The following is a 72,089-nucleotide window of genomic DNA, read 5'->3' on the forward strand; positions in this document are numbered from 1 at the left end:
ACCCGATTTGTTAAAATTGTTTTTAGACAAATCGGGTGACCAATGTATAGAATCATAATTATCCAAACTGATTGATGAATGGAAACTGATGAATGGAAACTCAGTTAATAAAGATTAAATATAAATATGATTTCTTTTTCTTTCCACAAAGTTTTCCAAACTGACTTAGTTGAAATATAAAAAAGAAAATTAGTTTGCAAGTACTACCACGTATGAAATGTTGTCAGAGCCGGCCTTCTCTTCGAAGGGGCCTGGGTGCATGAAGTCATTTAGGGCCCTAATTTTTTGTGAATATATATATATATATATATATATATATATATATATATATATATATATATATATATATATATATATATATAAATTTGAACACATATTATTAATGTATATTTATTTAATGCGTGATTTTTTTTCCGCTAATACATCAATTACTTCAGAGAAATTACAATTTTTTTTTCGATGCTTAATACAGCAAGTGCATTTAAGCGTTCTGAACACATGCTTGACCGAAGAGACGAAGCAACGAAAAGAAAAGTTTTAACACAGTTGATTCATTTAGAAATAACTCATTATAATTATTATTTAGTATGCATTTCAATATGTCTTGTTCGTTATTTACATCTCTTTCATTCAAAATCAAATCCCGTAACAAATAAATTTCTTGGATTAGGTTTTATCTACATCTATGTTATAAAACTTTACAAAGTTTTTGGAACATTTCTCTAATTCATATTTTGTGTCTTGTGACAAGCCTTAAAACAGCTACGCAAACACCTTCAATAGCTCTTAATCTCTCACTTAAAATAAATTTCAATTTTTCTGGCGTCTTTGTGGTTTCTAAGGGTTTAAGACTGAAATCATGTATAAAGCTTAACGGATAAATGTAGGGAGAAGGTATATAAATTATTTATATTGTTACGAAACAGTGATGTGGCTTCCCAGCATAGTTGGTTCCATAGGAGGTCCCAGAGCTTGGCGACAAACTTGGCGATCATTTGGCGACTTTGGCGCAAAAATAGATTATACCCGAAACATCCAGAATTTTCCCGATCCGTCCAGTAAGAACCGACTTACGCCTCGAACGTTCCTGATTGGTTGAGAGGCTTCTAGCCCCACCTCCTTAGACCTATAAAAGGAAGCAGCCGCAGCTGGTGAGGAGTCGTTGCCCTCTCCAAATCTCGTCGAAGACGGCCACGGCAAAGTATAGACAGCAAAGCACTGTGAAGTCTCTCTTTACCGGGGATAAGCCCCTGCCGGGGCTAGGCGCCCCGTCAACCCAACCATCAATGCTGAGGAGTCGTGGACCAGTGGAGTCGAAGAGTAGTCGGAAGCGACGGTGAATTGGTCGCGAATCGAGTGGTCGTGGACCAGTGGAGTCGAAGCGTAGTCGCGAACCAGATCGGAGAATTGTAGTCGGAAGCAACAGAGTGAAGAGAAGTCGGAATCGACAGAGAGAACTGGCCTTCCAGAGATTAGCGGAGCAGCGACGGAGTCAAGTAAGTGATGAATTAAGTTGTGCGCTACGGTCTGCATTAGAGTCTGTTGTGTGCTGTTGTCGTCTTTGTGTTGTCCTGTGTGTCTTCGTGTAAATAAACGTCGTTGTTTCATTTTATACTGCCGCCTGCTGATTGAGTGTTCTCCACACCATATGACTCCCACTATCCAAACGAACCCAGGAAATTTCGTAACAATATCATCATTTTTTCAAAATATTAAGTTTTTTCAGATTCCTAATTAAAGATGAGTTTAACAGAAAATGAAAAAAGCTACAAAATACTAATTATATTTAATACATTCCGTGTTATTAAATTTTAACAAAATGAATGATTGCATCTCACTTTCCAGGTTTTGAGTATTATTTGTGCAATTTGAAGCTTCATTTCAGTTTCTGATACTTTTTATTGTAAGACACACTAATTAAAGGTTCAGTAAGACTTAAGATTAATGTCCGGTTACTTGCAAAACATGACAAAATCGTGCCAACTTTCTGAAAACTCGTCAACAGTCAATCAAATAAGAATGGTTTGACTGTGTGCCTAGGAAGGATTTATAATAGTTAAAAAATACAGTTTATAGTTTATACACAATCGTTTAAGTATAGTTTTATAGTTTGCATTTATAATAGTTTAAAAAAATTTGAACTCCATATTTTGACGAATCAACACATTTTAGATTTCCCAGAATCTGAGAAACTTATTTTTTAAAAATAAAATCATGCCTATGAGTGAACACAATTATTCAAAAGCGTTCTCAGCTTGATGGATGAAATTTTGTATATGGTCTCTACTTCAGATTTTAAAATTTCTTTCAAATTTTGAACGAAGTGCATTCAGAGGAAATTTGTCAGTTCGGTGGTCCGAAAGTAATTTAACACGATAGCAACAAAACAAAGAACTTTAATTAATATTTGATGTACAGATTTAACATCTGATGATTCCATTTTACAACGGAAAGAGGGGTCCAGTAGCTTCTGAGGGTAAAGACCCCTGAACACCCAAGGGCAGAAGTCTGACTTCCAGCTCATATAAAGATGGCACTCACACACTCGCTTGCACAACCCTTTTTTACAGGAGGACTCTTTCACACACCTTACAGATAGAACACAAGGAGAAGAACAACCATGCCCGAACCAGGACACGAACCCGGGACGCCCAGGTCACGGAGAAGACGCGCTATCCCTAGGCCAGGATGCCAGCGATTTAACATCTAAATTATTTCAAATTTGTATTGATTGTCTGTCGATCTGCTCGTTCACAAGCGTGTAAACATAGTAACAGCTATTTAATCTGATAATTTATCTTATCATTAAAATAGTTTGGTATGGAATATTGAGTTTCATTTGGTTGACAAATGAGCGTCCAAAATGCATATTCGATTTTCTTCATTATTCTGCGAAGTACTAAACGCTCATGTAAGGGATTTTGAAAATTGGCGCATCTTAAATTGAGGTTTTTTTCTGTATTAGTTTCGCGTAAATTTTATCTTTCAGTATATTTTTGCGCGTTTCTTCTATTTTTCTTTTACCTTCCACTTCCTTCGTTTAACTAATTACTACATTAATATGAGATGACAATTTACCTCAAATACAGCACAGGGCAGAATCTTATTTCTTAACATATTAAGTAAAAAGGAAATTTGTTCTCAAATTTTACTCAACACATTTTTTACAAATTTTAATCAATTTCAATCTCGATCGATAGTATTCGTTTTATATCCCTTATGAAAAATCTAGTTAATATTCGAAAAAATATATAAATTAAAACCCATATAATTTAATTAAATATTATATCCCCTCTTTGCGCCCCTCTAGTATTCTATGCTTGATTATTAGATTTATTCCATTGTAAACTTATTAATAATCATTGGTTATATTTCAGTTGTTATTGGATGCAGAAGGTTTCAACAATCACTCTGATTATTTGTTGTTAGCTGAAATATTATTGTTCAAAGTTAAACAAATGCACAAAATACAAACAATATAATAGATGAAACAATTAATCTACCTTCTGCTGCTCTGTTAAGAATCATTTCTCTTTTTGCAACTGATCGTTGTGTGACTTTTTTTTTGCTGAGCTATGCTTGGTGTGTTTTGTGAACATTTCAATGAGGCTACGGCCATCATTGGATGGATCGTCCTGTGGATGATCTTGGAACTGTTGAAATATTACATGTTCCCTCACTTACCCTCAATCGGAGATCTGTTTTTCGATCCCGATTTGGATCAAGGTGTTGATACACCATCTGATCCACCTGCGACTAGAGTAGAATCCGTCCCAGTGGTTCGCTCCTACACGGTATTTAGGATATGCCAGGCTTTAGAACTTCCAGCGAAACTGGCTCTATCTGCAACCCAGAAGTTAGATATCCCTGTTGTAGAATCCTATACGGTCTACAAGCTGTGTTCTGCTCTGGGTTTTCCTGCACGGATGGCTCCTGTCGGAGTGCCAGTGGTAGAATCTTTCGAGATCTACCAGTTCTGCTTAGCTTTGGATATTCCAGTGAGATACCGGTCGCAGAAGGACGCAGTTTAACATCAAAACTGTCGTCGGCTGCCCGATGCAGTTTTCAGATCAGAACTGTCTTCGGATGCAGCGATGGAGGGTGGGTGGTCGGGGAACAAAAGTAGCCCACCTCCACGTGGTGTTCCCTGGGCAACGGTGCAGTTCTTTGGAACTGCATCGGCTAAGAGGCTACTCAAGTATGAAACAAATAATTAACTTTTTATTTAGTTTGACAAAACTACACTCCTAATTTTTTATTTTGCATTTAAATGCCCCAAAATTTTATTACAAGCATCAAATTCAGAGTATGTAAAACATGCATTTATAATAGCAACAACTGCAATGTTTTTTAGATATATGCAAGAATTATATATTTTTTATCCTAAAAAAATAAAAAAGAATTTAAAATATGTATTTGATCGAGTTGTTGTAGAACTCACACATACAGAAAATCAGTGGCGTTGACAATCATAAATCTGATGGAGGAATCTTATAATAACTTGAATTTGAAAAATTATAGTAACAAAAATTTACAAATTCATAACATAATTCGTCGCCATATATTTATAGCCGGTTATGAAAAAGTAGATTAAAGGCCTTATGGTCAGAGCCGGCCTTCTCTTCAAAGGAGCCTGGGTGCAAGAAGTCATTTGGGGCAATTTTTTGTAAAGCAAAAAAAAAAAAAAAAATCTGAACATATATTATGAATGCATATTTATTTAAAGCGTGATTTTTTTTTCTGCTAATACATCAATAACTTCAGAAAAATTACAATTTTTTGCAATTTCTTTTTCGATAATACAGCAAGTGCCTTTAAGCGTTCTGAACACATGCTTGACCGAAGAAGATTCTTTATTAATTTTAATTTGCTGAAAGAGCACTCAGCACTTGCTGTAGTAACTGGCAACGTAAAGAAAAGTTTTAACGCAGTTTTATTTAGAAATAACTCATTATAATTATTATTTAGTATAAATTTCAATATGTCTTGTGCGTTATTTACATCTCTTTCATTCAAAATCAAATCCCGTAACAAACAAATTTCTTGGATTAGGTTTTCATCTACATCTGTGTTATAAAACTGTACAAAGTTTTTGGAATATTTCTCTAATTCCTATTTTTCTTAAGTTGCTATATCAGTGATTAATTTGAAATCAGAAATACTATTTGGTATACTTTTATACCCAACTTATGTATCAATTACAATGTTAAAAAATAACATCTAAATTCCTATACCGGTACTTTTATTATAACTCCGAAACATAATCTTTTCTTTTTTCGAATTCGTTTTTCAGGAAAATGTTCAAATTATGTGTTAGCACTTTTGCTTCTACGAAAAATGCATTAAAGTTAGTTCTCAAATTTTGGATTTCAGTTTTAATTTTATTGACTAAATTGAAAGCCAAGAACAATTGTTTCTGCTTGAAATAGTTTATTGATAGTGTTTATTTTGGAAAATATTGCAAACAATGCTATTAAATACAAAATAAATGATATTTCTTGCACCTAATAAACTTTTAGCTTCGGATGCCGCTGTATTATCGTTACTTACATCATTTAAACATCAATAAATTCTTCTAGGGCGTTACAAATTCCTTCAATCTGTGTATACACTGCTTTCACCTAATCTATTTTGGCTTCCCAACGAGTGTCACATAATGGTTTAAGAATAATGTTTAAATGCTTTGCAGAATTTACCATCCTTTTCCCATTGCAGAAAATAAGCAATATAAACGTTGTAATATCCCCAGAAGTGTTTTTTACTATATATACTACTGGAAGCGGCATCACAAATTAATAAATTAAAAAAATGTGATAGGCAAGAAGCATAAAATGCATTCGAATTTAGAGAAAGTATTCTAAATTGCACTCCTTTATATTTCCCTTTTATGTTACTATCGTTGTCATATGCTTGCCCTCTACAATTCATAATATCTAAATCAAGCTCAGTAAATCTTTTCAATAGAGTTATTGTTAATCCTTCTCCAGTCACATGAGTTACTTCAATAAACCCTATAAATGACTCATTTATGGTTAATCTTTTCTCTTCGAATTTTACATACCTAATAATGATTGAAGTTGGTTCCTTATGGGAAATATCAAGAGTACAGTCCCTTTGAATACTATAGTACAGGGCTACTTTTATATCATGTTTAGTTTTGTAAAGGACTTCATTTCCTAATGCAGAGATAATTTGTTCGTTTGAACTATGTGCTAAATGATGCACAATTCTAATTTTCGAATTTATTAGTTTGTTTTTATGATCCGTTAGCACAGGGTCGTATGTACTTAATAATTCAATGAAACATTTAAAAAATCCATTATTAGACTATCCTTTTATTTCGCTATTTCCTCGAAGTGGAAGATTAGAAAAATAGAATCATTTAACTTGATTTGTTTTACCATTAGTTGAAAATAAATTTAATCGTTTTAGTAATTTTTCCCAAGCAATAAACGAATGACAACTAGAAACAACTAGCAAAAATGACAACTAGAATGCTCATGAGCTTGGATTACAGTTGATAACTTTTTCCAGTTATTATAGTCACCTATAAATCGTGTAGTTTGGTTATGTCTTCTTTTGGAAAACACTATACAACAAAAACAAAACGGAGTCTTGCGTTTTTGAATAAATTTACTATCTGCGAAGTTGGGTTTCACCATTTGGTATTTTAAAAAAGTAATACTTAGTGGAAAATGATCTACCTTCAGCATTTTTAGCAAAAAAATCCCTTGAGTTGTACAGGTCTACTTTAACACAAAACATTCTAAATTTATCAGTTATAATACTTGGTCATAAATCAGGATCATTTATACTCTCTTGATCGTATTTGTTATTGTTATTTCCGTCATTATTTTCTGATTCGGTCATATTTGTATAAACAGACGGTTCTTCAACAAATTTCACCGTTTCAACATTTTCATTTCAAGACCGTGTAGTTGAAGTAGAAATTTCTTTCCCAGTTGAAGTTTGAATTGTAATTTCTGAAGAAGCAATTTCTTTTCCAGAATTACTTCGAAGCCAAGAAAAGTGATCTATCTACTTGTGATTTCTTGTGAAGTTTAGCTTTTCTTCTTTTTTCTTTTCTGATAATTTTCTTTTTTTATGCCCAGAGCGATATTTTATTGGCATGGACATGATTATATCTAACAATATTAAGTAGTTTATAGAATGAATTATCAAATTAATATATGCTATACTATACGCTATTACCTAGTAAGTGAGAAAAGTGACTGTAAATCCATTTACCTTATATTAATAATATTTGCACACTTGCACTAGACTATAATATATACTGTAAACTTCGTATATTTAAAAATCCGTCGACTGCTCCATTTAAACTTCTTCCTTAATTTTTCTTATTCCGGTCGTGGCCAGTGAAGAAGTAATGCAGTGTGCATGGCTAAGAGTTGGTCGTTTAATTTATCTTTGTTTTACTTTTTGTTTAAACAGCTTAATATAAACAATTATGCACAGATGCACACATAAAATATATTACATTAGATGTAGAAAAAAAGTAAATAGTTGATTATTTACAAGTCCATTTGAACCCAGCCTCATCCTCGACTTCTGGGAGCCGCATACGCCCAGAAGTAGCGCCGTTCTGTCTTAGCACGCCTGAAGGGAATCTCCTTATTCATAAATGAACTCCCCCCCCCCTTCATAAGTATCACTACGATCGCTGCCCAATGACAGCGTAAGTCGAAGCTCAGCCAGCCCCTTTGAAACAAACGTATACTTTCAGTATGTGTAAACGCTATTATTGTTCAGAACACTATTTTAATTCTTGATCACAGCGGGGCCCCTCAATCTTGGGGCCCCGGTACATAGCACCTACCGCATCTCTCAGATGGCCGGCCCTGAGTGTTGTCCGAACGATTGTAGGTTGTCCATCAATTATAGAGACTGCCTAATTTAGATTAGCTTAGGTCTCTAGTAAGATCGATGAATATGTTATATATACTTTTGAGAGCATAGTAGGTATTTCTTGCTAATTATATAAACAATATTTTTTCATCAGCAGATTCTAAAGACGCTGAAGACTCTTATTACACAAAATACATACAGCTGATTATAAGAGAGCTCATGAACATATGATTTAAGATATCAGTATGACAGATACTAAAAATAAGAAAATGGCTGGGAGACTAGAAAAACTCCCAACAGGTGAACTGTTGGTCAGTAATTGATTTAAATCGACAGGACGCCATATTTCCTTGAAATTACGAGAAAAGAAAGAAATGCGCATGACAAACACATTAGAAAGATCTTTAAAGAATCCATTCCTGATAACTTATATGAAGATTCACGAAGGTTATTGGATTTGCCCAATAATTTTATGTATTTAAAAAAAAAAATTCTTCTTTCAACACTGCGTAATTTTCAGACACTTTTACAATGCCATTATAAAAGCATCATTCCATTTAACATGGAATGGTGCTTTTATTTATTTTTCTTTCTTTAAATAACTTCACGATTTATAACAGATCGCTTTCCAATAAGGACATTTTACAAGTCTTTCCATAATAAAAATAAGCTTCAATGCCAACTTTGATTTTTAAAAAAAATGTTGATTTTATTCAAAACGAAAAACTTTATTCGTTTTTCTAGAACTAAATTGATTAAAAGAAACTAAAATTGATAAAGGTTCATAATTGAGACTTTATTGCATTAAATAGATATCATAGCTATATTCTAAAAAAAAATTACTCTTCAAAATGATGGTTCTTACTTTTATCATCCGAGTAGATGCTGATTTCTGATGTTTCACGTTTAGTTCTGGCTGATGCTTTACAATCGGGTGGTAATATTGACTCCTGGTGAGAAGATCGTAAGTATGAAGTAAATATAACCACAGAAATCATATACCTGAAAAGTAAGAGGGGAATTTCAGCAAAATGGTCGATTCAGAATGTAGAAGCTTTTAACATATGCAATGGAAATTAAATAGTGGCAACATTAATTATGCCTGATACAACATAAGTAATAGCTTATTATGTCTTTAATCCCTCGATGAAGTCAGCTGGGTTTTATATAACGTATTTCCAATTATGTGTAATTAATCGAATACCTGAATGAGAACCAGTTCTGCTGATGCTTCAGACAGAAGGATCCATTTTTTGATTTAAGAACTCTAAAGTAATTTGGTATTAATTCTGTACAGGGCTTTTTGCGCACTGGGTTTGGAGCCTGTTCTACCCAGATTTAAACTTCAAATTTACCTCTGCCAATTATTTAATTTAAAAAAGAAGAAACTGCTTTGTGGCATACGTTACCGAGTTATTTTAGAGATTCTTAAATCAACAGGCATTTCATCCACAGTATTAGTAGAAATGGCACTGATTCAGGTATTCCACTGGTTCCAGAGCATTAGAGGCATGTTATGCAGGAGACTGGTTATTACATCGGAGGACTATACAGAGTGTGTCAACACCAGGATTACAAATTTCTGAAAGGGATATTTTATATCTACTTATCATAGAAGTTTTTGGATCTAAATTCTGACTCTGCTGAATTTAATTCTAATTTCATTGCTACATCAGTGGTTGATGATCGCCCTCTGTTCAATGTGGACAGCTCTATGAAGTCATTGGCTATGATTATTTAATTTTGCTATGAGATGTTGAAATGAAAATTCTCCATGGGAACACTCTAGAATATCGCATATGTGCAAAGCCATCTACTTGTTTGGCAAGCTTTTTCGATCCAGCATTGCTAAGTGATTTCGAATGGTCTAGGTACACTCTACACTAGGGATTGCAATACCGGACCAAAATTTCAATACCGGTATTCGGTATTTTTAAAATCTTAATACCGGGATACCGGTTTTAATACCGGTATTAGAAATTTTAGAAAAAGAAAGAAAACACAGGTGTTTCTTTGTTTTATTTACCAGTTTTGTTATAGAGTGTAAATGTCACAAAAAATAATTTATAACTTATAAATTATAACAGTATATAATTACAAAAAAGTAAAGAAACATCTTACTTATTTAAATCACAAAAAAAGTGTAAATATCACTATTCAGTCTGTGGTACTATTACAAAGTTTTGAAATGTGATCTTAAAAAACATAATGCATCCATTGTACTGTCATTAAGCCTGAAAAGTAATTTTGTGTAAAAATTACCAGCTGTCGAAAACGCTCTTTCGGCATCTACGCTAGTTGGTGGTACTGTTAGCAATGCGCGATATATTTCCAAGTACTTATCTCTAAATCCCTTATCTTCAAATAAAATAAATCGATTTCTCGTCGGATGATTTTGGATATAGCTGATTTCTGTATTGTATTTTGGTTCGTTTAAATTTTTTTTATTTATCGCTAATTCTAATTTTTGTTCAAGAGACAATTCCTTTTCACTATCGATAGTAGTGACATCATAATCTTCTATAATTGAACTGAATGTGGATAGGTTTGCGGGTAAAAAATTTTAAGAAAATTTACTATAAACTTAATCAGATTAGAATTATTTTCTTTTCTTCTTTTTCATTTTTATTTTTAAAATCATTATAATTATGTAAATACCAAAAGACATTTTCTATTTCGGTATGACTTTCTTCTGTGCGATTTTTCAATGTAATATATAATTCTTCAGATACTAATGTGTGCTGTTCTTTCAATGACTGCAACATGAAATTTATTGTTGCATTAGCTGTTAATAAATTAGAATCTCTCCGACATAATGCCTCAATCATCAGTTTTATTGGAAGTAGAGCTGATATAGTTCTGGATATTAAGTCGAATTCACTATCTGAATTATTAATTTATAGGTTTAAGTCGATTATTGCTTTTGGATTGGATTTCTCAGTTTCAAAAATCGTTCCATCATTAGGAGCAAACTGTTCCAACGTGTTTTAGAATCTATTAACATATATTCTGTTTTATTTTCAGTTAGTATATATTTTAGTAATATATCCTTTTTATAGGGGAACGTTTAAATATCTGAACAATTTTTCGAACTTCCTATAAATTATAGGAAGCATTTCTTGATAGGTTAATATTTCATCCTCATTAGCAATATCTTCTTCAACAATTACATTTTCATTATCTTCATTGTCAATATCACTCTCACTCTTACTCTTACACTTTTCAAAGTTGGAATCCGAAATTTCTATATCCACAGTATTTGGATTCTTCTGTTCTTTATTTTTTTGGTATAATACATCTATTACTCCTAAACTTTTTTCATAATTGTTGCTCCATCAGTCGTTATGGTTACAATATTTTCTTTCAGGGATAATCCATGTTTCGCTAATATAGATTTAAGCAATTAATTAAGCCATTAATTAGCTAATTAATATCGCCCGTTAGGGAGACATGAAAACAAAAACGTATACTATTTTGCTATGTTTCGCGATACCTGAACAGATAGTGGAGACAATGTTAAAAATTTCTAGTAAATAACGAAAAACCGGTATTTAAACTTGTGAATACCGGTATTACGAAATTGTACAAATGGCTCGAAATACCGGTATTCGGTATCCCGGTATACCGGTATTGCAATCCCTACTCTACACTATTTAGAAATGTAAAAACTTAATGATAAGTAAGCCTGTGCATTACAAGCTAAATATGTATTATATCAAAGTGTAGTTATATTGCCGCCATTATTAAATTTCCAACTCATAAAATTAAAAAAAATGACATATTTCTCCAGCAAGCCTTAGTTCAAATAAAATTTTCTAATAAATAAAAATCTCGAGCTTGAAAAATTAACTAATTTTTGTGCTTTAATCTTCAGATTGAAATAATTAAGTTTAAAAAAAGGCTTTTATAATCCAAAACTAAAGTACAGTTTTTATTCCATTGTCTAAGTTTTAATATTCTATCTACATATTCCAAAATATATTTAAAATAACTTAAGCATATCTGAAGATTTTTACTACACCTTTGGTCTTGAAAATCATTTTAAAAGCACTAATTTAATAGAAATTGCTTCTTTCTCTCATACTTCTGTTTAACTAGACTTGTTTCATGTTTATAAAAATGGGATTTGTAACCGATTTTTCAATCTCCTTCTGACCCAGTAGTTAAATTTTTTTTCACAAAAATTCTACACAGTAATTAACAGATCGATTTAATTAAATTTTGATTTAATTCAAGCGAAAATATTTAATAATGAATCTAGTAAAAATTTGCTTTCATGATTCCAGAATATATTTAATAATGAATTCTAAATGAAAGACTAAACGAAAGGTAATAGTTAAAATTTAAAAAATATCTACCTTTTAATATACTTATAAAAGTCCATTTTAAAAAATTGTTTTCATTAAATTTATTTATAACTAGCCGCCTTTGGCGACCAGCCGGTTCGCCAATCTTAATGTTCGTTTTAATTTTAATAATTAAATAGGTTGAACCGGAGTTTAACCCCCTTCTTCGCCAAGTTGCGATAACGCGCCAAAGCTGGCAATCTTTATTATGCACTATAATTGACCATCTGCTCCTTTGCTTTTGAACATTTCGCAAGGCCGTTGTTGGCGATTTTTAAAAATTTCGCAAAGCAGGGGGTTAAACTCCGGTCGTACCATTAAATATTTTACGCAATTCCAACTTTAATAGATTCTTCAGCAAAATATTTTAAAACTTCAAATTTTGATAGTCATATAATTCACTCATAATATTATAAAGGCCTTCAGTCATAACGTGATATGTATCTCTCCAATTTTCTGTTACCCCTCGTAGAATTTATGCTTTAAATTAAAGTGTAAATGATTAATCTGCAATTAATATAATAATATTTTTACTGAAACAAAGCATTTTTTTTTAATAATATGATTACTGATAATAGAGTCACTGAGCGTTTAAACTTTATGGGCACTAAAGAATATCTTTCTTAATTTATGTAATACCTCAAGAATTTGTCAACAAAATTTTCTCAGATTCATCATGAACAGATCTATTCATTAACAATGTTTCATTTTAAATGCATCAAACACTAAGAAAATAAACGGAATCGTTTAAAATAATCGGTCGAAAACAGGTTTAAAAAAACTACTTAAAAAACGATGTACTTAAAACTATAAGCATATACAAAAAATATATAACTAACATAAATACAATTTAATTACAAAAGCATGCAACTAACCTAAAAATAATTTAAATCATTGAAAACAGGTTAAAAAAAACTACTTAAGAAACGATGTACTTAAAAGTATAAGCATATACAAAAAATATATAACTAACATAAATACAATTTACTTACAAAAGCATGCAACTAACCTAAAAATAATTTAAATCAGCCGTTGATGATGGTTGTCATGTCAACAATCAGAACACAATGCGCATGCGTGAATTTTCTTCGCCAGTTACGGTAACGCAAATGCGTGAATTTTTCTACGCCAGTTGGGGTAACGCTATGCAGATTATACATTTTTAATTTCCTTCATTCTGTGTTATTTTAATTCAAAAAAGACTTCAGAATGAATCTGAAACTTGGATTAATTAACAATGTTTAATTTTAAATGCATAAAACTTTAAGAAAATAAACAGAATCGTTTGAAATAATCCGCCGAAAAATGTTAACCCTAGCCTCATTACTGTTGGGAGAAAAAAAAACTGAAGACTTACTCATTTGGCGGTGGAGAAAATGGAAGATTTTTTTGTCGGAAAAGTTGGCGGTGGGGAAAATGGAAGATTTTTTTGGCGGGAAAGTTAGTTTTTAATTAATAATTAAAATTTCAAAAAAAGGGACCCCAGGTGCACATTCCCGACCTCTAAGGTATACATGTACCAAATTTGGTAGCTGTATGTCAAATGATCTGGTCTGTAGAGCGCCAACACACACACATATTGAGCTTTATTATAAGAATTAGCTTTATTATAAGATGTAAGAAAGCTTTTTAATAATTCGATTTTTAAAAATTAGTCAACGCTCAATTGTGCATTGTTACCGTTAAAAATGTTTCAAACGTCTGCATTCTATAGAATATATAAGTATTTTTAAGTTAAAAATGAGATAGGAGAATACTTTGAGTGTGATACATATTTTCCCAGGTATTTTATATAGACCTAGGTATTCTATAGAATGAATATCTCTTTTTTACTATAAAACTAACTTGACAAGAAAGCTGTATCACAGATTCGTAATAATAACGCACGTTACGTAAAAGAAAACGTTTTATTATTATTATTATTATTATTGCCACTTGCTCCCTTTTTAAGGTATTTGACTACATTTGGAATGAATTTTTTTGACATCTTCTAAGATAGTTTTATTTTTTAATTTTTGCATAAAAGAAGATTGAAAAAAATATCTATGAAACCAAAATATGCAAGTTAAATTACAAAAATTTCTTAAAAATTGGAAAAAAGTGGCATTTTTTTTTTATTTAACTAAAAATAAGTATAAAGAAAAAATATTTGGATTTCGAGGTTCATCAAATCATTTGCTTAAAATTTTGTAGATAGCTTAAGAAATAAATATATTATCCAGTTCCTGAACTAATAAAATAAGTTATATTTCTAACCACTCTTTAAATATCGTTCAAATGATAAAAATATGAAATTTTTTAATATTTTTCGCATTGTGAAGTATTAAAAAAACTATAAGAAATTACTATACCAAATTTAAACAAAAAATATGCATTAAATCTTGATTAATGAAATTTTTCGTAAAAAAATTCTACTAAAGATTGGAATTTGTGCAAAAAGCATTTAAAGATTGCATTAAAACGTAAATAAATGAACATATAAAAATCAGTGTAACTTTTAAAGATGTAAAATAGCAGTAAAATGTAAATAAATAAGTATATGAAAATCAGTGTGATTTCCCGAAAAATGGACTCAGATTCAAAATTTAAACGATTTTACAAAGAAAAATGTACAAACATCAAAAATATTAAAAAATCATAATTATTCAAAAAATAATCGACTTTTTAATATTAATATCGACCTTAAAATTGCTGATTCAAATGGTTTGCATTCTTAAATTAATTCTTGCTTAGAGTTTTCCAGTCATTTATGATTTTTCAACTTTTAGCAAAGAATGTAAAGAATATAAACAAATAATCGAAATATTACTACATTATATAAAAAAATAGAAGCAGAAAATTATGATATCTTTTAATAAATTGGACGATACAGAAAAATAAAATCATGTTTCAATAACATTAAAAATTTGTGAACGTTTAAAGTTGTTATAAAAGGCATATTAGTATTCTTTGAAACATAAATTAATTCATCTTAAGTTTTAAAATAAAAAAATTGTTTCAGATTTTGTTTACTTCATTGTTTGTTTACTTTAATCTTAACAAAATTCTTCATTTCAATGAATTATAAAATCAACAGGATGTGATGTTTTGATAATAACAGAAAACGCGATAAAACATGTCTTAAAAATACATCATAATTTCAATTAAAGATGTTTCGTACAAAAACTATAAATTTATATATTTGCGCATGATTTTTGTAGCTTTTCTAATCGTAGTGTGTATTGAATTTTTACAGATATTAAATTCGGCTATCGGAATAAATCAAACATTTCCAAGTTTTTTTCTATCTGAAAAGCAAAACTAAGCATTTTTAACCCTTGATTTTAAAATTTACAAACTATAAGATTCATAGCAAACTGAATTTTAAAAAATTCAAATTTTAATTTATGAAGTGAAAATTGATCGATAGCATCATTGTATTCTTAACCGTCTTCGTTATTGTTCATTTTCCTACAAAAGTTGAAAAAATATTCAGAGAAAAATCTTAATAAATCTATCCAAAATAATTCTAGAATGAAAAAGAATATTTCTTTCCAAATATTTCCATACTTAAAAGATAGAAGCTATCTATATTAATATCTTATTTTGATATTGTGTTCAATTTTCATGGAAGAGTTGCTGAAAATAAGGAGGAAGAGGGGTTGTTAGAAAAATCTACAGATAAAATCTTCTGGGTAAACTTGAATAAGTTTCCCAGAAATTGAAACGATTTCCGGTTTTGATATAGACAAAACAAAAAGTTGTTTTAGAGTTTTCAAAATTAGGATACAGCTTGTAAATACAAACAAATATGTAAATCATGTCTAATCACAATATAAAGTGAATTACTTATTATTTCTGTAATATTAATTCGGTTATTTCATGGCTTGGATAAGTATTCATGTCATATAATAACGTATAATTTCTTAACGTTCCACTTTTTATAATGCCTTGTAGTTTTATCAATACAATAATAAAGACTTATAGAAAATTCTTACTTGATGAGCAGATCCATTAGATGACATTTCACAAATATCTTGTAGATATTTCAAAATTTCCTTCCATTGGTTATTTATATTTAATTAACAATTTTGTCTGCCTCGCTCATTTGTTTATGTTTCTAGCACAACTACGCAGCTGGGTTTTTTTTTCTAAATGCTCGCGTAAAAATCGAGAAAGAATAGATGTTTTATCCGGGATGAGAATCATGACATAACATTTGATTTTATTCAGGCTGAAGTGATTCGCTTGAATTTCGAACTTTTGATACTTGATTTTTAATATTTCAGTCAATGTTCACATTCAGAACAATGTCTCAACATTATTTGAATTATTACCTAATCATTTTTAAAGCATCCATATTCGTTCATTTAATTAGATATTTTATTTATTAATTGTGTAATATAATTATGTTCGAAAGGTATATGTATTATTTTAAAATGATTCTTTAAGTTTGAATAGAGCGTCAAAAAAATTGCTTGAGTTTTAAATATATTTGACAATAAACGACACAATATTCTTTTATTATACTTTTCATTTATAAATTCTCTTATATTAAATCAATTGCTGAAATTTTTCAGTTTAGGGAACAGAAAAAAATATTCCAAAATGACATGCTTAAAGTAATAAAAGATCTTGTCTATAAAGATTTCTATAATCCTTCTAAAGATTTCTATAAAGATCTTGTCATTAACTATATAGAAATTTTAACAAAAAATTCGTTGAAAAAAGAGAGGAAAAAAAAAATGTCCACGCTCTTAAAAACTCATGTAAACATTCAATTCATTTAATCTTCTTTCACCTGCTCCAAGTCATCGTGTGATAATTCCTCAAAAATAAAAGGCAAAAGCGTTCAACTTTTTCATCAAATTCCATTTTTATTTTCATTTTCTGACGATGAGATTAAAAGAAATTTACTATGGACAAATGTTCAGAGTTAAAACTTACTAAGCATCTAGAATGAAAATTAATTGTGCGCATCGATTCGCTGTATCATGATTCATCGTCATGATATTGATAAAAAATTGATATAAAAAAAAACGATTTTTTTCCTCGGTAAAACAAAAGCAGTCACAGACTTTGTTACGAGTATTATAGTATTTTAAAATCAATTTTTTGCAACACATAGTTTAATTTATTTGAATTGCGATGTTAATAAAAGTTAATTAGCGACATGTAATTGAAAACTGAAAATATTGTAAAGCATCGATAATAAATAATTGAACACGATTTCAAACCTTTAGTGAATCTAAAAAGTGAGTGAAAATCGATTACAAAATTTTATAGCCTAGAAAAAAAGACCTCTCTTACAATAAACAAATAATAAATCAATAATTTGATATGCTTCTCTTATGAATGCAAGAGAGTGAGCATTTTTATAATTTAAATATCGCCTAATTGCAAAAAAAAGAGAATTGTGTAATTTATTGAACAGAAATTTAATTAAAACCTATTTTTAAAAAATACGCCATTATTTCTGAACTAAATAGAAAATTTTTAATCCTCTTTTGTTCTTCATCTTGATATCAATAACTTTTCAACCTCACTACCAGGTGGTACATTAGTTCTGAGTCAAAATTTAATTTAATACTTTACTGATAATTAAATTTCGCAAATATTAAAATTAGGCAGATATTAATGTTCAATTGATAATTAAGTTTGATAGATATTAAATTAGTGTACTGTTATTGATGATTCACAAGTGCAAGAAAATTTCAACCCTTTAAATATGAGGAAATTCAATCGTTTGCAAAATTTTATCTTTGCAAACATGAAACAAAGTTAAATAAAGATATTTTTAAAAATTGCTTAACATATCCCAAAGTTGCTTTGAATATATGTTAAGAATATTCCTGGAAATTGTTTAGTTTTCATTGTTTAGTTTGAGAACCATAATCCAGAAATATAAATACACCTAAATATCCAGAAAATCTAAAAGAGACTAAGCACTTAATCGTATATAAAGCCCACTTTGAAAATTTAAATGAAATCCTTTTGATAAATAAAAAAAAACTAAGTAATCAGAATGTAAAGCATTGTATTTTTCAACTAAATAGATTGGAGAAAATTTACATTAGATTTTTGTTTTATTCAGCTTTTCAAAAACTGATTTACAGAAGACAAAACAGACAAATTCCTAAAATATATTTTAAAATAATCATTCTAATTCAGAATCAGTGCAAAAGCATTTGGTTGTCGTCACTTAAAATTCAGGAGCCTCTATGATAAAGAAAATTTTATTCGCCCTTTACCATTATGCTTCTGCATATTCTCATACAAAATCAAAAGTAACATCTCTATTTCTGCTAATAATAAAGAAGAACGTGTGTGTGGTTATGGCGCTTTAAAAAACTGACTGTTTCATCTACAGCTACCAAATTTGTCAGATGTAGCATTAGGAAAGAGAAAATTCGCAGCTCTACAGAATTTTTTTTAAAAAATTGTAATTAAATTGTTAGACATTTAAAGAAAAACCATGCGAAAGTTATTTTCGGATCCGAATTTTACGGTCCTTGTGTTGTTTTTCCAATCCCGTTCCATGATCTCAATGAAAGTAAACAAACCGATGATTCGAACCCGACCTTTTTGCGAGTTTTGTGGTTGGCAGCAATCGCAATGCAAATCGGGCGACTATTTTAATTTCGGCTCGTGTCGTAGTTTCTAGAGAGGAGAAGGAGATGGAATATGAGAAATGTTTTTTAGCTCTAAGAGAGGGAGAGCGTCGACTTTTTGGCTACGCAACTGTATGTTGCTTCAACATTTTAACTATGCCGATTAGTTATTTTAGACGGTTCGAATCTGAGGTCTGGTAATGTGGATTTAAGTTTTTATTATTCAACTTATTATTTTGAGTGCTCCAGTTACGAGCACATTGACTTTATTCTTGATTTTTAATAAAAGTCATTTTTTTAAGAAACTGCTTTCATCTTCATGCCTTCTTGACACAAAAATTTCACTGCTTGCTTTACTAAAGTTTGGGTGAGTTTACCCTAAATTATAACAGAGTTGATTATGAGCCCAGAAGGATAACGGTTATAGGCCCAGAACTTTAACATAAATAAATAGCCCCTCCTACTATTACAGAATAATAGAATATTACAGCCGGCGTCCTGGTATAGAGGTAGCGCGTCTTCCCCGTGATCTGGGCGTCCTGGGTTCGAGTCCCGGTTTGGGTATGGTTGTTCTTCCCTTGTTCTACCTGTGAGATGTGTGAATATGCCCTCCTGTAAATAGAGGTCGTGCTAGCGAATGAGTGATGCTTGAGTAGCTAAGTCGTACTCTTGGTCCTATTTGGCGCTACTATAAAAACAAGAGACGCTCCCCAACCGGCTTAAAATCGCTGTCTTCGAAAGCGGGCTTATCCTTGGCAAGAGCCATAAGAAACAACAACAACAGAATAAAATATTATCATAATTTTAATAAAAAAATTCAAACACTTTTATTCACACCAATATGAGTTTTAAATAATTGTTTTATAAACTTTGGAAAAAAATTGCATAATTTTTTACAATAAATACTGTTTATTTCAGGATTCCGAGACCAGTATTTTTCGACGCTTGAACTTCTCTAGGTGGTAGGCAGAAAAATGAACTGTTACTACGCCTCCTAATTCCGCAAATAATCGGATTTCGCTTTATTGCTTAATGTAAACATATCCTCCTTCCATCTTTCATATAAATTCTTTCCACGAAATAGATTCCTCCTAACGCATGAGCAAAAGCGCAAAGGGTTTCAGAATCCGAGAACGAAAATATCTCATTGTTGTTGTAGAATTCAAACTGTTTTATTTATTCCATCATACGTTTAATCGCTCGATTTTCTTCCAATGGTGAAAGTAAGTAAAAAGATACTGTTATCCGAATTGTTTATTTGAGAAATCAGAAAGTAAAATTATATTACCGTTAAAAGTAACAGTAAATTTGAAATAAATTATCTAGAAACTTTTTAATTGCCATATCCTGTCATGAGACTCAATGCCTTGGGAAGGCTCATGCATATATTGAATTGAATATTTGTAAAGCTATTGAAATAATGCGATTTTAATATCTATCCCAATTTCATGCTTAAAAATATTTTTTAAAAGAATCATGAACATTAGATTATGCATAAGAGATTTAATTGAAATTAAACTCATTCTCCAGAAACCAACTGATCGCCAAAGATTTAAGAATTTTATCATAGGGTATTTAATTTCTAAATTAATAAAACATTATTTTATTTTCGCAAAAAGGATGAGCAATTTTCTTTAATATTCCTTAGCTCATATTTTTAGCATCAATAATTCATTAATATATTTAATAACATTTTTACATTTACAGTTAAATGCATATTGTAATTCAATATTTATTACGAAAGACGTAAATTTGATTTAGGAATAAAAGTTTCATTTAAAAAATAGCACTCCATTTTTTTAAGTTGTCTAGGTTCAAATAATGATAAAACCAGCTCTTTTCTAAATTTTGAGGTTCAAATTTTTATTCTCCGTCTCTTCCATGCCAAAATGGTGCAAATTGCAAAACACTACTTTGCCACAACTCTTGAACAAACTGAGTCACATTCTGCTTGGAGTCTATCCCAAGTTTTGGATCAATGCCCGAATTTCATTTTTATATGACCAACTAAGAAGAATCATTTAATAACGCTGAGTCATCTTATGACATAAACTACTTTTGGCTTGCAGCAGACAATTATTTTGGCATATGCCACTTTTAGATTTTTTTAAAAAAAATTAGACAAACAATAACAATGGCTACAATATACATGTTTTTAAATTATCGCCAAATCTCTTGTCTCATCATCAAAATTAGTTGCCAATCGGCAAATGCCTCTTTTTCGTTTTGCTTGCTGAGAAGGGATCTCCTACAGTGATGTTGGCATCTGCTTCTTTGTTTGGCGAACAACTCGTTACTCATATCAGATCTTCCAGGTTGACATCGGTAAAAGAGGGTATCTCTTCTGAATGCAACCATCTCTCCTGTCCTTTTCTTATGGATTCGTTTGTTTACAGGTTGGCACAAACCGCGCTGTCTACCTAAATCTGGCGGCAACATTGTCTTTGTGTGTCACTCTGGAGCATTCTAAAATTCGACTTCTGGCAATGACTCACATTCGTAAGCAGTGGGAATCCTCTACCTTGAACGGATCGCTGGCTTCGCCTATAATGCATGCAAACCTGGCAAAGAAAGGTCGCGAGATATATTAAGAAGACACACTCAGGCTTCTTGGCAGGATTAATATGATCAGTACTTAAAAGTAATGAGGGTTGTTACGAAGTCTGAGATAATTTAATCAAATTTAGAGGAGACGCTTTAAGTGGTTTGCGGCGTGTTTGAAAGTGCAATGCTTCTAAACGTTTTATAAAAATATGTTAACGAAAATAATTTGAAAACCCAGTTGGAGTACTCTTCCCTTGACGTTCTCATATAGTAGTACAACATGTGACGTATTGTATTTCAAAGGAGAATACAGAAAATTGGATTTGGACTTTTTTTGTGTGGTTTTTTTTTCAACGATTAAATCTAAAATAATCCAAAAACTCAATTCAAGTGTAAAACCTAATATATCACATATTGTATTTTGTAGTAAAACATAGAAATCTGGATTTGGATTTTTTGTGGTATATTTCAACGATTAAATCTAAAATAAGAATCTAATTCGAGTGTTCTTCTCAGACTTCCTCATGTATTGGCACAATATATCATGTATTATGTTTTGTAGTAGAATACAGAAAGTTGGATTTTGACTTTTTTTTGTAAGCGTATTTTTCAACGATTAAATCTAAAATAATTTAAAAATCTAATTCGAGTGTAAAACCTAATATATCAATATTGTGTTTTGTAGTTGAATACAAAAAGGTGGATTTGGACTTTTGTGTTTTTTTTTCAATTATTAAATCTAATGTTTGATATAAATGTTAGATGTTAGTGACAAGAACATGCTCCAAATTTCATTTATCTAATTAAATGTGATTCCAAGTTACAGAAAATTTACTCACAAATATAGAGACAACAAATTTATATTTTCAAAGGATTGGATCTAAAATTTGATATCTATCTAACGTTTCAAGGATATTATAAGCTTAATTTCATTCATCTAGTTATTTGTGTTTTTAATTATGTTTTTTACGTGGATACAGACAGACGATCAGGTAAAGGTGTAGTGATCAGAAAGCAAGGGAGGAGAGAGGGATATGGATGTACCTGGTGCCATTTTAAAAAGACGCCATGTAGACAAAACATTAATGGGCTTATGTCACTTTTTGAAGTCAAATATGATGAATGGATGTAAAAATGAATAGCATGCCTCAGTCATTATTTATTTTTTCTAAAACAATGATCACGACTGAAGGCATAAAAAATAATAGTTTGTTCCTGGCGCTTCTTACCCTTGCTACGTCACTGCAAGTAGACAGACTTCCCATGGACGGATTTCGCTGAAAATTTGAAAGAAATCTGCAAAATCTGTGAAAGATCATAAACCAAATTTCATATTTCATGTTAGCATGTTTTTGAATTATCAAGATCGCAAACAAACATATACTCTAAGTCAAAAGCGTATTCAAAAAATATGTTTTTCGTCTTTAGCATGTCCGAGTTATTAAATTAACAAAGTAGGCAACTAACTGTCTTGGGCTATCGCAACTTCATGTAAGCTCCGAAGTGTCGGGATGTTTTTGTGGTACTTTTGGAATAATTTAATTGTGCACTTTCATGTAATTTATGAGAGACATGCAATAATATGCCTATATTATTCTATGTGCATTCCTAATTAATTATTTCTTGTAAGTTTTATATTATGTTATAAACTGTGAAAAAAAATTCGTATTCAAGATATTGACGGATTTGTACATTTCATACCTCTCTAAATTTGGAAAACACAACGTCTGTTTGTGAACAAGATAACACAAAAACTCTTTGAGCTAGACGAATAAAATTTGGAATATAGAATTTACATTTCATCTGCAGATTTGTAACAAAATTTATACGAAACTCATTCAAAGGAAATCCAGTTGTTTTAATACAGATTAAGCAATTACTACAGAACGAGGTGAGCTAGATGAATAAAATTTGGTTCATGGACTTAACATCTAAAGTTTACTTATGTACCTAATTTGGAATCAAATCCATCATGGGATTTACCGTTTTCACTTCTGCATGCATATAAATATAATTATTAAGAAACACTATAATTTTGGTAAATAAAATTTGGTACACGGTAGCACAGTACTAAGTTATTTAAATCATTGCGTTTTAAATCTGGCTTTAACAAATGATATTTAAGACTGAAACAAATGATATTTAATTTGCCAGTGTGTCTACATTTGTAATTCCATGCCACATTCAATCAATGAGAAAAAAAAGTCCAAAATGCACGATTTTCTAATACTAGTGCATTAACCGTATCCTAGCAACTAATCGTCAAAGGTCGCACTCTAAGAAAGGGCCTTGAAACCTGCATTGCTGGTCCTCTGAGGACTAAGTCGAAGAGATTCTTGAAAATATCAAGGCATAATTTTTTGACAATTTTAGTACTTTTCTAGAATTTTTCTCAAATATTTAGTATACTTGGACAAAGTATTGTAATGGCCATTCCCCCCTCAAAAAAAAAAAAAAAAAAATATATAGATTTTGACGAATTCCCACGTTTCAGACTTCTCTAATTTCGAAAAACCCATTTTTAGAATTATATTTTTCCGTTTGTCTTCTCTTCGTATAAAAATAATTCTGAAAATTCGTATTTGCATTTATGAGAACGATACCTGAAAAACATTTGGAACTAAACGGATGAAATTTGTTATGTGGTCTGTACTCTAAATTTGTAGATTTCTATCAAATTTGAACGAAATCCATTCAGAGAAAGTTTATCTGTCCAGCCGTTCGAATGTTAACACGACAGTTGCAAAACGAAGAAAGCTAAAGGGTGAATATTCTCTCCATAGATTTAACATCTAAGATTGAGATATGTATCAAACTTGGAACCAAGACAATCAAGGTGCTGACCGTCTGTCGGTCTGTACTTTCACAAGCATGCATAAGCAGTGACATAAATAAGTGAAATTCAGTATGTGACCTTCTGACTACAATTTAGTTCTGTGTCAAATTGTGGTTAAATAACAACTTTAAAAATATGTATTCGATTTTCTATATTTTATGTGTTTACCACATCCCAGATTAATTAGAAAAAAAAGAAGAAAAAGAAAGAAAGAAGAAAGAAAACCCGCCAAAAATTGCACTTTAATAGGTATATTTTACTAGATATTGTTCGCCATTGGCATACAATAATACACAAGTACATTTATTAGAGTATGCGGGAAAGTTTCGGGAAGACCACTCCCCTTTTTCTCTATGCTTTCTCTATAACTAAATAAGTAAAATTGCACAGAACTTTTTAAACTATGCAGAGCAAATGATCGGAGAAATTAAAATAATGCAAACCATTATTGAATACAGATTTCTATTGTCCAATAATCAACCTAATTTTCATGTCTGTAGAAAAATTTGGTTCGAACTTTTAACCGAATCAAAAATAATTGCAACATTGATCTCGAATATGGAATATTTCTATTCAAATAAAATGTTGCAGAACTATTTTAAATTTTCTGAGATGCTATGAACTTATATTTTACTCTGTTTTTTTTTCCAGTTTGACAAAACACTTTATTGGAAAGGAAAATTAAAGATACCTGAGAGGTAGTTATTTACCGTAATCTTTACCGTAAAAGGATGGATTTTAGTTTAATTTTGGACAAAATCAGCCAAAAGTAAAATGATCTATCAGATTATCCTTAAGAATGAATATGATAACTTAAAAATACAACAAATCAAATGGAAGAAATTTTATATTTGATTACAATTTTATTCTCATTTTTTTTTCTCACTAATTTACCAAAAGAATGTTTTTTTTTGTAAGTAAAAATACTTGAATTGTTTTCAATATTTTTTTGATTTCATAATATTCAACAGCTATAAATAACTATAAACTTCGTAATATTCAACAACTTCGAAAACGAATTATTTATTTCTTATATCTAAAAAAATCTTTGAAAAATGACGAATTTTTAAAATTTAAATAAATTTAAAAGTAGATGCCGCTCCTTTCATTTTTTTTTTTTTTTTTTTTTTTTTTTTGTATACGTAGTATAAAGAAAGTAGGGTAATCGTCAAAAAATTCGAATTCAAGATTTTGACGAATTCCTACGTTTTAGATCTCCCTGGGAACGAGAAACACATTAAAAAAAAATATCTGTCTGTTTATGACAAAGATGACTCAGCAATGTTTTGAATTTGACGGATGAAATTTGGTATACCGTCTTTATACCAAATTCGATTTCTGCCAAATTTTAAGCAAAATTTGTTCAGAGGAAGTCTGTCTGTCTGCCTGTTAGAGTATAAGTTCGAGATAATTATAAAATGAAGAAAGTTAGATGAAGAAAATTTGATACAACATCCATAGTATAAATGCTTAGTTAATTTTGAGTCAAATCCAACGAGAGGTGGTTATATAGTCTGTTCTGTCAGAAATATGCAAATGCAATAACTCAAAAACTCAATGACTTAAATATATCAAATTTGGTATGAAATTTTGTAACTGCGAAATTGACTTTTGTGACTGATTATGACTACTGGTTCTGTATTTTGCTTTCAATTCGCGGGGAAAAAACATGTCTAAAACACAAATTTGATTTTCGGGCGCTATTAATCGTATGAAAGGGATTAATCGCCCCAAAATTGCGCCACAGATCATACGATAGATTCATTAAAAATGATAAGTCGCAGATTAACATTTCGTAACTATTATACACAAATGCTATGCAAGGTTTTTTCCTCCTTTATTAGGGAATATGCGTGAAGTTCTGGTTCTTTCGGAAAGTGTTTCTTTTTAAAACCACTCCAGCTGATTTTAGAAAGTTCATGAGTCGAAGTGCATACTGTTATAAAACAGTAATGTTGCTTCCCAGCACGGTTAGTTCTATCACCGGAAAGACTGATTTACAATCATCTGTATTGGATGCTCTCGGGTGTCGAGCCAGTAACCCTAGAGATTGGCGATAAGCTTGGCGACAAAATGGATAATGCTGGAAACGTCGAGAAATTTAACAATCCATCCATTAGGAACTGAGATACGCCTGACTTTCCCAGAAGGTTCTAGGCCAGCCTCCTGGGAACTATAAAAGGACGGCAATCTGAAATTGCAATGAATCGTGATCGAAATCGTAGTCGGAATAGTAGACAAGTAACGAATCTTCAAGTGGATAGCGGAGCAACGGCGGAGTGCCATCTTTGTGTGGAGCCCGAGCCATAGCTGAACTGAGCTGTGTTCCGAGTTCTGTGACGTTAATTATGGAAAGCAGCGTCGTGTCGTGTGTGGAATAGCCAGTCGTATAGTAGTGAGTCGGCATTTGGTTACAACTAAAGCGAGGAGACAATGGAGAAGTTCAGCCATTTGGAGTAATCATAGAGCGAAGCTCCGAGGATCCTCTTCTACTGAATTCTGCCTGGCCGCTTTGTGTGCTGTGGTCGAATACTACTTGTGGTCTACTGTGTGTTCATCTCGGTTGTATATAGTTGTCGCCTTTGCATTTGTCTCATCTGTGTGTTAGTGTCTTCGTGTTAAATAAACGTCGTCGTTGTTTTCTGCCGAGGCCTGCTGATTGTGTTTTCACATCATACACCCATTATAGGCGAACCCGGTGATCCGTAACAATACTCTTCATATGATTCATATTTACTCTGCGTCATTTTAAATTTATTGTTGCCAAATTTATAATTGTATTATTTGCAGTTTTTTTTTTATTTTATCTCGGTTTTTTTTTTATTTTATGCAGTTTTTTTATTATCCTCAAGTTACAAAATATGAGATATTATTGGATAAAATACTAATTCATTATGCAAAGTATTCCCTTAATTCATGCTTGGGAGGAAAATCACGCAAAAATTTTCTTTTAGATTCGCAGGGAGCCACGTACTATAGATGACTAAACAAATTCCGTGGACCTTTTCATTAATGAAACTTTTCATCTATTTTCTCTTATACTAAAGCAATATGTCTCATATTTAGAAAACAAGGAAGAAAATTGAGTATGCATTTTTATGTGTCTGCTTTTCCACCTATTTCAATGAAATTTGATTTAGATGTAAGATATGTTAAAAAACTTCATAAAAAATTAAATAAAAATTCCCCATAAAATTTTTATCTCCCTAAGTCTTTCTGTTTTTGAGCTGTTGCGTTTACATACTCGGGAATAATCAGACTGGCTAACAGCCGGCCCTTTCTAAGATTTGAACCAAAATACGATACAGACTTACAATTACCATGATCAATTTATGTGTTTAATTTCATCAATCCAGCTATTTGTATTTTTAGTTATCTCGTTTGCAGCGAGAACATTGACCGAATCAACAGATTTTACCGCGATAGATTTTGTCCAAAATTTGCTAGAAATCTACATACTTGAGGCAGTGCATATACCATAGGTCATACTTATGGCTAATTGAGTTTTTGAATTATCCTGTTCGCAGGTAGAAAATGATAATGTAAAGTTTGATCAAAATCAAAATCGCGAATTTTCTTAAAAATGACTACAGAGCTTCCTCTTTATATTTAGTAAATGAGCAAGTCGAAAAGAACGGCGAATGGTAAGCTAATAAGCGAGCGATGGAGATGCGGAGGCAATCTTATTCAGCTAATAGGAATTAGGAATATAGAATACTAGAGAGAGATTAATATAGATGACTTTAATCAGCACGCTTTTTCGAAACTTCAACACCACTTTAGTAATTTTTACATCCATCTCTAATCTGTCCATTTAAAGTTTTGAATGCATTTTTTATTTAGAAAAAAAATTTCAGTTGTTTGCAAGTTTTTTTTTTAATAGTGAGGAAAATTTAGGAAAAATTTAAATATAGCCACAGAATTGTAAAAGCTAGTATAAATATTATTATTATTATATGAAAATACATTCTACAAATATTAATTTGATGCAGAATTTTAATTTGTACAACTTTGATGCTTTTTTTTTGCAGTATTTTTAAAGATGAAATGCATCTTTTCATTTTCGAATAAACTTGGAAAAAGCTGATAAAGATCACATTTCACTTCAATTTTTCTTAATATAAATAGGTCTCCATAGAAGGAAAAATGGGATTTTTTTCCCCTTTCTTTTCCACTTTCCATTTACTAGACCTTCGGTGGTTAATATTCAATTGATTCGCAGGTTTTTGTTCAATATTGTTGATGCTAGAGCATTTGACTAAAAATCATCGTTCATATTTTATTATTTTATCACGCTCATCCTCAGAAAATACAGCATAGATAAAACATTAATAACTCTTATTACTTTTTTAATGTTGTGTAAAGTAAAATCGTTTTCTAAATAACTTTCTACGTAAAGAAAAATAATTAATGAGAAATCAGAGTAACATAAAAAGAGTGCCCTCTATATGAAAAACAGTAACTATCGCTTGTTGAAAATAAATGGATGTTTATATTCTTTCTATAATGTCAAGATCTGTATACAAAAAAAAACTCGTCATGCGCAATAACAATAACAAATGAAACATGATCAAAACAGTACAATGTTTGGGTTATTTTGAAACTACTCCAAGAAAATTAGATTTACATTGTTAGAATTAAATTTTACACATTTTAAATTGATTGATAATGGTTGTCTGGAATTTCTCAAATTTTATTTGACTGATTCCTTTGCCTTCTTCTTTGAAAATGGTAAGATTTTACCTCTTACATCTGTACTTTAAATTGTAGGCTTAAATTGTTTCTCATTTAATTAACATTTACCTGTTTTTCTAAGCAATTAAAAATCACGTTTATTTATCTTTAGTATGTTTGACTGTTGCCAGTAGATTGCTTTCTTGTTTGTGCCAAAAGGCTCAAATATTGTGATAACCGTGCATTGTTTCGATTTATATTTCCTGCCTTTTTACATTCTGTTTCGAATGTTTCTTTCACCGCATTTTATACGAAACTCTATATGAAATTATTATTGATAATACTTTAAATTATTTGACGTCTATGAGTTTTACTTAAAATTTTTTTACGTTACTTCATATTTTCAACCTATAGGATGCGTGTTCGAATAACAAAGTTTAGTTTGATGATTTCAACTTTGTGTAATATATATATTTTTTTATTTTTGTATGAAATTGATATTTATTTTTTTAAACATGTCTGTTAATGACATGAAGCTGATAATGGTCATTTTTCAAACTGAAAAAAATATTTTAAAATTCTATGCATTAAACGGCAATTAAATTTAAAAAAGCTATAATTTTAATTTTTCAGTATGTTTTAATTAGGAAATTTAATGCAATTTATATGTAATTATTATTTGGCTGGTTTGTTTCTTAGATAAGAAAATGTATGGTTCATTTCATGTTTTGTTTTCTTTATGCATGTACTTCATTTCATTTACTGCTAAAAATTAACTAAAATAGTATCATAGAATATGTATGCCATTATTCTTCTAATATTTGAGAATGTATTTGCTTCTTTTTAACTGATTTTTTTTTTTGATGATCGGTTTTAATCCAAAGATAATTTACGTTTTAAGAATTTGAATATTGTCATAATAAACTTAAGAATTTCGAAACTTTCTTATAGTTATATAATTTTCACTTTATACCGTAAAATTTTTAAATAAAAATTTGTTAAAATCTAGTCTTTTTAAAATTTTAATGAATTCATCATGCTGCCTGAGTTAGAGATAGGCATAAAACTGTTCTGGTAATTATTACATTACATACCTATTAGAAAATACATAATATAGAAAAAAAATCAGTGCTCTAAATTTTTCATATAACATTCTGAATTGGAAATTTACTTGAATTCATGTATTTGCACAATGCTATATTATATTGTAAATAACTTTTTCAATGTATGAAAAAATTTCTTATTATCAGATAATCTGGTTTCTTTTCTTGTATTATATCAAATCTTGCAAAAAAAAAAAAAAAAAAAATGTATATTAATGAAATGGAATTTGATTTTTAATTTACATGCTTCAAAATATTTAAGTGGGTTTGAAAATCATTCTCAAGTTGCTTCAAATTGTAATACAAGTACTGTAATACTAGTATTACAAGCTAGAGTATAGAGCTTTTCCAAATAAACTTGTTAAATCTATCTTTTCTGATAATTTAACTGCTTGCATGAAGAAGCATAAAACTTGTATATATTATGCCTGAATGAAAATGACTTATGAATAATTATATTTCTTTTTAATTTACTTCAAAAAAAAATTTTTTTTTTCTTCCTTAAGAATTTAAATATCTTACTTTTTGTTTGTGTGCTTTTTTAAATTGATTAATTTTTACAAATAAATGCAATATAGAGTTATTTGTGTAATATGAAGTTATCTGTGTATTATAAAACATATCGCCTTGCAATAATCCTTATAATTATTTTATTGCCAAGGTTTGTAAAATATTTTCATTTCTTGATCAAAATCTGCCATTCATTAAACTTTTCAGACTTTATAGATTTATTACTTTGTCTTTTTTTTAACACCCAGAAACACAATAAAATAATCTTATTAAGTTAAAAACACTATTGCCAGCCATTAGTTCTTGACATTGTTACAACTGTTACCATATTTAATGATCTATTGCTTGGAAGACATTCTACTTTGGTTGAATTATCAAGTTTTTAATACTCTTTTTTTCCATGCTATAGAATTAAGTGGAATGAAGAATGAATCTTTAAAATTTAATATGTTGAAGTTTAAACCAAAGTGTCTGTTGGAATTTTGATTTTAAGAAAACAGATTAACCCTTTATAGCTTTTAGAAGAATGAATTTTCAAAATTTTATATATTCGAGGTCTAAACCCAAGTATTGATTGGAGTTTTATTTTCAGTAAAACAGATTAACCCTTTATAGCTCTTTGAGTCAATTTTCAACTGTCTGATGTATAAAATTTTCTACCACATATGTTAGCAATTTTGTTAGATATTGAAGCAATCTCTGAGCATCCTAGTTTAAATATATATCTAATAGTTGTGCATTTATAAACAATCTTGAAACACAGCTGAAATCGGAATCCTTTTGAAGGCTGATTAGCATTATTTTTTTTAATGTTCTTGGTTGTTCTATAAGGGGTCATGAAAGCAATTTTTAGATTTATCAGATGCAAATACTATGAAATCATTAAGTTTTTATTCATATTTAGTAAAACTTGTTTGATAAAAAAAAAGTTTTATTTGTGAAACTCTCCCAACCCTCTCTTTAAAGCATGCTTTTTTTTTCTGTAATTTCTCATTAAATAGGAATTTTTGGCTTAGTTAAATATTTACAGATCTAACTTCAAAATTTTAAAGAAAAAAAATCAATGAAATTTTTGTTTTTGGAATTTTTTTAAAAGAAATCATGGAAAATGAAAAAAATTCTTTGTCACAGATGGCATACAGTTGAAAGATATCAGAAAAAATTTTTTAGCTTATATCTGAAAACATTAAAGAAGCAGTCTTTTTTTTTATTTATATTTTCATTATGGTTTTTAAAAAAAGCATTTCAATCATAATATTTCACAAATATCGACTTTATAATTTTATAATATTGTGACGCTAAACATGATTAGGTACTTTCCTTGTTTGATATTTTATCTTATTCAGCAGTTAGCGATGATGGTTATTGTGTTTGGGAGGTACTTGATTGCATGCTTTTTATGTAATATTATTCAAAGTATTTTTTTTCTTATTAATTTTTGATTTTTAAATGTGAAGCATTTCATTTAAAAATAGGATTGTAAATTCCACCCCTTCCTCATTTTTATGTATGCCATATTTTATTATTGGATGTTAAAATGCAACTCTGGCATTTCTGTTAGAACATTTTTTTTTTCATAAATTATTGGCTTATTGTTAAGTTTTCAGTATTAACGCAAAAGCTTTTAAAATGACAATTGAGCAGGGCAGATTTGAGTATTCAGCATACTGGAAACAGTTCTCTATGTGTTTAGTTTGTTTCTCTTTTAAATAGTATAGCATACTTCTGTAAATTGTTTTTGACAAACATAATATCAAGTTTAATTTGCATAAATTGTGTATGTTCTGCATTAAAGATACCCAAAATATTTTTTTTTTATTTTGCATTGTAGCAACACTTCATTGAATCTGAAGTTATATTGCATGCATTGTAAAATATTTTCCAACAGTTTCTTTTATATATATATATATATATATATATATATATATATATATATATATATTACTAATTTATTGATCATAATTAGCAGTAAAACTTGAGTTAGATGAATACATATTTTCTTTTTCCTTTGAAAAGCATGTATCCCATTCTAACCTGCAGAGTTATGTTTAAGGCTAATTTTAAATGCAGTATAATAGATTTCTCTTTTTCTTTTAGTGAACTCTGTTATAAAAAATTCTTACTGCTTCAGTGTTGCATGTAATCTATGGTGAATGTTTATTTTAGATTTGGAATAAGTGGAATTAACCTTTAAAAAATTGGTTTTCTTATTATTTAATTTTCAGAAAAATTATATATTTTTTACTATTGCATTATTGTTTAATCTTTTTTTTTCCCTTCTTTTTTACTTTCCTAGATATTATATCCATTATTTGAATCAAATTTAACTACCACGTGGCCATAACTACAGCTTTTTATGCCTTTGGTAAGTGATTTTATGCCTTTGGTAAGTGAATAAAATATTTCTTGTTGAATACAAAATATTTAATTTTCTTACCAGAACTATGTAAATAATGAAAAATATATGTATGTCTTTCAGGATGAATTTCATCCATTTATTGAGGCTTTGCTGCCTCATGTGAGATCCTTCTCGTACACTTGGTTTAATCTCCAAGCTGTGAAAAGGAAGTATTTTAAGAAGCATGACAAGCGTATGAACATAGAGGAAGAAAGAGTGTGCCGTGAGGACTTGCAGGTAATGAATCAGCATAGAACATTAAAAATAGTTTTGCTCAAGGGGAAAAGAAATACAGAGTATATTATATCAGAATTGTTCTATAATCATTGTAAATTCATGTTTAATTAGAACATATGATATATACAAAGTTACAAAATTCACTTACATATATGTCAGATGGTGATCTACTGGATAATCACAGATCTTCAGATGTATGCTTGGCCTTCTACCAATGCCCAAAGATTCTTTCCAGCTAATTCTAACATCTATTACATGCATACATCTATTTCATTACAGAAATGGATGTGTATACAAATCAAGAAGAGATCAGGACATATCACATGTGAAAACTTGCTGATGGTAATGCAAGAGAAGCACAAATATTGTACAAAGAACATTTTCCAACATGATTGGTGCCAGTTATAAGAAATTTTCTTAGATTTCATTGGCATTTATGTGTAAGAGACTTATTGTAAATCAATTGTTGTTATGTAGGAGTCGTGCAATGGAAAGTTGTTGAATTGAGCATTTTACTTTATCTGTCTCCTCTCATCCTGTCATGTTTTTCATCGTTTCCTGTTTTCAGCAATACCATCCACTTTCTCATCCCTAGTTGAGTTCCAAACATCTGTGGTATGATTACTTGTATATGTCTAGTTGCACTCTAACACTTTTTGATATATAATCTAGTATCATGAAATAAGAATATTTTGAATTTTAAAACATACTAAATTCAAATTTAATTAAATGTATTGCTATTTTGTGTTTCAGTTATCTCTATCTGCATTTTTTGTAAGTAAAAAAAAAAAGCTACATTATACACTATTATTATTTGTATATTGTGAATTTGTTCTATCTGAATAAACAAAGATTTCTTTGTAAAAAATACACAGAAAAATTTAAGTGAATTGGCAAATAGGGTTGGTCGAAAAAGAAATGAATCATCTAATCTGTGAAAATTATGGCTTCAGAAGTCAGCAGTCATTTGTTACATGATTATATTAATGTGTTAATTTTTTTCTATCCTGTGGATATCCCATATACCATAGTACAGACAATCATTCGATGAATTTTGTAGTTTTGTCCATACCAAATCATGCTTGTTCACATTTGTATGAAAATAACTTAGAGATTCATAAAACTTTTAATCTTGAAATCCCTTATTTCTATATGCATTGATAAAAGTACAATTTTTGTAACAAAAATAAAAATATGCTTATAAAAAAGAAATATTTGAATGTGATTTTCAAATGTATCTCTCATATTTAAGCCATAAGTCAGGTAAGTAGTATAATGATGACCTAGTGTACCTCAAAATCAAAATTTGAAAATTTATTGTAGAAAATTATTTAATGTTTTGAGTGTTTTTGCATGCATTTAATTGTAATAGTTATATTATCTTATGCAAATAGATTGATGCAATATTGGATTGAACAAATGAATAATAAATAATTATTTTTAAAAAAATCTAACATAATTTCCTGAGTTTTGAAAAATTAAATTGTAGTCAGTTGTACCCAAAAGTTCTAAGAATGTAGGTTAAAACTTGTATTAAACAGTCCAGCTTTTCTTCTTCTTATTTTCCTTAATTATAACAATACAGTGTTAAAAATAACTTTTTTATTGATTTTTTTTTAAAAAAATTGCTTTTTGATCAGTTTAAAGATTTGCAAATTTATTGTTGAAAGTGAGAGTGGGTACTATTCTTTCTTTGCTGAATTATTATAGACTTAGATTATTTATGTTTCATCAATTTTGATGAGAAAAAGAACCAATAAAGATTAATATTTCAAGAATTATATCGTAGGCAGTGCTGTGTAGGTATTGTTATTAAACAATAACATGCTAAATAATTTATGTGTGATATGTATGAACATCAAATATGAAAGATTTTAATATTAATTTTACTTTATTTGTAGTATTTAATTAAAAAGGTCTGTCATGTTTTACGAAAAGTTCATTATGTTTACTGTTGACTAGCTTTTGCATTAGTATATTTAGTTTCATCTATTTTCTATAGAATGAGAGGATAGAAGTTAAACAGAAGTGGGCTTCCAGGCTACTGGGAAAATTACGAAAAGACATTACACAGGAATGTCGAGAAAGTTTTGTGCTCGGAATTACTGGCAAGGAGACTGCAGGGTGTGTACTGAGCAATCCAGACCAAAAAGGAAAGATGCGTCGCATTGATTGCCTGAGGCAAGCTGATAAGGTATCCATTTCTTTTCATATGTAAATTAATTGCATGTTATCATTTACTGAAAATGTTTTTTAGAAGAGTTTAATTAATATACAGAAAGAAAAAAAAATTAAAAAAATCAAGTGAAGTATAATGTACATGGTGGAGTTAATTAACAAATCAAATGCACTCATTCTAATTCATCTTTGTAAGTAATAACATTATTTCTTCACTTTAATGGGATAATTTTTATTGTCAAATTTTTCTGCATTAAGACACTACCATCTCATTAAAAAATATTTTAAGTGAAATTTTCTTGGTGAACTTATCTCTGAGGATACTTTTCAGTATTTATACTTGAGATTTTTTGCTCATATGCATATTATAAGTTTTAATGTTTTCAACATTTTATTATTAGCATAATAATTTATTTGCTATTGGATAATAAATGTTATTTTGAGCTGAATTACTTTCAAAGAATATAATGTTTGGAATACTCATTAAAAAATGCTCCATAATAATAATTAGGATTTGATTTTTTTTTAATAATAGGTGTGGCGCTTAGACTTGGTGATGGTAATTCTGTTCAAGGCCATCCCTCTCGAGAGTACAGATGGTGAGCGTCTGGAGAAATGTCAAGAGTGCCTCCATCCTGCGCTCTGCGTCAATCCTTTCCACATTAATGTCTCCGTCCGAGAGCTGGATCTTTATCTGGCCAACTTCATTCTCTCACAAGGTAACTTAAATTAGCATAGTGCCCCTTCTCTCCTCCATTGATTTTTATATTTGCAAATTTTAAGTTCAGTGTATTGTATCTGAGTAATTTTTTTGGTGTGCTGATCTTCATTTTAAAAAAGATTAAATTCATCAAATGATTTGATTTAATTTTACTTTTGTTTAAATTAAAAGCCCTATTACATTATATCAGAATGACATTTTATTGCATTAATACAGAAATTTTACAAAGTACCTCATGACTAATTGCCTCTAAATTTTTGTGATAATACAAGATTTTGTTTAAATATGTTCTGTAATATTATATGGAATCTTTTTTTTTTTACCTCTCTTGTAATCACTCTGCTTGTTCTTAAATTTGATGAATTTGCATTTAACAAAAAAGTATTATTTCTTGAAGATAAAAGAGAAATATTTTTAAAAATTCCAACTCAACAGCTGTATTGGAAATATTATCTGAGAAGTTGCTATCTGAATTTTAAAGTAATTCATAGAATTTGTTTTGAACAATTTCTACTTCTAGAACAGTTATTACTTAAAAGTATCATCCTTCTTGAAATATACCTTATGATAGTATTGATTATAACTCATTTTACTGATTGCTATTGCGTGAATGGCTCAGTTTGTGAATTATCAATTTCTCAGAGAAGAAATAGCTATAATGGAGAAAAGAAGATATGATGGCTTGTGAAAAATGAATTAGGAAGTGAATTTACTAATTAAAGTAGAAGAAGAAGGGGGGTGGAAAGAAAGAAAGAATTCTTAGAAGTAATCACATGGTTAATAATTATTGGTTAGTTTTGAAATGCAGTAATACTTCAAATGTAAAAAAATAATACTTCTTCATGTCTTTTATTATCTAAAAATTTGAATAACAGAGGCATTCATAATCTCTATTATTTTTAATGAAAGAAATTACTAGTTTATTTGGAAATGAATAATTTTTCATATTCCACTTCTCTAGGAATATAGTTATTTCTCTTTGAATGTATGCTATGTCAAAATGTTGTATGTTTTTACATCAGAAACCGTACATAGTGAAACTTACAGAATTTTGATGCAGTTGCTGCAACTAGTTGTAAAATACAGTATTATGTCACACCTTGCAACAGTGATTTGAAGGCAGAGATGTAGTTAATTTATACAAGTGATTGTTTTAAGTTACATATCAGTATAATATTTTGAAATTTATTGATGAAAAACATCAATTTATATTAGCTTCATCTTTGAGATAATGGTAAGTCTAAAGGTCAAGAAAGAAAAAAATCTTTTCCTAGTAGTGACTCTTTTGGATATGATTAATAGCATGATTTTTATTGTATTTTTTAAATATAGTATCCGAGTTACTGTTGCATTTCTTATGGGAATAAAAAAAGTAAAAATAAATAAATAAAAAATTATTTTATTCTCTTTCTTGCCTCTCTTCAGTAGTGAACTGTTTTCGAAAAGAATTTTTGTTCATTTCTATAACTTAATCATTTAGAATTCTGAGTGAGCAAATATGTTCTTGAAAATTTGAATGCAAAAGATATTTTAGAAAATGAAAGATTTTCATGTGCAAACTAGCATTTTTTCCATGCCATTAGAGCGTCTTTTCTTTATTAATCCCTGCAGTTATGAAATAAAGCCTCTGTGTTTTATTATCTGATAATTTCACCTAACTATGTTAAATGGTTTTAGTATTAAGTTTAATAATTAATTTCAAAATAAAATTACAAAATTTTTTTTTTCATCTGCAAGTTTGTACAAACCATTTTATTTTACAGAAGCTTTAAGTGGTTTAAGAGATGAATTAAATGATCAAAGGCTTGAAGATCAAGGTAAATGATACACGTTGTTTCAGATATACCTTTGATTGTTTGTCTGCCTGATACTTAATTTTTTTTTTAATTTCTTGTTTTATTAGAAAGTACAACCATCATTACAACTGGAGTTTTTACCTCAACAGAGCTTTACAAGCTTTCTAAAGGTTATTATATGGCCTTCTTTTTCTTAGCATTAAGTAATTTGAATAATAGTAGTGGCAAAATGCAAATAGTATTCAAATACTTAAATCAACCTTTTTAAAAATAATTGTGTGACATATTAATAAGCTTTATTTCAGTTTGCTATTGTTTAGCTAAATAAAACTACTAAGTATCCATTTTTTAGTATTGTGATATATTTCTAATATATTAAATTAGTTTTAGTATTTGTTTTATAATTTTTATTGTATAGTTAAAAAAAATATTGGCTGTGATGTTGAGAAATCTTTTTAATATTAGCTCATTTGAAGGTTTAAATTATTGCTTTGTTGAAACTTTACATACATTAAACCATGCAATTATTTTAGGCTCAATTCTGCAGCCTGTAAATGGTGTTCAGCACCAGCAACAACAGCAGCAATCACAACAAGAACCTAAAGTAGAAGTTGTTAATGGAAAGCAACATGTTCAACAGCATGTGATACAAGTTTGCTCCCCTTATTATTATACAACTGATGGAAATCCCACAGAACTGATTGGTATACCCAGAGTAGTGAGTACTCTGAGTGAAAGTAATGTCGCCTCTTCTCCTAATGCTGATGATCCCTCTAGTCCTCCCTGTGAACCTCTTAATAAAAGGGTCCGGCGTCTCTCTTCAAATGAGGATGAACTTGAAAAAAGTGCAACTGGGGATAGCTCATACTATGTTCACAGTCCCACGAATCTCAACAGTCCTGCATCTTGGAGTGGAGATGTAGACCATGGTATTTACATACTAAAGTATATTTCATTGTATATTTGCTTATTTTATGATTCATGATTGTCTTTACTGGAGATTTTTTAAAGTGTAAAATGTTTAGCGTTTTGTAGGTAAATGGCACTGTTGTGCTGAAGATTTGTGTTTTAAATTTCCAAGAAAGAAGCCATATTGGTGCTCAAAATTATATTTTGCAAACATTATTTTCACAAATTAGTTTTTTCATTTTTATGAAAACATTTTCTATTTATAAAAGTGTAAATAAAATGCAGTAATAATTAATGATAAAGTCTCATAACATGGAAAAAATCTCAATTATTTGAGTTTAATGAAGCAACAAATGTAAACAAATGCTGTAGTTCTACTTAATATTGATGTTGTTAATTAAAGTATTACAAAGAAACTAAAAAAAAGTAAGCATTATTATGATTGGATTGGTTTAGTTGTATTAATGTTTTGTTTTTAAAGCAATACTAGAAGCATTATTATTAAAATAGAATATATTTAAGCAATGATAGTGTGCAGTGTGCAAGTGTATTTGTGACAGGAAAATGGAAATATTCTGTTCAGGATCTATGTTTATAACAAAATTAATACTTTATGGCTATTGTAGCTGAGCATAACATTTCTTGAAAACTTTTTTGAGTATCTTTAAGAGTTTCGTTTCTTGATTATTACGCATTCTCATTAAGTAATAAATTATTCAGTGAAATTCTTAAATGATTGTTGAGCTCTATTAAAAAAAATTCTGCTGACAGTTTTAAGAAATGAAATTAAAGAAGTGAGTGAAATAAAAGAAGTGATTTACTCTTACATTGCATGCTTTCAAAGTTATCAAGATTTTAGGTTGCATTTCCAATGAAAAATTTAATTAGTTGTATCATCAGTTAATAAATTCTTCTTCAACTAATTTATATATATGATTAGTTTTCATACCTTTTAATTATATATATTTAAATTTATTGTTACGTCTGCATGTGCTATTTACAAAAATGTCACCAATATAATTTTTGCTGAAAATTTAAATTTGCTATTTAAGCATGAAATATAGTTCTGCAGCTCTTTTTTTAAATTTGTATTTTTTTTTTCACATTTAATATTGAATGGGATAGGGTATAACATCAGGGGTGAACAGGAAAAAATATTGGTATTTTTTTATTTTCGAGAGATATAGAATTTTACTAGAGCATCACAAATTAACTTCTGAAATAACTATAATATGAAATGAAAACATCATAAATAGCAAATATATTGCTTTTTGTATGATGTAAATTTAACTATTATATGGTGTTTTATTTAATTTTCACTAATTTAAAATAATCCTGACCTCTTATGTGGGAAAATTTTTTTTAACATAATTCTGGGTTGACACGCCACTGGGAGAACCTAGAACACTGGAAAAACATGGGAATTTAATGATCAACAGAAAAAAATGAGAAAATGCAGGCAAATTCAAAAATTTTCATAAAAACAAGGGAAAAAATGGGCTATTTTAACTCTCGGTTATTTTTTTCCCTTTCTAAAAAAGGCCAATCTTTAAAGACTGAAAGACTAAAGATCATAGTCATAGATTTCAAAACCAAAACAATATCATTCCTGATTGCTTTATGCAGAAACTTGCACCTTTTCTACTCTCTCCCTTTTATTCTATATAGATTAGTCCAGTTTTAATTTACAAGACAGTTCTTTTTCTATTATATTCCCGAATTGCAGCCAATGAGCATTTGCAAGATTCTGCAACTGTGCAAAAGAATATAATACATTTTCCTTGCTGCAACATTCAATCTGTGGAAGCAACACAGTGATATTTAATCTTCCATACATGAGTTTATGAGTTTATTGAATGGTTTGTTTATTAACTTAGAAACTGTGTCATTATTTAAAATAGATTAGAGAATTTTTTTTTAAACAATGAGTTGCTCAAAATCTGTATTTAATTCCAATTGGACAGATTAAAAAAAATCAATCTTGATTTTGCTGAATAGGTTTGAAGAGTTCCGCAAAATCCATTTGTTGCATACTGCTCACTTTTTAAGAAGATAACAAGCATAAGTAATATGGGAAAACTGGCACTTACTAGTCATGCTAAAAAAGGAAAACATACAAGACCGCTTGCTAGTTCAAAAGATTCATCATTAAGGTTGAAGAAAATATCTAAAAGGAATACAAGAAGAGACGATGTGCCAAATCTGAAAATGGCAAATTGAATGTCTGAAAATAAAACAATTTCAAATTTTTTAGTTAAAGTACAATCATTTAAAGCTGAATTTTTATGGGCCTGAAAACTTGTTGCATCACATTCATCCTTTTATTCATTCAATGATATTTTCACATATATTCACTAAAAATGAGATTGCTAAAAAAAAAAAAAAATGTATGTTAGGCCGTGCAAAAAAATGTCATACCTTAGTTGTTAAGGATTAGCAGTATGAAACTGATGGCTGAAAAATCTGCTGAAGTTGCAATATTAAAGATTAGCCAAATGAATAAGTAAAAAAAAAGTAATCTTGCTCTATAATGGTTTTTTTTTTTTTTTTTTTGTTAAATAGTCATTAAATGATTTGTATCATGATAACAAAAATATTTTGTGTTTTATTTTACCGGAGTTCTTAATTATGTGGGACTTACAATTAAAGAACATGAGAGGAATATATATCGCCCAACTTAATATATAAATTTTGTATTGCTAAATTCTATATAATAAAGAGAAATTGTAAATATAAACTTTTTAATATGCTATTATTTCAAATAATATTAAATTGTTGTTTCCTTTCCTTGCTTTTTTCATTCCTTAATGTCATATTGCATTATAACTGGCAGATGAGTTCTATTTGCATTTTTCTTTGTATCTTGAATATATGTACAGGGAAAACTAAGGGAATTTTTTTCAGATTTGAGTGGCAATCTTGCAGTTTTATTGCACTTTTTAAATTTTGAATATTTAAATGCATGATTACTAAAACATTATGTAAGTGAAATTAAGGTAGTGATTTATGTATTTGTATTTAAGATGTTTTCAGTATTTTCAACTACATATAACAGAATGCAATAAATAACTAAAATTTTTACAAATGGCCTAATCTTAAAAGAAATTTGTGATAATAGGATTAATAAAATTAATTACACTAAATTTGAATTTTTCCTGAGCAAAACCAAGCGCTAAAGTTTATTTCTTAATAATAAATTTCTTTATATTAAATTAGATTTGACATTTTAAAAAAGTCTCTTAATTGTGTAAGGCAGAAATAAAATAGTGTGGGAAATAATGAAAACATTTGTATTTTAGTGCAAAACTCTTCTGTGCTACAAGGTACCCTAACAAGTCGTGCTGGAGTAATAAAAACGGAGGGCTCAAGCAGTTTTATCCCAGTGAATGCCAATTCTCCTCTGTCACCGGCACCTGTTGAAGTTATCTTGACAACTTCTTCCAGTATCACATCACCTTCATCCCAAAGTGTGGTTTCTCCTAGAAGTAGAGATGGTACCGTTCCCTTATTTTCATTTTTTTTGTTTTTTTTTTCTTAGTTTGAAGTGTCAGTTTTTGTCTATAAAATATCGAATGAAAAAAAATTTTGTAGCAAGGGGGGGGGGGGGAATCCTTCTGATAATTTTGTTATTTGTTTTGTTTTATTAAAATAATTCTAAAACTGGATCACTTATCATTTATCACTGATCATTTCATGATTTAATATTATCTTTTATAGTAAAACGAATGTCTTCTGTATCATCAGTTAATAAGTGATTTGAATGAACAAAAAACGAACGTTTTATTTAATTTTAATGAATTTACAAAAATAAGAATTTAGTATAGTTTACTGATTAAAGTTTCTTACATGTCTAAATATAGGAAAATATACTAGTTTCAGGAAACTCCTAATAATTTTTATCTAAAGGAAAATAAGCTTTTAAAATTACCATGTTTATAGCATTAATTTATTTAAAATTAGTTTGTGGAAAATTCTGCATTAGAAGATAATTTTTTAATTCACTTTTCCAATTAACATGCTAGAGTAAAGTATTTCATCATACATTTTTATTATAAAATTTTACCCCCCCCCCCTTTTTTTTTTGGAAGAATTGCAATAAGAAGAGTGTTTTTACTCATCGCTTTTCTGTTATTTCATTGATACCTTTTTTTAATTCACATTAAGAAGATTCGCAGATAGATCTAACCATTCATATGTATTGTAATTGTTTCAAAAACTATATTTATACTATTCTGTTATTATATATTCAAATATTATGTACAAGATATTACTTTTTAAATCTTGTATGCTAGAAAAATCCCATTTACTAATAACTCTTATTTTGTATCTTCCAAATAGGGGTTCTGAACTTTTGTACTGCAGGTTTGAGCCAAGCAACTAATCTTGCTCCATCTACAACCACTCTTGTTGTGCCTTTGCAGTCTACAGGGCCCTATTATCTTGTGACTCAAGGAAAATACCAAGAAAATGGAGACACATTGTCAGATTTTGTAAATTTGGTTTGTCAAGAGGCTCATAATTCTAGTACTAGTTCTCAGGTACTTGAATATATTTTCAATGATTAGATGTTGAAATTATATTAGCATATCTAAATCCATTTTTTAAAAAGTTTTCTTGCCATTGTGGTGATTAAAATATAGTTTCTCTCATATAATTAAAAAAAATTGATTGTATTTCAATTATTAAAAAAATTTATAGTGAGATTTCCATAAATCTCAATTTTTAAGATTATATATATATATATGCTCACTTTTTTTGAAATTGTGTTATTCTGTTAGTCTGTGAACAAGATAGCAGGGAAAATACATAGAAATGATAAAATTAGCTGTACTTGCAATTTTATCCATATTAAAATTGGTTATTCCTATCAAATTTTTCATAAAATCCATCGTAAGGAAATCTGCCCATCCAATTATGTGTGAACACAATAGCTCAAAAGTATAATAAACTAGAGGAATGAAATAAATAAAAATTTTGAAGGAATAAAATTTTTTATTTAATTTTATCCTGGAATAGTAAATTTGTAATTTTGGAATAAATCTATTTTTGAGTTGACTGTGTGCTGGTTGCTTATGCTAGTATGGTATTTAAAACATGTAGCAAGCTAAACGCATGGATTTCAGCATCCATTATTTACATCAAAAGTTTAATCGCTAACAATATTTGGAGTAATGTAATGTGATTGATTTAAAAAGCATGTGCAAGTTTGAGGATCGAACTCGCAATGTTAGGGTTCATAGCCGAGTAACAAAGCCACTAGACAAAAGTGTACACCCTTCTCCAGAAGTTGTTATCTGGCTTATGATGTTACCAGCACAAGCATATTTGATTTTCTTTGCATACAACCAAGTTAAGTATCAAACATGCTATGTTATGGAAGTGTTCAAAAATGTCAAGGGGGAAAAGTTATACAGTTACTTTCTTCATAATTCACTTTCTATCTTTATATGCAATTATTTTATATATCTTAGCTTAAACCGTGACAGAGATTCTTATTCCTAGTTCCAAAAAGCGTGCTTTTTTTTAAAGATTTCAGTTATCAGTAAATCAAAGATATGTTTGCACGAAATATACTAATATACATTTAATCCATGAAAGATGCAAAGAGTATACTGTTTGCAAAATATTCAGAATGTATAAATAAATATGGATAGAGCAAAACATTATTCATGTGAAAATTAATATTTCTTTTTTTTTGTTGTTGTTGTTCTTGCTATTATATTACCATTCCAGTGTTGTTCATTTTCCAATGCAACTTTTAAACAGTTTTTACAAAATTGCTTATTTTGTATAAAATGTCATGAAATTAAATTGAATCATGTATGTGAAAAGGTATATAATTAAATCAAAAAGTTGGGCAGTATGTTGTTATGTAAGTAAACAAGTTTTATTTGGCTAATTTGTCCAGTTTCATATTGCAGTTCATTGAAACTCTTGACATTTTTGCTCAAACACTTTATATATATATATTTGTTTTATTTTTATCCTCAGTTCAATTTTGAATGAATGTATCTAAAAAAAAGTAAGTTAGTGAAATTGATGAATAACAAATATAATTTTGAAATATTTGATCAGCAAGTAAATGAAGCAAGAGTAAAGAGTTAGTTCCTTTGAGCAGATGAAGTAAATTTAGCTTCAGTTTCAACTGTAACTGAAACATATTTGCCGAAATCTGTCTTAAAAATTTTTCCACAAATGAAGTTACAAAGTGAGAAACGTTCTTGTTTGCAAAGAATATTGTTTTTAATACCCCTTCCAACTTTTTAATTTATTGTTTTAACATTTTTTAATAAGAAAAGTGATTATTCTAAATATTTTAAAATGAGTCTTAAAAAGAAGTTTGCAGAAAAAGTTCTGGGAAAACTGGTGAATTTCTTATTACAAGTTATTACAGTTTTATAGAATTTCTTTGATATGATCTTGTAAATGCCTTATGCTCATATATACATTTCTTTCCTCTAGTCTAGTACAGAATCTGAAGTCCGCAGTCCAACCAAAATGGCCCATTTTTATACGAGTTCCATGTTGCCTCCTCCTCCGCCAGCTCCTGTTGCTCAGCGTGTTGCTATCATTCAGTCATCAGGTAAAATGTTCTGCTTTTAATGAGAAATAGCTTTGTGTATATACCTAATTAGCCCTTTAATTGCATAAACCCCGCATGCAAGCACATGCACACATATGTGCTTTGCTAAGTCAATTGTAGTATAAAATTTACTGTTTCATTGTTAATATGTACATCTTTACAAAATGCCTCCCTTTGTAATTTGTTACCAGCCTTATAACTATGTCCCCTGTAATTTGTTACCAGCCTTATAATAATGGTCCTATTCTAAAATGTTAAATATTGCAATATTACATTGGCCTGCAAAATATTAGGAGATTATATTTTTAGGAGATCACAAATTGAGATTTTACAATCATGTAACATATAGCTCAAAAAAGTAGTAGAAGGGTAATAAAGTAAAATTACATTGCGCAAACTGTAACAGTGTGATGTAACATTGCTGTTACATTATACTGATACTGTTTTCCTCTTCAAAACTGAAAAATAAATAATTTTTTTTCTTAGCATAATTAATTATGCCTGTAATGGATTAATTATACAGTATACGATCCTTACAAATCAGATAACAGTTTTATCTAGAGGGGCAGTAATGGGCTTAATTTATTGGTATTTTAAATATTAATCATAAATCTATGTTAGGTCACCATCTAGATATCTTACCCTTGGCTAATGCAAACTTTTTTGGACTGCATTAATATATATATAGATTCTTTTTCATATTATATATGGTATATTTGTTTACCATATATAATATGAAACTTTGCAATTTTGTAAACAATTGCTTAATTATGTTGTCTATCAATTAATCATGAAATCAATACAAACATTTATCTTTTACAAAGATTTGAATTCTGTCTCCCCTTCACCACCACCTGCATCACCTCAATCACCTAAATCAAATGATGGTCTACAAGATGAAGACTCTCACTGCCATCCAATCCAAGGCAATGATGCCCACTGCCATCCTATACAAGATGAGGATCCTCCATGTCAAGCATTGCAAGATGAAGACTCCCACTGCAATCCCCTACATGATGACGATCCCAGATGCCACCCAATGAGAAATGACAATGATCCTCGCTGTAGCAGTCCAGTGACAGATGATATTTCAGATCAGCCTTTATCACCTCCTAGTTCATCTTCGGGTATGTGGACTGTTAGATATTTCATTATGTTCTGTTTTGGAATTTTTATATAAAATTAAAAATTTAATTTTTGTTAGGTTCAGAGTTGAAGGTAAATAAGCATTCCAGTTTACATACTTAATACACATTGCAATCTTAAATTGGGTAGTTATCTAGAGCATGCCAGCTTTGACTATGGTTCATCAGTAATGTGAAATCAACTCAGTTGATATTTTATAGTTTTCGTATTTGCATTTGCACATTGAGAAAAATGTGAATGACTGTAAATATTTAGTGCCAACTGAAATGACAGCTTATATCAAATATTTTCCTGACTTGAACTGAATTGATACTGTTACAGATAAATTTTCTTTACATAGAAATTTTTTTTATATAATTCAAATAGATTGTGTAATTATATAATTAACCCTTTTGGGATAAGGTGTCTCTTTTCTAGACATTTGCTCAAGATGAAGTCTACGCGAAAGGAATCATCCCACAGGATGGGAGTTTTGTGTTGCTAAGTGTACTTTGAAAAAAAAAAAAAAAAAAAAAATCATGAAAAATTAAATTTGAGCCCTAACGTTGTAATTTTTGGTACATATTTACCTTACTAGTTCAGCTGTCATATATGCTAAAATTAGCATTTAGTAATCTTTTTCTTTTAATTTATATTTAAATATGTTAAAAAAACTCATTTATATAAGAAATAATTTTTAGAAGCCCTATTCAATTTATTTGGAAGTTTAATGAATATTAACATTCCAAAAAATACAATACAAAATAAGTAGAAGGCAGGCACACGGTGAGCTTAGATTTTGATATAATATCTGTATCAGAATCACTAAAAATCTCGATTTCTAATTCTTTTAAATCATGAATCATCACTCTCATCTGTGCCACTAATTATTTTATTCATAATTCGAGACTTTCCTCTTCTAATAAATAATGTTTTCTTACCAAAACAAATCAAATTCAAGGCATTTCAAAATAAAAAAAAGGAAGTATGTGTAACATATCTGAATGCTACACTAAGCGCAACATAACTTACAGTAAAACTCAAATAGACCTTGCATAGTAGCAAAAATAAAATAAAAAATATTAAGTAGAATTTGGAAAGAGACCAGAAATGCGAAAATGTTTCTATCACTTGGAAAATTATAGAATCCAGAATTATAGAATACTCTACAACAGCTGATGAATAAAATACCAATGTGAGGCAAAATATGAGCTAACTGAAGGCTAGGATACTAAAACAATGTTTATTTCAAAAGTAATAGACACATGGAGCCATCTAGTGACCTTTAAAAATTGTTCCATTTTAAAATATAGATATGCATCACCATCCCCTGAACTCAACTTACAGCTATGCACAAATGGTAGCCCGGCTGTGAGAGACATTTGTAGGTGATGCATATATGACATGCCTGTCGCAAAAGGTTTAAGGCATATAGTCTTTAGTTAAACAAACATGTTTTTAATAAGAGTATTAAGGGCTATAAATATCACTTTTAAAAGTTATGTTGTTTAGCAGACATAGTAAGAAGCTGTGAATTTAATTAATTTGGACCAATCATTGGCTACTTAGGGCACATGCTACATATTGATTGGCATATATTTCTCAGAGTAATCATGTTTAAAACTGTTTACAGTAATGATATTTAAAATTTCATAACTCTGTCTAATGTAGTGGAACTTTGTTTTATGATGAAAATTTGAATGTATCACGAATATTTTATTATTTGTGATCAATAAGACAAAGTAACATAAAAAAGACGTAATTTTTCAGGGGAGCAATTACTGATTTAAAGTAAAGTATAATTCTTCATATTATTTAGTGCATTTTTTCCAACTGGAAGTAAATGCTTGTCTCAGATAGTTTAGAAACGAACTGTTGGATGACAATAAGAATAGCCATTCTATTTTTATAAATATGAATTATCTGCTTTTGCAGATGAAAAATGGAGAAATTCTTTTTTCTTGCAACTAGCTTAAAAGGCAATTTTATTTGTTTTTTAATTTAATTTATGTATAATTTCTCAACAGGACCAAATGTGAGTAATGCAGAAACTCCGCCTTTGAGTCGGTCCATTCTCAATAGTCCTTTTACTACTCTAGTCAGATCAGAACATACTTTTGCACACATACACCCACAAGCACAGGTAAGTGTTTGCATGTAACTTACATGTTATCATTTTATTTATTTATTTTATGACATTCTTGAGATATTTACAGAGTAATTTGATATAAATTATGAAACGCCTCTTTTCTTTTTATGTGACATGATGATCTTTTCTATTAAATTCCTCAAATTAGTAGTTCTATGATTTTCATTTTGCTGTTGACTGTTCTGAGCCCTTTTTACTGTCTTCAGTATGAAAATTCTAAAGTTCTGAAATGTCATTATACTATTAAAATTTTAATATTTTATGGTATTTTTGAGATAACTAATGTGTATAATGTAAATTAAAAAACATTGAGTTTTTTTTGTTAAACTCAAATATGGAATTTGCTTTAAATAACATAATCAACTGTTTTCTTTCTTTCTTTTTTTTAATGGAAATACCCAATTTTGCATATATTTCAGTTAATAATTAATTATAATATAATAGTGTAATTATAATAATTTTTCATATATTTCAGTTGTTTTCATATCCTAACATCAGTCCCTTGAGTGGTGTCATAAGCCCAACTAGTTTATCTATGTTCACATCACCTGTGACAACGCCTCGAACCACTCCTCGCACGACCCCTATCCCCAGGTGGAGCGGACAATTTGTTTCTCTTGATGACAACATTGATTACAGTGTCATGGCTGGACTAATGCATTGTAGTACATCAGACTCGGATCCACCTCATATAATTGGTAAGACGTTTTCTTTAGTGTTATTAAATAATCTCCATACAAAAAAACAAAAAAAAGGTTTTTTTTTCTATTATTCATCAAAAGTATCACAAATCTTAATTTTTAATCTGAAATTCTAATTAATTTAATAAAAGTGGAATTTCTTTGTTCAAATAATATTTATTATAAACTTCTTTTATTGAGAACTTTATCATCAGCAAACTAATGAAGATGATGAAATATTTTACTCTTTTTCAATAATTCAGCTAAAACAATGCCCAAATCCATTTTACTATTTTTAATTCTGAAATGCAAAAACAATAACATTTTTCTGACATGAAATCAAAAGCAACTTATTCATAATTATCATTTTACTATTACAGTTAAGTGTCAGTTTGTCTGTTTGTCAGTAATCTGTTACATTTGAACTTTCCATAGTGAAAGTCTCATTATAATTTATAGATTTTACACTACCTCTTTAAAGAATAGATTCATTTTTTATATATATTTTGAACTGGAATTTTAAAGTATTAGTTGAAATAAAATACTTATGGACGAAATATATAGTCACCTAATCTGAAACTTAATGATATTTCAAAAATTTTATGTATTGTAGATACTTATATTTATTTTTATTGCAATAATGTCTTAATGGTGAGTTATTTAGCAATTTTCGAGATTTTGAAAATTTAGTCATATCATTTTCAGATAATAAAATAAATGAAAATGTTTGAACATATAAATGTTACATGTTGTTGATGTATGTTGTTCATGTGCTTAAAAAAATGCAATTAAAAAGCGTCCTATTCAATTTGATATGAGCATGCTGATTCATTTTATACAATATAAATTTATATAATATTTTTATATCTCTCATTAAAAAATTAACTTTAATTCATTGTTTCTTACACTTCAGTATTTGTGAGTAAAATCTGAAACAAAAATAAATTAAATCTACACATTGAATAAAATTTTGACAATTACTTAGTGTAATGCAAGAAAGTAAAAGTATATTTAAGAGTAGCATTTGATATAGAATATACATTTGAAAAAACTAAATTTTATAAGTTATGTGTATAATATTTCTAATATAAAAATATTTGAATACAGAATATATCTTATCAAATATTACAAAATCTTACAATTTTAGTGATACCTGCAATTGCGGCAAATATTTTTTCAATCTTGTGAATTTTTGAAAAAATATAGATAATAACAAATGTTTTTGAAATTGCCAGAAGCTGGTATTTTAAATTAATTTTAGAAGAGGTTTTCAGAGAATAATATAAAATGTATTTTATTATTGCCAGTTGGTAAATAATAATTATAAAGCTAGGAGGTAAATAATAAAGTTATTTCACTTGTCTAATATTTTCATTTAATATGATTGGCAGCAATAAAAATATCTTTGTGTGTAAAATTTACAAATTAAATCATGGCCCTTCCTCAAGTATTATTGAACTGAAACAATGAAGTTTTTAGCTTCAAAACTTGGTGTGTCATAGTAACAAAACAGTGGACCTTTTCTTAAATATATATTGTGCCAAGATTACTTTATTAGATGTGAGTAGGGGAACAGCCTGTATAAGAATTTAGCCTTCATAATTTTTTTAAGCTGTACATTTATTCATTCAGACAAGATAAAGTATAATTGTTTATATCATTGAAAGCCTTTTCCCAACTGGAAATATGTGTCTATTTTTTATGGTTTAGATATTAAGTATTGGGCCACAGTTTACTTAGAGGCTTTATTAATATTATGTTGCTGTGGTAGATATAGCTAATTAAGAAATAAAATAATTTTCTTTAAAGTCTTCTTATATTTTTCTTAATATGTTTTTAATTTTTTAGAGCGTTTCTTCCCAGTGGTGCATACAAACGAAGCAGTTGATGCCAGCAGCCAGACTGGCACAGCATCCCCCATTCCCATGAAATCTGAGCCGCCATCATAGAAATCACTCAAAGGGCACCAATACTCACTGTGGTATCTCACTCATTTACTCAAGCAATATCAGTGCTTTTAAATCTCTTAGTATTAAGATAGAAAATGTGTTTTTAATGCTTCGATTTACAGAAGACATGGTACTGCTTTTAAAGTTTGTGAAGAAAATATATTTCTGGACAATGAATTCTTTAAATGGCGCTATTGATTTTTCATCATACAGTATAAGGTTTTTGATTTCATATAAATCAAATTGTTATGGTCAGAAACAAAGATAACAGGAAATTTGAAAAACTCACATTTAAAAGTGAAACAAAAAATATTTGCTATAATTTTCTATTATCATGCATGAAAGAAAGCTGTTTTTCATTTAATTTTATGACATGCATATTTATAAAATTCTATGAATATTCATTAAATTATGTTGTTATTGTGTTTATAGCTAATTAGTGAAATATTAATTTTAAATTCTTCTGACCTGCAGGTGATAAATTATTTATTTTCAGTTATGCTGTGTTGTGGAAATTCTTTTCTTATAATTTGAATAATTTTTATAACTTCTCAGAAATTAATTTTTGTGAAAGATTTCCATGAACTTTTTCAAGAAAATAACTGATCAATCTGAACTGCTTACTATATTCAGATTCTTTTAAAGATCTTTGAGGTTTTAAATCACAAACTTTAGAAGCTCTACTGTGATAATTCAGATGTTGGGTGATAAGAATTTTAAAATTTTTATGCCTTTGATATAGCAGTCAGCTAAGCTGCCTTGAATTTTTTTATATTGAACCTCTGTTTTATCAAGATCAGAAAAGCCTTCATCAGTTAAATAAAAATTCTCTTTTTTATATCATTGCATTTAAATAAATATGTCAAATATTCATTTTTGCATTGGATTTATTTCCGATAAGACATTTTTATTACTTTTTGCTTTGGTCTGGTTTTATATTTGTTAATTTATCTTAGTTATAGACTTGAAATGTTGCTATGATGATTGCATTTATAATGTTAGTCATTAAAAAAATTAATTATTTAATTTTATTATTGAGCCTGAAATCTTATTGTCTGTTGCTGCTTATTTGTTTGAAACTCTCCTGCTTTCTTTTATAATCAAAATAATTATATTCAATTTGTATTTTAAGTGAGTGCTTACATTCAATGGTTTAGCTAGATATGATTGTAATATGAATACCAAATTCAGAATTTGGGGATTAGACATTCATTCATAAAGGGAGTAAATCTAGTTTATTTAATGTGCACTATTAATTTTGCACTTATTCAAAGTTTTTGAATTTAAAAAATCCAGTTTCTTCAGGGTACAAGCTTTAAACTTTTTTTATAAATTTCAAAAATGGAATTTTTTTATTTTTTATTTCAGGCTTCTATGTATAAAGGGGTAATAGAAAAAATTTATGAGCTGTTGTTGTTACTAATAAATACTGGATAGTCTAACTTCATTTAAACCATCTCCATGAATTCAAAAGCCTCTCAAAAGTCGATGCCTATAACTGGATCTGTTAAAATGACATTTCTGGGGAAATTTAAACTAAGAATATGGAAGGAAAATGTCTATTTAGTTTCACTATAATGACATTCTGGAAAGGGCTTCAAGGTAGGTAGGCGGGACATTACAAAGGTTTAGCACATTAGTTTGTCCATTAATAAATAGTGAGAGAGTCATCTTCTGTTCTTTTATAAATTTGCTATTGACACCTTCAAGACCTCTACCAAAGTACCATACATGATTGTGTTGAGCTTTTCAAATCTCTTTTATTTCTATTTTTAATTGAGAATTCAAAGAAAGTCAGTGCTTTATCTTCATGCATGGGTTTAGCAAAAGCAGTCTTGGCCAAGACATCAAGACATGAAAGTTTTGTGTCCAGTCAGAAAGGTACTGTATAGAGACATGACTCTGTTAAAACTCATATATCTTTAAAATCTTACACAACAGCAGTATCAATATAGTGCAGGCTTTTATAAATTGCAATGAACTCAGACCTGAATATAGAACAGGCGTCAATGTTTCTGGTATTATTTGTGCTGGCAAAATTTTCCATATGAATTGGAAATATCTTCATCGCCCCTCCTACCATCAATATACATCTTTTGGGCAGATTGGGGAATTCATTGAATGGTTTTTAGAGCTATTTGTTTGATCAATACTGGGCCATCTTATTTTTAGTTAGCCTTATAACATGGAAGTGTTGGAAGTTATCAGGATCAAAACTAAAATTAAGAAGCAATTTCAAGAAGTGTGTCTTTATATTACATATAGGTAGGTCTATCTCTTTCACCAAATAGCAGAAGCTCTGTATTTCAGGAACTAAATATAAAGATGAAAACTTTTGAATTTTTATATCAGCTTATCAAATATTATTAAATCAGCTTTTGATTTAAAATATAATATGTTGATATATGTATCAATTGGATAAGTCAAATTATCCTTTTAAATTACATTTATAAGTCTTGTTAGCATTCTGTTTTTATACTAAAAAGTATTTTATTTACTAAAAATTGGGAATTTGTCAGTATATCATGAATTAATCCTTTTGAAATGTTTATGTTACCTTAAGAAATATCGAAGTCACATTTTTCACAGATAATGTGATAATAGATACAAATAATAAATAAGATATTAGCCATATGTAGAATATAATAATACTTTGAAGAGTTCCATGAAAGCATTTTCTTATTGCTTAGACATCCAGAAAGATCTGAATGGCTATTGCTGTTACAGCATAAGTGGAAATTGAATGTGAAATCACACAGTGGCCATCGCTGGCCATGATACAATCCTTCCCGTAGGAAATGCATTCCTTCATTAGAGTGAAGATAACTTAAATCCACACTATATCTATACCCATCAAAGAAATGAGAATCTACTTTTTTATGCAGTAACTTCTCAACTACTGATTCATGGTTCCCTTCAGTAGGACAAACACGAAGTAGATGCAAAACTGGGCTTAATAGTCTTATCTTTTTGAAAGTAATGTTCTGTTTAGAAATTTATTGGTGTTGATATATAATTTCTGTGCAACAAAAATAAGCATGTTATAAATAAAAAAAAAAAAAGAATGAGAATTTTTAAATATATATATATAATGGACATGAAATAGAAGATTTGGAAGCAGTTTGGTGTGATTTCTTTAATGAGGTTTTCAATAATTTGCTCAAAGCTAATAGCAGCCAGGAACTAACTTCTTATGTGCAAGATATTTTCTCATAGAATAATTGTATTGTAATGCTAAATTAATTAGGGCATATTAAAATTTCTAAAATTAGAATTTTCATCTCTTAAATTATGAATGAATCTGCAATTAATTAGATTAATAAAATAATGTTTTTGTGCCTTTTTAAAGTATCTGTGCCTTAACAAGTATGGCATTTTCTTACTAGCTATTCCATTGAATGCCATGACTGTTTAATTTTTATTTTTAAAATTGCAAGCAGTTTAGACAAATTGCAGGATGTGTAGTCTAATTATGGCTTATTAGCTGATTCCTAAACCATTAGAGATAAACATATATTTCCTAAGGGAAATCTACTGTCAATAAATTCAAAGTTTTGTAAGTTGGTCAGTTTGACTTCTGAAGAATGGTACTTATTTTTTAATGGTGGTGTGCCAAAAGTATTTTATTAAATATGAGTGATAGGACTAGATAATTATATAAAAATTTAGGCATCATAATTTTACAGCATTCGTGTATTGATTCAAACAAATTAAAATATAATTTCTCGTATCAATTAAAGCATTTTTCCAACTGAAAGTATTTCTTATTGGTAAGGGTTTAGAAATTAGCTATTGAGCATGTCTAGACTGAAACTAATAATTGATATAATTGTTGATAATTTATTGTTGATATTTATTGGAAATACCAGTCATATTTATTATATTGCCAATTATGCTTATATTGAAATATCCTAGTATCTTTCTATAGTTAGATGCTTAAGAGATGGCTTTTAGAGGTCCGATATGAGTGCATAATTGTGAGTCTAAAGCAAAAATTTAGAAATTCCATTTTTTTATTTTATTATGTACAATTTCTAAGATTGCAATTTTTCTTTAAATGAAATATATTGTATGTCAGATTGAATCTGAAAGTGGAGTCTTGCTCTCTTCTAACATATGTAGCTGTACTTTTTTAATACGATTCTTTAACTTTTTCTTTGCATTGATTCAAGGCAGTTATAAAGTATGTGAAACCCAACTCTGTAATTATTTTTAGAATGCTGAACGTATAAAGAGAAACTTTGAAGCAAGGTATAGCATCTCTTTCAGAATTTGGTAAATTAGCCAAAGGTATCATCTGTGATACTTTAGCATAATAAATACAAATAAGGAATATATAAATAAATATATGTAGATATCTTTATAAGAATTTTATAGCGTAATGTTCAAAATGAAACTTGTTGTATGAAAATATGTATTGTTAATATTGTTTTATTATTACATTTTTATTGTGTGTTAACTAGTTTGTGCCATTTTATGTTTTAAGTTCAATGTCATGTATACCTGTAAATACAAAATAATTACTAAAAAATGAACTTTGCTTAATTTAATGAATTATTGAGTGTGTCTTCATTTAATAAATTAAATTATTTACATACTTTAAATTAGAAAAAATAATATAAATTTTTTTAGTAACTTCGTTTAGGAATTTCATATCATTTCATTAAGATATGTATATAATATATATATAAAAAGAAACCGCTTCAGGAATGTTCTCATACTTGTCTAATTTTTAAGATTTTTCAACATTCTACAATATATACTATAAATTAAATATATAATAATATAGACATAATGTAATAAATGGGAAAATTTAAAATTACACATCTCTTAAACAATCTGTTGTATTTATATATTTTGTATTAATTAAAATGTTCTAATTAGTTATATTGCATTTTCTTAAAAGTGTGATTTATAGAAGATAGTTATTATTTGGCAGCTGTTTTTAAGTAACTGTAATTTTCATTATTCTTTTCAAAAATATCAATGACATAATTAATATTTTTTTTGTTAATTTCTTTTCTTTCCTAACTGTAATATCAATGTGATATGTTGCATTCACTATTTAAAATTATCGTTTATAACAAATTCTTTATTAAAAAGTGAAAATATTTTATTTTATAAACCATTTTTATGCATTGTTGAATTACTTGATTCTTTATCAGAGGTTCCCAACCTATAATATGTTGGACCAGTTAATTAATATGCCAGTGAAAAAATCTTAGTAATGGTTAAAAAAAAAAAAATCGTGTGCTTAAAAGAAAAGAAAAATAATTTATTATCGTGTGAGAACATGATGTTGTTTTGGTTAGGAGGTTTTGAAGCTTAAAATCGCGTAGGCAATAAATATTGATGCTCGAGATCGCGTAGGCAATGAATTAAGTAAAAATGGCAATTTTCATCATCATCTTTTAATTGCATATATTTTTTTACATGCTTTTACCAGTAGTGCATGTATATATAAAGAGAGGGGGTGATAGAAACCGATAGAGAAGTCTTGTGATTGTTTCAAACCGGTTTAAACTGGTTAATGACTTAAATTAATTAAAATAGATAATAACTTAAATAATAATGTTGTCACATGATAACTTGAAATTTGCGCTCGTAGATTTCATTTTAATTTAATTAATTTTTAAAAAAATTTTGTTTCTTTAGTTTTATGTGAAAAATAAAACTTGTGCAAGGTCAAGAGTTTATTTTCAAAATAAAAGAAATTGTGAGAAGGAGTATATTAAGATTCAGTAATTAGGTGATAATTGAATATCACCAGCCTAGCTCATGAACAATGATATAGCGCGATTATAAATGAATCATCCTTGCCTTTGTAAAATCTGTTGTTATAATAATTGTCTAAATACTTTCTGTTCCATTTCACTTTTTTTTTTTTTTTAACTTTTTCATTATTCTGAAAAATTCTGAATGTCCTTCGTGTTTCTTGTTTCAGTGTTTTTATTTAAAACACAATTAAAAACAAGCATGAATAATTGATTATCAAAGTAAGTAATTGTAACTTTTATTATAAGTAATTGCAAAATTATTTCATTATTGTTTCCATTTTTGGGGGGGGGGGCATTGAACTGAAACAGTTTAAAAAATATAAAAATCAAAAATAAATCCTACAGATATTTTTAGTTAAAGAGTTATTAAACTCCTAAGTGAACCTTAGCATTCAACATCATTTATATAAACTTTTTTTGAGAACAGAGAGATAGTTAAAGGGGTGTGAGGTGGGAAGTGTTAATGAGATAGGGCTATTCAAAAAAAAAAAAAAAAAATTAGTTAAAGGTTATGAAAGGAAGGTACAGAAAGGTTGGGAACTTCCAACTGAATAAAATGAATTTTGTTATTTCTGAATTCAGCTGTGTAGTTTTTTGTATTATTTCATTTATGAATCTCTGAGGATAATGTTTATAATTTTGCTACATATGTTAAGAAATATACTTTTTAAAGGAGGCTAAAAGAAATAATTTTATTCATTTATTATTATTTTCCTTTTTTTGAATTGATACTCATACTCAAAATAATACTCAGTTTTCTTTTAGTATTTCTATTATTGAAATATCTGATAGAATGAAAAATCAATTAGATTACTCAGCTTAATTAAATTCATGAAAGTAGGATTAGTTATTTTAAGATATTATTCTAAAGTGCTTATAATCAGATTTTATTGTTGTGGCATGTATTTTCTTTGTTGTTGTTCATTTCTTACTCACCTACAATTATATATATATATATATATATATATATATATATATATATATATATATATATATATATATATATATATATGAAGACATGAAAGTTAATAATTTAATTATTATTTTACCTTATTAAAATGCATTCTTGATGAATTCATACAATTTCATTATCTGTGACTATGACGGATGATTTTCATTAAAATTATATGCTAATCCAAGTCCTGTTTTGCCATGGAATAATTGATGCAAGAATTGTACTTTTGAATAATGTGTGACATTTATGTTAGAGAAATTTATTTATATAGTGATAATATTAAAAAAAAAAAACTACAACCAAAGCTGACATAAAACACCAAAGTGTTTTTATAGATTTTTTCTATTGTAAAAATGTATGTATTTTGCATTGTATTATTCTATCAGTAATATTGTTTTATTTGTGTGAGTGTGTTGGTATCTCTTTATTTCAATTTCTACCATGTTTATAAGCTAAAATACATTTGTGTTAATAATGAGGAAAAATAGAAGAAAGAGCAATATTTTATTATTATGTGTCTTACATTTCAAATTAAAATCTGTCACATATATATTATTTTTTAAAATATTATTTATTGAAAAAAGTTTTTGTATTATGCTATTACATGAAGAATATTAATTTTACTTTGCCAAATACAAGTTATCAAAATTGTTTTTCATTTGGTCTTGTTGTGATATTGAGTAAAAATTTCTAATGATCTTGGCTATAAAAATAACTTTTGTCTATATTATTAGAGAAAATAAATTTAGCAAAGAAATGCAATGAAAAAAAAAACCTTTATTGAAGGAAGCTAATAATATTAGCAAGTTTCCCTTAGAATAAATAAATGTTTGCTTTATTATAGGATTTCAAATAATTAAAAAAATTAATCTGAAATTTATTGCTCTTTTATTAATATAATTATCATTCCTTCATTATTAATAAATTTTGACAATGTTAATTAATAGTGCTTCCTGTTTCTCATGCAATGGAAGATGCTATTTTCTTACTGCTACATTTATGTTGATAATCTAGTAATCAATGATTAAGTCAAAAAAAAAATAATTATACATAAAAAACTAGAACTTTTTTTCCCCCCAAGATTATTATTTGGACTAGAGTATTCAAAAGAATTAATTCTATTTGTTTGTTAATTCTAAACAGAATTAAGTGTAAAATTAGTATTTAAAAATAAATTGATTTTTTTTTTTTTTTGATTTTAAAAATAAAGAAAATATTTCAGTTTACCATGTTTATGAATATTACTGTGACGAACATTTTTATCGAATTGGGGAATTTAACATATATATTTTTAGGTAATGTTATTTTCTCATGCAATTTACAATTTTAGTATGTTGGTTGCTGTAGTCATTTTTAATATTTTTCTGTCTTCTTTTTTAAAGACTTGCAATTTTTAATGTTATTCATTTCTGTGCTAAATAAGCAAGGATGTAATTATTATTTACTTCTTTTGTAAGTGATTGTATTATTAATGAATAGATTTCTTGAATTCTAGGCCATAAAAATATTGCATATAACTGGTGCTATCCAGTTATTAGTAACTATTTTTTAATCTTAACATGTACGTGTTATTTGTGCTAGAAATTTTTTTTTCTCTTTCTTTCCATTTTGTTACAATGCTCAACTTAAGTGCATGGATTGTAAATAATAAACACATTATTCTCACAACTTTTAATTATGCATAATAATCTTTAAGGCTTTTAAAGAAATTTTGAAATCACATTTATTAGAATTTAAGACTATTTATACGATAAAAGCTTGACTTGGACTTAATCTTTTAATAACTTTTTTCTGTTAACATGACGCAATGGCAGTTGTAAATGCAAGTCATCACTCATGACTTTTTGTTGTTGAAAAAAGTTGTCAAATGACAGTAAGTCCAGTCAAATGCACTTTGCTGTTATTATCTGTGATATAGCATTTGCATTTCATCTTCCTGTTTTATATTTCGCAGGAAATATTTTGTAGCTCTAAACTGTATTGTGGTCAGTTATCTATTCTCTTGAATGCCTGTACAGCTAGAACCTAAGATTTTAGGATTGTCGGCATGTAAATGTAGCTGTCCATATACAGAAAAACTATGCAATGGTTAATGTATTTGTGAAAAGTTGCGTGCTTGTTTTGTAATACAGTATCTGCTTAAGTAATTGAAAAAAAATCAGAATAAACATAAGCAATAATTTTGTGCATATCAGTTCAGTGCACTTGATATAATAATAATCGAATAACTGTCTTACTTAACGAACGAAGAAATTTTTATTATAGAAAGTACATTATAAACTGAACTTTAATATTTTTGATAAAAAATATTTAATTGTGATTAAATATTAACTGTTTGTGCAAATAATTATTCCCTGAATTTCAAAATTTGTCTCTAAAGTTATCCTTAGTCAAAATATCAGGTGGATACAGGATACTATAAATATTGAAAAATTGTGCAAATGGAAAAGTGATCATAGTTATAACTAAAAAAAGTTTAATTGCTATTAATATGACAACTTTGCAAAATTACTGTTGCCATTGATAGATACCAAATCTATCTTCTCTTTGCTTTTGATGTAGAATTCCTAGGTTGGTGAAAGATCTTTTGTCTATATGTTTTTTTAATCCTCAGATAAATCATTCACTTTTTAGTGACTTTTTTTAAAGGTCCACTTGGAGAAAAATTGAGAATATTAGAGGACTTCTCATTGAAATTTTATTAGAAGATTTAAAATGTTTTTTGCTGCTTGCTATCTATCAATGCCATAAACAATGCTATCCATTTTGAGAAGACTGTACTCTTGGTTTTGATATCATACTTAATGCTCAACAGTATTGTAATATCACTGTGCATTTACTTATACCAGGCAGTCGATGAGTTTCAATTCCTTTTTGTCAGAAAAGAAACTTTTTCTGATATAAAAGGGCTTTTCTGGCCTCTAAGGAAGAGTGATCATATTTTGAAGGATATGGAATAACTGTAATAAAACCATTCAACGGTCTGATTCAATGATGCGTTTACATTTAGTTTCCATTCTCTTCAACATCAGGCCATGCTGCCCTAGTGGTAAGGTCTCAGCTTTGTGATCAGAAGGTTCCTCTTCTAAAAGACCGAATTTGTATAACCGGCCTGGTGCATATTAAATATTTGTAATCCTCATCCCCCTTCCATTGGTGTGGTGCAAAAATTTGAAGTTTGGTCCAGGCATTGTGTTTGGCATCTGGTTGCAGCCCAAAAATATGGGGCCCTACTTGAAATAGCCATAGTATTGCTTTCAAATGAGTCATTAATATAACTAAATTAATTTTTCAGCTGAGCACATCTTGTATAAGAATTTATTGCCTCGCCTGGGCAAACTGCATGACTCAGTTTTTTTTTTATCAAAAGATCTTTTAGTTAAGGTTATCTTCATATTAGTACAAATCATAATAGTTATGTATGTACATACATATGTACTACGTCTCTTCCTTACAAAATTTGATTGAATTCATTCAAGTTGTTACAGTTATTCTTTAAAACAAAATTTAAAATTGCTATCGACTTGTCATAGTTAAATATTAAAAATTAGAAATGAACCAAAATTTTGTCTTTTCCTGTAGTAACTTTAGGGTAGATTATTCCAGAAGAAATATTTTTAATCTGTCTTGGAATTCAAAATCTTACCATTTCAATAATATCAATTTCATATCTGCACAATATTTCTTTCAATTGGTATCAATTTAAAAAAAATTCAGTGTTAACTTTGAACTACTTGTCAACTATTTTTTTTTTAAATACCTGGATTATTTTAATACATATCTTTTTACCACTTTTTTCCCCCTGTAAAGTAGCTGTATAACTAACAACAATTAAATTCGAATTTTTCATTATATCTTTCAAAGTGGATGATTTGATTTTAAATTATTTTGCTTAATATCCTATATCCACCTGAATCAATATGTTTGAAGAAATTGCAAATTGGAACTCTGATTCCTTTTAATACATTCTAAAATAGATAAATACTATTCATGAAGGATAATTAAAAGTTATTGTAATCAAAGTAGTGTATGTGAATTTGTTTTTTTAAAAAAAATACATTGTATTTTTTTCTAAGATCAAATGTTTGTTTTTTATCCTCTCTTTCTCTCTCACTTTTCTCTTTCTTTTTTTTTTCTTTTTATTCGACTACATTGTTTGAACTTGTCTTCCATTACATCAAGAATTTGTGTGTACCGTTTTTGTGTTTTCATATGGCTCTATATGAAATGTGTTTGTACATTGTAAATACAAAAGATTTTAAACTTTAAAGAAAGCCACTGCTTTATTAACTTGTATTGTGTTGTACAGAAAGTCTCACGTATAATTCGAAGAGTATCTAGTAATCTCTCTCATTAGCTGTTTTGTTCCTTTTGAGTGTGTAATCATTACAGAATCTTCAAATCTTCTATCTTAGCGCTACAGTTCTACAATTAACTGCATGGATCAAGTTACTAAATAAAATTTAGAATCTACCACTGCTCAGATTTGTTCTCTTCTGTGTCTTTTATTAGAATAATCTTTTATATAATGTGCAGCCATTGGGATTATTTTAAGTTTATATATTTACATATAAAAAGGCTGCTTAGTTTCATTTCTAAACTATACATTTAAAGGCATTAAAATACAGGGTGGTCCAAAAAAAACTTCCCCTATATATGAAACCCTAGCGGCCTATCCGCTCAACCAATCGAACCAAAATTTCAGACATGGTTGTTTGAAGGTATGCGCTGGAGATTGTAATGATTCCTAACAACGCAGAGCTCACGGTTACGGTTACAGTGAGAGAATTTCGAATAGCAACACCCACTTTTTCCTTGCGCAAATTGATCCGCGTATTGAAAAACCACAAATGACGTTGGAACGATTAGCGTGTGACGAAAATTGCCGCCGTAAAGCATATGCAAAGAAGAGCATTATGAAGGAATAATGACAACACAGAGTGGAAAGAGAAAAAAAGTTTTTATTGGAATGGAAAGTTATAATTACAGGGTTTTCAACGTGTTCATCTTCGCAGTCGACAACGCATTGCATTCGGGAGATTGTGGACAACAATGCCGAACGTAACATGAAAGGAAGAATCTGCATAACTTTACGTGTTATCGCATCTTGCAATTCTGACACAGTTGCAGAATTCCGTTATTCCTGAATTGCAGCAACGAAATGTCATTAGGGACATTGTATGGGTGCAAGATGGGGCTCCTCCACACGTCGCCCAATGTGTTCGACCAGTGCTGCAACAACACTTTGGTGATAGTGTCATCTCTAGTAACTTTGCAGTTTCGTGGCCACCGCGATCCCCCGACTCACTCCTATGGATTTCTGGTTCTGGGGTTATCTGAAATCTAAGGTGTATACGCCTGGTCCACGAGATGTGTCAGAATTGCAAGATGTCATAACACGTGGAGTTATGCAGATTCCTCCTTTCATGTTACATTCGGCATTGTTGTCCACAATCTCCCGAATGCAATACGTTGTCGCTTGCGAAAGTGAACACGTTGAAAACCTATAATTATAACTTTCCATTCCAATAAAAACTTTTTTTTCTCTTTCCTCTCTGTGTTGTCATTGGTCCTTTATAATGCTCTTCTTTGCGTATGCTTTACGGCGGCAATTTTCGTCACACGCTAATCGTTCCAACGCCATTTGTGGTTTTTCAATACGCGGATCAATTTGCGCAAGGAAAAAGTGGGTGTTGCCATTCGAAAATTTTAAAATTCTCTCACTGTAACCGTAACCGTGAGTTCTGCGTTGTTTAGAATCATCACAATCTCCAGCGCATACCTTGAAACAACCATGTCTGAAATTTTGGTTCGATTGGTTGAGCGGATAGGCCGCTAGGGTTTCATATATAGGGGAAGTTTTTTTTGGACCACCCTGTATATAAATGTCAAATATGTTTTCTAAAATTATTAAATGCCTATGTCATTTTACATTTTTTTTTGTAGCTCTATATTATTAAGCCATTTTTTTTACAGCAGTAAAAGGTGCAGTGGTGGTTTTCAGATTAAAGTCAGTGGAATGAGAAGGGGCCAAAAATATCATTAACTTAGTTGCCAAATAAGAAAAATTATTTTAAAAAAATGTAAATTTGAGAATAATATTAGCATTTTATCAAGCATAATTGATCTGGTTCTTTATGTTGACTTATCACAGTATTTATTGTCGCGGTGGCCTGGTAGTAAGGACTCGGTTTCCGAATCGAAAGGTTTTAGATTCAAGACCCGATTCCACCGAAAAACCGTCGTGTAAGCGAAGCTGGTTCACGTTAAATCCGTCGGGGCGAAACATCCTCCCGCTGGTGCGTGTGTAAGTTTGAGAGGGCATGTGTCGTCCTCGTCATCTGACCGCGGTACAAAAGCAGGAGGTCCGTCCCAAAATATACCTAGTGTTACTTTAAAAACGGGACATTAATATAACTATACTAAACTAAAAATACCAAATATTTTCTTCAATAATATTGTCAACAATCTTAGTTTATTATATATATAATTTCCACGAAGTTGTTAAAATATAAAAAAAAACAACTTAAAATAAACCATTAACACTTCGCATGCCATAACGAGTCTGATTGGTACATCGAATTACTAATTTTTAATTTGAAATCTGCAATTAAATGAAAGTATTAAGTAATTTAAAATGTAAAATTTTCTCATATGCAATAATAATATACGTCCCAAATAAGATGCATCATCCAATTAAGAAATTTATAGGTCAAGGGGTTAATAGTTAATTAAAAAGTATGTGTAAGTGTGAAATTACTGAACTAATAAATTTATTATAAGCTTGTCTTCTTAATATGATCGCCTTCTGATAAGGCCTAGGGGTTCAAAAAATTTAAGTTCGTGCATCTTTTTCAAAACTGGGATCGTCACCGAAAAAGAAGGAACAACAAAAATCCCAGAGGTCGAATGCTCCATCGTTCCCCATATTTAGGAAAAATGAGTGGGAGGAACTCTTATTTATTGACTGAAATAAGATGACAGAAGTGGCAGACGAGTCTGGCGTTTGCATACTGAGTGGGATCTCATAATGCAAGGTCAAATCCATGCTGGATATGTGAGTAAATCACATTACTCTCTTAAAAAGAAAATGAGATCCTTATTATTCAAATTAGTCTCTTTTAAAGTGACATCAACGTAACCTGGCACAGATTTTTTTGGGTGAAATTTATTGCTAACATAGTAATAGTCTTGCGTAACGCGAGCGTTTTATATTTCAAATTTTATTATTATGGGTTATTTGAAATACATCTTCAATATGCTGATGTTGATACAAAGTGTATATCTATACTTATATAAAGCTCAATGTGTGTGTGTGTTGGCGCTCTACAGGCCAGACCGTTCAACCTACAGCTACCAAATTTGGCACATGCGTACCTTGGAGGACGGGAATTTGCACCTGGGGTCCCCCCTTTTTTTTTTTTTTTTGAATTTTTAACTAGAATTTTAATTATTAATTAAAAACTAACATTCCCGCCAAAAAAATCTTCTCATTTCCCCACCGCCAAAAAAATCTTCTCATTTCCCCACCGCCAAATGAGTAAGGCTTCAGTTTTTTCCCCCACGCTAAAGAGGATAGACTTAACAAATTTTAGGCCGCTTATTTCAAACGATTTTGTTTATTTTCTTAATGTTTGATGCATTTAAAATTAAACATTGTTAATTAATCGATCTTTCAGATTCATTCTGAAGTAGTTTTAAATAAAAAATAAAACAGAATAAAGGAAATTAAAAATTTCTAATCTGCGTAGCGTTACCCCAACTGGAGTAGAAAATTCACGCATGCACATTGTGTTCTGATTGCTGACAATTATTTTGAACGGATACGGACTTGGTTTTGAAGGCTGAGTATCTTTTCGCCAGATTATTTCAAACGATTCCGTTTATTTTTTTAGTGTTTGATGCATTTAAAACTAAACATTGTTAATGAATCGATCTGTTCATGATGAATCTGAGAAAATTTTCTTTAAATCTTCCTGAGATATTATATAAATTAAGAAAAATATTCTTTAGTGCCCATACGGTTTAAATGCTCAGCGACTCTGTTTTTAGTACTCATATTTTTAAAAAAATGCTTCGTTTCAGTAAAAAAAATATTATTATGTTAATTGCAGTTTAATCATTTCCACTTTAATTTAAAGCATAAATTCTACGGGAGCTAACAGAAAATGAGAGAGATACATATTACGTTATGGCTGAAATCCTTTATAATATTATGAGTGAATTATATGACTATTAAAATTTGAAGTCTTAAAATATTTTAATGAAGAAGCAATTAAAATGGGAGTTCCATACTATATTTAATTATTAGAATTTTAAGATGCATTAAGATTGGCGAACCGGCCGGTCGCCAAAGGCGGCTGGTGTTTATTAAAAATGGAATAACTTTTCGCTGTAGCCGTTGCATACAATTGCTGGAGTATATAAAGTGTATCCAAAAAGTAGGGCTTCAATAATGAATTAAAAATAAACAGAGATTTTCATTTACTTTTTTTTTTTTTGTTAGTGTTGTTAATCGGCATAATATTCGAATAAGTGTGGTGTGATTTACTGCCCGATAGAATTATTGGACCTTTTTACTTTCTCGTATACGTCGTACATTGAAAGTATAGTAATGGTCAAGAAATTTGAACTTTAGATTTTGACGAATCGCCACGTTTTGAACCTCCTTGAGTTCGAAAAACACATTTTTAGAAAATGTCCTTCTGTCTGTAACAAAAATAACTGAAAAACGATTTGAGCTAGACGGTTGAAATTTGGTATACGGTTTTTACGCTAAATTTGCAGATTTCTGTCAAATTTTGTGTACAATTCTGTTCAGAGGAAGTCTGTCTGTCCGGTTGTTCTAATATAAATTAACACGATAACTAAAAAACAAAGAGAGCTAGATGGATAACATTCGGTACACAGATTTACATTCTATATTGTAGACACCTATCAAATTATGAGCGAAATCAAACTACTGGTTGACCGTCTGTCGGTACGTACCTTCGGACACATGTAAACGCGATAATTCAAAAACGCAATGACTTAAAATATATCAAATTTATATGGCATTTTGTGACTACAAGTGCAGTCTTGCGTCTAATCTTTGTTTCAACGCGTCTAAAGCACAAATTGGATTTTCGGTTACTGTTGACCGCATGCCAAGAATAAATCGACAAACACCCGCCAAGGATGACACGATAGACTCAACAAAAATGCTCAATTTCACGCAAAAAAAATATTTTGTAATATCAATACCATACATTCTCTGCGATAGCAGCTTTATTAAGGACTAGCCGCCTTTGGCGACCAGCCGATTCGCCAATCTTAATGCTCGTTAAAATTTTAATAATTAAATATTTTATGCAATTTCTACTTTAATAGCTTCTTCATTAAAATATTTTAATAGTCATATAATTCATTCATAATATTATAAACGCCTTCAGTCATAACGTCATATGTATCTCTCTAATTTTCTGTTGCCTCCCGTAGAATTTATGCTTTAAATTAAAGTGGAAATCATTAATCTGCAATTAATATAATAATATTTTTTACTGAAACAAAGCATTTTTTATAATAGATTACTGAAAACAGAGTCATGAGCATTTAAACTTTATGGGCACTAAAGAATATCTTTCTTAATTTATGTAATATCTCAAGAATTTGTCAACAAAATTTTCTCAGATTCATCAGGAACAGATCGATTCATTAACAATGTTTAATTTTAAATGCATCAAACACTAAGAAAATAAAATGAATCGTTTAAAATAATCGTTCAAAAACAGGTTAAAAAAGCTACTTAAAAAACGATGTACTTAAAATTATAAGCATATACAAAAAATATATATAACCAACATAAATACAATTTAATTATAAACGCATACTACTAACCTAAAAATAATTCAAATAAAGTCCGCATCCATTGAAAATATTTGTCAATCAATCAGAACACAAAGCTCATGCGTGAATTTTTAACGCCAGTTATGATAATGCAAATACGTGAATTTTTCTACGCCATTTGGGGTAACGCTATGCAGATTAGAAATTTTTTATTTTCTGTTTTATTTTTATTCAAAAGTACTTCAGAATGAATCTGAAAGATCGACTAATAAACAATGTTTAATTTTAAATGCATCAAACATTAAGAAAATAAACAGAATCGTTTGAAATAATTGGTCGAAAAATGTTAAGCCTAACCTCATTAGTGTGGGGGAAAAAAACTGAAGCCTTACTTATTTGGCGGTGGGGAAATGAAGATTTTTTTGGCGGGAAAGTTAGTTTTTAGTTAATAATTAAAATTCTAATTAAAAATTTAAAAAAAAAGGACCCCAGATGCACATTCCCGATCTCCAAGGTATACATGTTCCAAATTTGGTAGCTGTAAGTCAAACGTTGAGCGCCAACACATACACATTGAGCTTTATTATAAGTATTGATTATGCAAGAAAGTTCTTTAGTAATCTTCTTTTTGAACAATTACAATTCTTTCTCTATACTTTATATATGAGAAAGTGAAAAGTTTTTTTTTTTTTTTTTTTTTTTTTTTAATTAACTTTTTGAACATACGGAGAAAATAATTCAAAGCGTCAAAAAATTTGAAAACACACATTTTTGGAATTATGTGCGTCTGATCATCTGTTCCTCTATTTGAGAACGCGATAATTCAAAAACATTTTGAGCTAAAAAGGATACCATTTGGTATGTGGTTTTTTTTATACCAAATTTGTAGATGTTTGTCGAATTTTGAACGAAATCCAACAGAAGTCCGAGTGACCGACCATTTGAATGTAAGTTAACGCAACTACAAAACACAGAGCTAAATTGGTTAAATTTGGCGTACAAATTTAGCATATAAAACGTGTGTACGGATCAAATTTTGAATCACATCTCTCAAAGGGTTGAGCGCTTGCCAATCTGTACTTAAGCTGCATGTAAACGCAATGACTTCAATAAATGGTATGTGATCTTGTAAATATCTTTGCATTTCCGTTTGAAATTTGGTTGCAATCGATCTCAGGGGTCCTCCCACTGGTGTGGTGAGGGGAGTGCCAGCTCAGGTGTCGTCCTCGTCATCTGACCGCAGTTCAAAATTACAAGGTCTGGTCCAAAATAGCTCTAGTATTGCTTTAAAAACAGGACGTTAATATAATTAAACTAAACTCGATTCACAGGGGCAGAGCTTGACTAAGGCAGGGGCATACGGGGCAATTGCCCCTGGCCTTCACATCAGAGGACGGCCCTCAAATCGAATAGAAAGTTTATTTTACATTTCTTTCTTTAATGAACTTTTTTTAAACATTGCTTTTCAAAGACAAAAAAGACAAATGTTTCCCCCAAAGAAGTTTTGCCCCGGGCCCCAATTAGGCTAAGTCGGGCCCTGCTCAGGGGATTTGTGTATAAATCACATAGCAGGGATTAATTACAATGCTGAAGAATGGGGAACACTCCAAAGCTCGTATGCCAGATTCAGTAACAATGCTAAATTCACGTCAAAGATCTATATTTCCTGATTATTGTTTGTCATTATTATGCAAGACAATCAAAGCTTTGCCTAGATGTGATATTATGTGTATATTATGCTTTGAGTTAACGCTTTTATTAGAGAGCATGAGAGAAAGTTTGGGGAGACCACAACAGTTGGTTTCATAGCTTTAATAGTCATGAGATTAGAGGAGAAAATTTTTGAAGGGAGATTGCTTATGTTTTCAGACAAACATTATCTACCTCCAACTTCCGGTTTGCCGTCAAGAAATTTTTAATTTCAGAGTTTTGATTAATAACTTTGATGACAACTTCAGAAAGTATTCTCGCAAAGAAGGCCATTTCTCAAGAGAATTCAATTAGTGACATTAATTTTACTGCAAACAGTTTACTTTGATTTAAAAAGCAATTTTAAAATGAACTTGAATGCTATGAAGAAAAAAAAGGAGCTCTGATGCAATATTTACATTGCGAAAGTGCTGTTGTTTCATTTGTTCCAATAGATTGTTCTAGCGGTTCCTTTCATATTTCAGTTTCATTGTCCAGAAATAAGACGATATTTCCTGCTTGGATTTGTATAGCAACTGGACAGGAAGAAGCGATAAAAAAAGAATTATCGTGCGGTTTCAGAGAACAGAGGATTCCACTAATTATTCTATTTTATACTAACTTATTTATGTTTCTTGTTTCTAAAGAAAGAATGTTGTCGTCGATTTTTTTCATTCACTTTATGATGTGGTAACATTTTGAAATTTTGCATACTTGTATATTCTCGATGACAATGCGTTTTTCATTATTTTCAAAAATTTATTAAATGTATTGTTTTTTGATTTCATAACCATAGCATCATTTCGTCATTAATGTAAAAAAATATTTTTTTTTCACAATTGGGTGACATTTTATAATATTTATAAATTTAAGGGCTATGACTTAGAAGATAATATCATAAAATTGTTATTTTGATTATTTTAATAAAAGTGCTTGTACAATTATAACAAAAACATAACGATCATCTAAATTGGTTTTATTTTTAAAAACAATTTCTTTTTCTTCATTTTTTATTTTTAAGGACAGTTATCATATATAAATACATACAATTCCACACCCTTAGATGAATTCGAACAGGTTTGGAACACTTGTTCTTTAAAACCTTGTGAGATTAACTGCACTATTAAAAACTTCCTATGCCTGTCTAAAAGGAATAAGACGATTTCATGTTTTTCCGCCAAAACATCAAAACAATCGTTACATAAAAATCCTTTTTTAAACTATTTTAAATTTAAAAAATAAGCTTTTCTTTCACATAAACTTTATTTCTATACAATTATTTCTCCGATTTTAATCAAGTACTTGGAAAACCAAGCTACGCTCGGCAGGTTTTTTTTAGGGGGGGGGATATTTAGAAACGAATCACATATTTACTGATTACATATGAATATTTTTCAATCTTACCTCCATGTGAACTGGTCATTTAAATAAAAAAAATAATAAATGTCTTTATTTAACATTATTCAAATTGGTTAACACAATAATTACATTATTGAGTCTATTTTACAATTTAATTCATCTATTACTTGCGTAATTTTGCCAATGTTAAAGTTTAATTGCTTTCTTCAGATATTTTGATTTTTGCTTTTATTGTGCAGAAATAAAATAAAAATTTTAATAATCGCATGCTGTAATTCAGTGTCTTTTAAAAATATTGCAATTTCTTTCACTATTTGACCAAATTTTGTCTCATATTTTAGCATTTTTAAAATTTTAATTGGTATGCTATCTTTTTTTGGATACTATTTTGTTTAGCTTTTTACCAAATAAGATTTTATTTTACTTGAGAGTTAGTTTTATTTTATTTTACTTAGTACTTAGTTTTTATTGCTTTATTATATATTAGCCGCCTTTGGTGACCAGCCGTTTACCAATCTTAATGCTCATTAAAATTTTCAGTTAAATGTTTTATGTAACTTGTCTTTTAATAAAATATATTCAAACTTGAAGTTTTGATAGTCATATAATTCACATATACTGTTATAAAGGTCTTAAATTATAATATACTATGTATCTCATTAGTTTTCTTTCAGCTCTCGTAAAATTTCAGGGGCCGCGGTGGCCTGGTGGTAAGGTCCCGGCTCGTGAGCCGTAGGGTTTCAGGTTCGAGAACCGATTCCACCGAAGAACCGGCGTGTAAGGGGGTCTGTTGCACGTTATATCCGTCAGGGCGAAACGTCCTTCCGCTGGTGTGGTGTGGAGAGGGGGTACCAGCTCAGGTGTCGTCCTCGTCACCTGACCGCGGTTCAAAATGACGAGGTCCGACCGAAAATAGCCCTAGTGTTGTTTTACAACGGGACGTTAATATAACTAAACTAACCCTTAAAATTTCAGCTATAAATTAAAGAGGAGATGATTAAACTGCAACTAATATAAAAACCATTTTTAACTGAAACCAAGCATTTTATTTTTTAATATGAGTACTGAAAACAGAGTCGTTCACCATTTAAGTCTTATGCGCACTACAGAATAATTTCCATAATTTATGTAATATGTCAGGAATTATTCCACAAAATTTCCTCAGATTCTTCATAAAATTCAGTTTTTAGTTTTACTTTCAAAAGGAATTAAATAATGTGAATAACAATATTTTATATTGTTACGGTATATAAATATAATTTTTATACAGTTCCTTGTTCCTAAGGGATC

General features: G+C 29.3%; 1 protein-coding gene across 2 annotated transcripts; it reads left to right on the forward strand.

Annotated features, from left to right (window-relative positions):
- The first annotated feature begins 28,729 nt into the window (after positions 1–28,729).
- On the forward strand, positions 28,730–55,911 carry LOC129963406 (nuclear factor 1 C-type-like). 2 transcript variants are annotated; one of them, XM_056077758.1, is made up of 15 exons: positions 28,730–28,913; positions 32,766–32,855; positions 32,949–33,104; positions 35,107–35,298; positions 35,818–36,001; positions 37,767–37,820; positions 37,907–37,969; positions 38,333–38,728; positions 42,008–42,202; positions 43,047–43,246; positions 45,171–45,291; positions 46,116–46,418; positions 48,444–48,559; positions 49,041–49,263; positions 51,094–55,911. In XM_056077758.1, the coding sequence occupies exons 2-15, from the start codon at positions 32,826–32,828 to the stop codon at positions 51,192–51,194; spliced, it is 2,334 nt and encodes a 777-aa protein (XP_055933733.1). In that variant the 5' UTR covers positions 28,730–28,913; positions 32,766–32,825; the 3' UTR covers positions 51,195–55,911. The 2 variants fall into 2 exon arrangements, with proteins under 2 accessions (XP_055933733.1, XP_055933734.1); XM_056077759.1 differs by having other exon boundaries at positions 32,766–32,834.
- The last annotated feature ends 16,178 nt before the right edge of the window (positions 55,912–72,089 follow it).

Source organism: Argiope bruennichi, chromosome 3 (genome assembly GCF_947563725.1).
Source record: "Argiope bruennichi chromosome 3, qqArgBrue1.1, whole genome shotgun sequence".
Lineage (NCBI taxonomy): Eukaryota > Metazoa > Arthropoda > Arachnida > Araneae > Araneidae > Argiope > Argiope bruennichi.

Bases quoted from the DNA above. Each gene is read 5' to 3' on its own strand.
- LOC129963406 (XM_056077758.1), top strand. From the start codon at position 32,826: ATGCCTTTGGTAAGTGATTTTATGCCTTTG. The intron at 46,419-48,443 runs GTATGTGGACTG...ATTTCTCAACAG, and splicing joins ACCTCCTAGTTCATCTTCGG to GACCAAATGTGAGTAATGCA. The intron at 49,264-51,093 runs GTAAGACGTTTT...TTAATTTTTTAG, and splicing joins GGATCCACCTCATATAATTG to AGCGTTTCTTCCCAGTGGTG.